We start from the raw sequence: 72,089 nt of genomic DNA, 5'->3' as shown, positions 1-72,089 counted from the left end.
CACCCCCATTAGATCGATGGTTTTCATGGCAACACGAAGTAGAAAAAATGAGCATTTTTGTAAAAATTTGATACTCGATACCATTAACCAAGAAAATCCCAAAAGCAACATCATCGTGGTGATAATAACCAGGATAATTCCGCATCACAAGAATGAGTGCAACTGCGACTTCGGCATGCTGAGGGACCTTGACTAGGCGACCATAGCTTCTACGCTTGCCGAAATCGGCTTTAGAATTTCTAAGCTCAAATTGAGTGTGTGCGGCGAGGGGGTTATTGTTCTCATCATCTGCAGTATGTGCGTCCACCTCTACGGCATTGGATTTCGACTCACGAAGTCATGTAAAATGGATTCCTCAGGATCGAATGTGAGCGGCGAAAGATTTTGTTGATTGTAAGGCTCGCGGAACCCGAGACGACGCATTTCTTCTTCTGTAACGTGGTCGTAATTAAGGACGACGTGCTCGACGTTGCTATTTGCAGCAGCGTGATCGTCCAAGCTTCTACTCAGCGACTGGTCATGGTGAGCATCAATGGGTGGCGTACTCTCTCTATCTCTCCTTTCTGGCAAATCAACGGGCGATGGTCTCCTCTCTCTCTCTAGAGTCCATTGGCGGCCGTCTCCAGCTCTCTCTATCTGTACTCCCACTCCTCTTCCTAAAATGAATTGGCGACTGTGTCCTCTCGCTAACTCTACCCCTTCTCTCTCTCTCTCTCAGAGGAGCCAGCGAGAAAAATATGGCGGCCACTCCTATAGTTGGCAGCCCAATTGCAAACAGCAGCAACATCGTGCACTTCAAACAAGCCGATCCAGTCGACTTCCCAGTGGATATCTTGACGCCACGCATGTCAAAGGTTATGCAGAGGAAACCTTTGTGGCACAGGCTGGTGGCGATGCCTTCTAAGGAGGGCTTGACAGCCACCCAGCACAGAGTATTGGTGCACCAAAACAACAAGCCAATCCTTGCCCTGCTGCTTCCCTGCTGTGGGGCAAGGCTTGAACAGCCGCAACGAAAGAGCGACGCCCTCATCGACCCTCACACACACACACATTAATCAACAAATAAAAACAAAAAATAAAACAAAAAAACACAGGCTTACCTCCTCCTCCTCCTCCTCGTATTCTCCACGCCAGCCAGAAAGAAAAAAACGTTTTCTCTCTCTCTTCTATTCTCTCAAGAGGGTGCCAACGGGTGCTAAAACTACCCACCTCTCCAATTTTTTTAATTTGGAAATTTTTTATTTCTACCCACATTAAGGTCTACAAATTTGTACCCACATAACCACACTAACTCTCGTCCTCTCCCCTCGATCTCTCTCTTCTCTCTACCCACTTACATACAACCTCTTCTGCCTACAAAATAATATTAATCGTCTCATCATTCCCATGCAATGTGCTTACACCAATGGACAACATCGACCATCATAATGCATACAAATACCATGACACTCCACACACATATGCTTCCAAATACCATGAAAATGCACCTAAAATAACCACAATTGACCCTATTTAAACCCTAAAAATTGCGAAAAATGACTTCAATCCAGGGGTCATCATTTGGTCACTATGAATTTCTAGTAATGCCCTTTGGCCTTACAAATGCATAGGCCACATTTGTTCACATGATGCATATAATCTTTTTGAATTATCAAGATTTTGTGATTATCTTTTTTTATGACATTCTTATTTTTAGTTGCTCCAAAAAAGAACATGAAAAACCATTTGAGAATTGTTTTTAAACTTTTTAAAGAGAACCATTTGTATGCAAATCTTGACAAAAGATATTTCTTTCAAAGTGAAATTGAATATCTTGGGCACATTGTTTCCGCTAATGGCATTCGTTGTTGACCCCAAAAAGATAGCAATCATTAGAGACTAGCCAACTCCCAAGACTATACATGATGTGAGATCTTTTCTAGGACTATCAGCCTTTCAGTCTTTCAGCCTTTCAGCCTGATGTGAGACTGGCCAAGTCCCAAGACTGTACATGATGTGAGATCTTTTCTAGGACTTTCAGCCTTTTATAGAAAATTTATGCAGAACTTTTCTTTCATTGCATTACCATTGACATTATCATTGAAAAAGAGAAATATTTTTTGTTCGCGTGATTGTCAACAAAAGTACTTTAACCGTCTCAAATATCTCTTAACTCATGCCCTAGTCCTACAATCACCTGACTTTCCTAGAGCATTTTTCCTAGTTGTCATTGATGCTAGTGGATCTAGTATAGGAGCAGTTTTGATGCAAGATGACCATCCCTTATCATTTAAAAGTCATAAACTAAAACCCTCTGAACTCAACTATATCACCTATGATAAGGAGTTTTTAGTCATAGTACATGATCTTCGCATGTGGATACACTACCTCATGGGTTCAGAATTCTTGATTAAGGCTGACCAACAAAGCATTAGACACCTACTTAGTTAGCCCCTTGATCTCTGACCGTCATATTAAATGGGCTTCCTTCATTCAAAGTTTTCACCCCATGATCCAATATCAATCAGGTCATGCTAATGTTATTGCAGATGCTTTGAGCCATACACCATCAATTAATAACATTTTTGTTACTCATATTGAATCTTTTGATACTTTGTGTGACAGCTATGCCCTTGTTGTTGAATTTTTATACACTTGTTCATAATAAATTATAACTATTTGCCTCTCAATATTTATTCACATGGTGACGACTTCCTATTCTTTGAGAAAAGAATATGCATTACTGCACCATTTAGGCATATTGTTTTGCAAGAAATGTATGAACCACCTTATGTTATGCATCGTGGTGTACTTTTTACTTTGACATCATGTGAAAAACTTTTTTATTGGCCTAACATGAAAAAGGACATTATAAAATATGTCTCATTGCATTGTTTGTTGTCAATGTGTCAAAAGTCATTTCATGGAAAATCATATGGACTACTTTGATGCCTTTGCCAATTCTGAATGGTCCATGGGAAGAAATTTCAATGGATTTCATTACGGGATTACCTACTACTTCCTCACATAATGACATGATTTAGACCATAATAGATAGTTTTAGCAAAAAGCATACTTTGTAGCATGCAAGAAGACATTGACTGCTCCACTTGCTGTGCAAAGATATTTATAAAAACTATTTTCACTCATCATGGTTTTCCAACTAGACTAATTTTTTATATAGAGACTCTTGCGCTTGTGCAATCATGGTTTTCCTACACTATTTGATAGAGACTCGCTTTTGAAATCATTTTTGATAGCTTTGTTTTTAAATTTAGGCTCTAAGATAAACTTTAGTTCCTCTTTCCACCTAGAAAGCAATGGCCAGACCTAAGCTACTAATAGCACTATCATGGACCTTGTGAGGGCCTATACCATTGATAAACCTTCTAATTGGGATGAGCATTTGCACATTTTGCAATTTTCTTATGAAACTACCACCCACTCTGCCACATAGGAAAGGCACCCTTTGAACTTGTCTATGTTAAAAAATTACCTACTTTGACTTCTAGAATTGGAACACAAGTTCCAGCCCTGCAGATCATTTTTCCTATGACTATACCTAGATTTTGGATGGAGTGACTCAATCTATTCAAAAAGCTTACAAAAGATATACAAAAAAAGTAAATAAGAAGTGCAGACCTATGTAATTTCAAGAGAATGACATCGTTTGGTTAAGATTCAAAAAACGTAGACTTAAGAGCATTGCAAAGCACCCTAAGCTTAAACTCACTCCATGTTTTTATGGGACTTTTGAGATTCTCAAGAAAATCAATGATAATGATTTTAGATTGGACATCCCACCTCATTGGCGTATACACAACTCCTTCCATGTCAGTTTGCTTTGCTCATTTAAGGGAACGCTTTCACTTTATCCTTTTTTGGATGACCCACCTCTTTTACAAGAAAACTTAGAAATTTTAGTCCCATAATATATCCCTGATCATGACCAGACCACCACTCGTACAGGTACTATTTATCATCGATACTTGATGAAATACAAGAATCACTCTGCCTATTGTGCCCTGATTACTTCCTACCATTCACAATTGCCTTGATTCCAACCATGTGCACAAACTCACCGATTGAGGCAGTGTACATATACCTATTTCTGTGTGAAGACTCATTGATTGAGGTAACACACTCTTTATATGCAGACTTGCCCATTGAGGTAACATGGTTTCATGTGGGATCTAGATCAAAACAACATGAGTAGAGAAAGAAGACTCACCAATTAAGGCATCTTTCTAGCTTCATGACCAACTAAGGTCAGTTGCTTTACAAATCTCCTAGGACATGTTATGGATTATGAAAATTATGAAAATATTTATATGGTATATTTTTGATGCATAAGGGTCAAAAATGAAAAAAAAAGGGCCATGTAAGGATTGGATTAACTTTCTGAATCAAAGTGATTTAACTAAAATAGTAGAGACAAATAGCTATATTAAATGTGTCTCTTTTATCTATATTTACACTACAACAGAATGAGGGTTTAGCAACAAAAATAGCAACGCTTTTATAACTATAAGGGTGTGGAGATATCGATCCTATATCACTGCTAAACATGCTGCTATTTTCATTACGCAGGTTCAGTGCTCTCAGCAGCCAGCGAAATAGCACTGCTAGTTTTGTTGCTCAGCAGAAAGCGAATGTACTGCATAATTAAAAAAAGTTGGGGCAGACTGGGAAGTCTGCACCCCAGCTCTTTTTTTTCTAATGTAGACATAGTAAAACTAACATAACTTCACATCATCATGGACAAGTGTAATGTAAAACTTACAAATACCAAAAAGAAAAGACATTTCCAAACCATGGTTTTAGGAATGTCAAAATTCAATTACAATACTTAGCGGAATTACATAAGTGTATGTTTCCAAAAAACTCATATACAAGATAAAGCGTAATAAAAACCTATGGAGGTAGGGGCTATCTAGATCTCATGTTCTGGGATTGGCATTGTTCCTTGCGGTTCCAACCCCTTCACTTCTCACATTTCCATTGCTATCGGCAAGGATATTTGCACCACTGCTTCTAGTTACATGATCCTAAAACACAATAAAACTAACACAAGTGAGAATCAGTTTTGTAAAAACAAAGAGGTTTAGGATTTAAGAATGTGGGTCAATGCATGCTTGGGTGTAGCCATTTTTGGTGAGGTCGAGGGCATTTTTTGTACATAGGTAACTTGCCCGACCCATAACTTATATGCATTGCTTAATGGAATTTGACAAACTTGGTATCCAATCAATAGTACACATTCCAATCTTCAATATGAGACCAAAAAAATACATAAACAAATTTTATAATTTGATCATTAAATTGTTACAAGTTTGATGTGGCATGTGAGGCATGTGTTCTAAATATAGCATATGTTATAACACTTTATGCAAAAACATCAAAAATTTGTTCTGCACATACATGCAACCAAGTAATCATTTTAAAGTACACTATGTGAGGATCTCCTCAACCATAGGACACATCCAATTGAGAACATCTAGTATGGTTTAAGGAACCTCCAATGTTGTGCTAAAATTTTGCATACCCATTCGAGGAAACGCTCCATAACTTTTTTTTGGTTTGTTGAAAACCTAAATGGATTGAAAAAATGGAATCCACAATAGTGGGACTACTGCATGGTGGTCTTAAAACACTGATATTTGATGATATCGGTATCTTGATTCACCCTAGAATGGAAGAAATTAAAAATGTTCAATTTTTGCATGTGCAAAGATCTTTTAATAAATCCAACACTATTAACAATTTTATATTGCTTCTTTTTCCCTCTAGTTCCTCGCTATATGACTCACAAGCGTGTCAAGGGTCATTGCATTTCACATTGCACACCATCAAATCTGATAGCGTGCCCTTTCACCTATTGGTGTTTTGAAGCATTTTAGGCCACATTCCACTTGCTTGGGGGGGGGTAAGATTTTGCTGACATGATCGTCGGAGGGGGGAAACCATGGCGGGTGAAATTTCAATACCCCGTGGACTTTTGAGTTTTTAGGTCTCCCGCTCTGGCGAATGTTTTGAATAAAGTATATAACCTGCCACACTGTGTTAGAACCTTCTGCCTCGTACATTGCAAGGTATTGTGTTCGTTTTCTTTGTCTTCTTTTCTTTGCTTTGTAAGACGTCTTCTTTCCTTTACTTGCCTCACCATAGTAGCTGGTCTTTGTCTGATTGTCTCCATGGAAATGGCAAGATGCAGCTCGTCCCCCGCCCTATAAGTTGAACGATTTGGTGTGGCATTGTCTTCTTTACCCTGGAAAGTTATCTTCTTTGCTTTGCTTACCTGATGAGCTCGGTGGTCTCTATCTGATCGCTTTGCTTTGCTGGCCTCACCAGCTCTCGGTGGTCTCTATCTTCTTTGCTTTGCTCACCTACTGATGAGTGCAGTGGTCTCTATTTGATCGCTTTACTTTGTTGGCCTCACCAGCTCGGTGGTCTCTATCTTTTTTGCTTTGCTCGCCTCTTAAGCTAGATGATCTCTATCTGATTGTCTCCATGGCAATGGCAATATGCAGCTCTTCATGGTTTGCAAGAGAACCAGACAAAAGCGGTGAGATAGAAACGCTGAAAAGCTTGGTCAAGGCACAAGGAGCAGATTATTACAGGACAAGAAAAGAAATGGCACGGACGAGGAAGCAAGATCAAAGCGGCAACGCAAAACACTTTTGCAACATATACGGAGGGAGAAACAATGAGAAGACATAAGACTCCTTATAGAGCAGCAATAGGAAGCGGTTGTAGATGGATGCATTCGAACATTGCCATCGGAGCTAAGAACACGAGCTGTGGCCAATCGATTGGTGGGAGAATTCATGGTAGCAACATCAGGCCATTCAGATGAGTACAAGTCTTGTGTCATTAGAAGCTTTACCTTGCACCCTAAAATTCATGGAGTGACAACCCTGCTACCACCTCAGGAGATGCACGCACAAGAGACACTGCTTTCTAACCTGAGAGATGGCCTATAGAAAGTGAAAGGGGTGCACAACTTAGATCAACTAGCTGCAAAGAGGGCGACATTAGCTATGCTGGTATCCCCTGAAACAAAGAAGAAATGGCTTGGACGCACAACGTCGAAGATGTTGTCAACTAGAAGGTCCAACGTTGCTCCAGCACGGCGGCGGTTGGACGCAGAGTAAAAGTAATGCAGGATGATCCAGAATCGAAAAGTCTATGGGCTTCAACAGAACTCAAGAAGAAAAGGAAAGACAGCCTCTGACTGCAGAACTCAATGTTACGGTGACATGGTTCTGGCACGAGAACACGAGAGTTTCTCCAAACAAGAAGGACATTTGCAACAAAAAGCGAACAGGATGCAAGCAATTTGAGGAGCACATCATACACTTGCTTGACACAACGCAAGTCAGTGGTTGTCCTAACCAAGTGGTTGTCTGTGATTCTCTAAAGCTTTAGTACAAATTGTTTGAATTCTAAAGTGATTATTCTAAACCAGCCCAACTAGCCTGGTGGTTGGAACTGGAACATCATCAGCAATATAGTTGATCGTGTTCTAGACCAGCCCGATGGTTAACATTGTTTAGTTTTCTTGTAGTGAATAATTGTTTTGTTTTCTAGTAGTTGTTTAGTTTAATTATTGAATTTCCAGCTGTAATAGCAATATATAGTTCACATGTACCTTTTTGTTCTTAGTATTGATGGGTGGTGAATTTGATTTGTTTTCTATAATGATTGAAGGCAGTTGAAATTTTGAGTGTCCTAAACCAACCTGGTGGTTGAAATTGTTTTGTTTTCTTGTAGTGAATAATCTAGTAGCTGTTTAGTTTAAGTACTGATTTCCAACGGGCTGGTTTCACGGGTTGGGTGAATAGACGGAGTTGTATCTCAAGTTTATGGCTAAGAGCCCTGATGTTTCGATTGGGCAAAGGAGCTTTGAGTGTTGTAAGCCATGGTATGTGAAGAAACTCAAAGACATGAATGTGTGTTATTGCAAAACACACATAGAGTTTGACCTAGCCTAGCAAGGTTTGAATGACTTGAGATCCGGTCATGTTGGAAAATTGTTACATGGACATAGATGCTCATGTCTCCCAGATGAATGCTTAGTTTGCAGGCCACTTGGATCCTTGTCATGTTGTGTAGCAAGTGAGAGCAAGTTTGGCAGCCTGAGGTCTATGTGGGAGCCAACGCTCTATCCAAAGGGTGCAAACTCTGAGTGGAAATCCATTGAATGCATTAGAGGTACATGCACATGCTGTGGTGTGAAGAAGCAGTATGGTGTCTGTCCAAATGAAACGAGGGTCCAAGAAAGCCTTGCTCTAAAATGGAGGAGATTTGAAATGGGCAATGTTGAAGGATCCGAGAGCACTTAACCAAGGGAGCTTATAGATCACGTGGTTGCATCCATCCCAAAATATATGCTTCACAATTTCATGGCCAGCTGGCAGGATAAGCAATTCAGGATGTGCCTTGCCAATTTTCTACATGACACTATTGTCTCTATCATAGATTTTGTAAAAAATTACTCATTTCAGGAACAAGATGAGATCCAAGTGCTCACTGGCACAACAAGCAAAAAACAATTCTAGTGCATATAACATACAGTCATGTGCTTAATTCTTCTATGACTGATTTCGATCTGCTTTTCGACTCACAAGAGTCCAGGTCAGTGCAACGCATGTACCATTTCTAAATTTGAGACAATAGGGAACATGACACCTTATTTGTGCAGCATGCATTTCTTTTACATTGGGAATGGCTAAAAAACGATGATCCCCATTTACAAGCAAATATAAAAGAACATTGGGTGTGGTCAGATAGGGCTTCCTCTCAAATCAAATCAGCCCATGCAATTTACCTTGTTTCAAGGTTTGAATCCTTCACCGGTGTAAACATGATGTGGAATTTCTTTGGGTCTAGCCACAGCAAGGGGGAACATGATGGATGTGGTGCTGTTATTAAGAGAGCTCTGTATAATCACCAATTAGCATGTCCCCAAGAAAAGCTAGAGAATCCCCATGATGCTGTAACATGACTTGAACTCAACCTCTCCACAGGGACGCAATCAACATATAACAAACAAATACAAAGAAGTAGTGCAGTGTGTGTAGAGTCTTCTATGAAGTGGAAGTGAATGAAGTGCAAAGGAAAAATAGACTACTGGATTGTGAGGCCATTAAAGGAACTGACAATTTGCACAGCGTATAGGGCCTCTCAAACAACCACTTGCTGCTCAAAACAAGAAAACTTTCTTGTTTTTGTAGTGCGTACATCACAGGGGATCATGAAAATTGTGAGGACATTGCAACTGTTGTGAAGACATGGGTGTGCGAGTTTAAGTTTCTCCTTTGCATGAAGATAGAGTCACAAACGATGATGCACCATTGATTAGAGAGGACTTTGATGACCTCACTGATGCTCTGGAAGAGGGGGATAACTTTGCAGTCATCATTGCCTTTGGGGATAACGACGAGGAAGATGACCCATACTTTGTGTTGCAGTGTACCAAACCCAAGCACAAGGTTGAGGAAGCATTTAAGAATGATTGGGGCCAAACATTTGGCAAGTGGGATGTAAGAGTTGGAGGTATTTGGTACCAAAAAACATTCAAGAGAGGCCACAATTACACTCTGTTACATAAGAGTAAACTGTTTGGGACATCATAGCATAGCGGAGGCTACACTCCAACCCACACAGATTGTCAATCCGTGAATGCAACCCGGTTAGCGCGCATAGAGGCTATCCCGAATGGGAGAAGATTAGTTAACCACACACTAATGACTTCTAATCCTACTCAATCCTTGTTCAACAATCAAGCAATCAATCGTTGATTCCTTCTCAATCTAACATAATCAACGCATCAAGATTAGGCTACACTTAAGCACAAAAATGTAACTTATGCAAAGAATCTAACATGCAAAGAGCTATCACACAAGAATCAACTACACATCATTTCATGCACAAAAATGCAAAAAAATACCTAATCCACCTAGATTAGCAAGTGTGTAGACCACAACCTCATATCATTGAATACGTAGAGAATAGAGAGTACAAGATTGAAGCAAGAATGGAGATGGAGAGCCTTGGGAGAGCACATGAGAAGGAGCTATGGAGCAAGCTCTCTCTATGAGTCTCTCAACCAAATGACCAAAAAGTCCCCAAGCTCTCAAATGAGCCACTTTTTATACAAAAACTCTAAAACTCCCAAAAGTTCCCATGTGGGATTATTGTCAAGCCCACTCCCACATTCATCTACAACTTGGAACTCTTTACAAGAGCCCTAAGTGTCTTTTTTGTTGCATCCTTGCATTGATCTTCACTCGTCATGCAACACTCCCCCCTTCCTATTTTGCGCACGTCCTCGAGCGCGGTAGAAGCAAGAGCTGCAAAAAACAATGGATACAAGTAAAGCCTTTTATTGAAAAAAAGAAAAGAAAAGGAAAGAAAAAAAATAGCAATGACAATTTCACACGTGAGCATATAAGTGAAAGGCTGATTAGAGTTTTAAAGAGTGCTAAAATAGGTGAATAAAGGCTAGTCAAAGTGAGACTAAGTGGTAGATAGTGCTATGCAAAGGCAAGTGTGCTTGTACACCGCCGGTTTGACCGCAGTCTCAATGTCCGACAATTATTTAAGTTATTCCTAAGTGGCAAACCTACTCCTAAATATGAGCAAAGGTGATTGGAACTCTTTTTTTTTTTTTGATGTGTGTGTAGAGGATGATAAAGATTAGGGTTCCATCCCAATGAGACCCAAGCAATGGCCAAGAGACCTCCGCCAAGAGAATCTAAAAGCCGCTAAGTATCTCAAGGGCGACAGACCCTTTTCTTTCTTTTATGACATAAGGAGTACCCCATGAAGATGAGGGCATCGGTCTCGAGGGCCCATAATGTACCCCAGAGTCCTACCAACATTTATCAAGGCGATAGATTCCTTGAAGGTCTTTTTCTGAAGTTTTTAGACGTCAGTGTCACCCCATGGAAACCAAGGCATCGGCCCCAAGGTGCTAAGACAACCCCAGGTCCTACCAAGCATTCCACATGGCTGTAGACACGTCATGTCTCGATTCACTTATATATATATATTTTTGGGGTATATTTTCGTAAATTTTTTTTAATTAATCCTAGCACCTAGCTCATACCTAAGAGGTAGCTACCACTAGTAGGGATAACTAATATACCTTGAAAGCATAAGAACTTGGCATACTCCATTGGTATATATCCTACACTGTCTTTAAATAGAAATATCTTCTACTAAGTTCTCTAAGAATCTAGAATTCACTCACCATATTTTAAGAACTAATCAAAAACTTAAACCAGCCAACATTGTGTGAACATGCAAACCATATATCCAAAAGATAAAAGCACATAAAGAACAAAAGATTATGATTTGAATACACCTGTTGTAGTGCCCGTTGATGTTGTTCGTTTGCATTGATGCATTGCTGATGTTGTGCAGATTGCTTCTCTTTGCTCTTTGTAGGCGTAGCATGTCTCCCCCCTTCCTAATTTGTGTGCACGGTAGGTGGACTGTTGGGGCGTGGTTGATGCTCTTGTTTAGCTGAGATCTCTGCAAAATGTTTATTAACAAACAAGAAAATAAAAGAAAGGAATAAAATTTTCTATTGGTGCCAATCACCGAATATAGCCGAGGGGAAAAACCCAGTGGGAGAAAAGTGCCCTGGCTTGTCGATCTTATTGTGGAGTCGCTGAGCTTACCCTTGCCCTGGTGGTGGAGATCATCTCAAAAAGAACACAATCCTCTAAAGGCATAAGGAACCACTCTATTCAAACATTGATCTACCAAAGAGCTTCAATTGTAGTGTTAATGCCTTATCTTTGGTTTTGGGTATGTTCTTCTTAAGATGTGGGAATTTTAGCAATTGTCGAGGAATTTGAGCAAGATAAGAGGATTTAGGCATTGAAGTGCTAGAATCTATGCTCAAAGGAGACTCATGTGAAGTTGGATGTATCTTAGGTACACCAGTTGTTTGAGGGTGGAATTGTATAACAAGGAGAATTTGGGACAACTGGTGATTCATTACATGTTTTGGGAAGATCAACACAAGTAGATTTGTAGGTGCTATCACAGCCACCTATCCTATCTTGAAGAGGTTGTGTTGATTTCTTCTGTACCCACCACTGATATGGAAAACCAAGGGTGCTTTTGGAATCTTATTGATACACTCTTTTACCCCTAGCAAACCATGGCATTTGGGAAGCCAAAGTGCTTTTGCACCCTCATAATAGCCTTGTGCTTTAAGAACATGTTTTGGGACCCAACGAGTAACAATCTGAGGTTTAGGCTTGGAAAAGATGTTCTTTTTAGGAGGCTTAGCAACTAGGCTAGATGGTACAAGTTTGTACGCATCTTTGGGTAGCCAAATACATAATCCCTTCTTGCCTGGCCTTCTTTGAGCAACGACTAGAGTAGTTGGAATATGCCAGCCATGGCCCTCACTTGAGTACTCATCAATTATCCACATCATTTGTGTTGGAGCTTCAAGAGCAGATTTGAGTGTTAAATCCTCCACTGAGACTTCCTCTACATGCAGTGCTGTTGTGGATGCATCCCCATAGTACAAATCATCTAGAAGGTCACGTGGTTGTACCATTCGTATAGGAATAATGTTATATCCATCTGAGTCACAAAATTGAATTGGCTTAGGTAAAGCACAGGTCGATAATTTTGCAAGGACATGACTCCATTCTAGTGGATCAATTAAATGCTCAGGGAAGGGTTGTGGAATGTATGCCTCATCTGATACACTTCGATTACCCTTAAGTCTCTCAGTGTTGAAATCCTTACATGAGGCTCCACACATCCATAGATCTTCTCGCCCATCTGACAATGTAACTCTTGAGCCCGCAGATGAAGCAGAATCAAACTCATCTATTGGAGACCTTGTTACATCACGATAAGAGTGATTCCTTAGGTTGACCCTTGTGATGATAGAATCATGTCGGAGGTACAAATAATTGTATCCCCAATCTTGAATCATTTGAAATTGTCGCATGAATGGTCTACCCAATATCACTTCATAGTTTGGATGTTTTCCAAAATCCACTACTGCAAAGGTGTGCTCATATTCAATCCCACATGTGGTGATCAATATGTTCTCAAGCAGCCCAAGGGGATGTTCTAAGCTGCTAGCTGCAAGCGCATCCTAGTACTCCTAATAGCTGGTTTGCCCCACTTTTCCCAAATGGACCTTGTCACAATGCCCACTCCTGCACCACGATCAAGTATCGCACTTGAAGCTACTTTTCGCACTTCTAATGGGAGGGTAGCATTTCCCTGATCGTCCTCACAAAATTTTCCTACTTTGTTGATAGGAACAGGCAAAACATGCTTTGTCTCAGGGTGTATAGTACAATGATGGTGACCCTTTTGTAGCAATACCTGCTTTGACAAATATGTGGCAATATCATTCCACAACTCAGGTCGAAGCTTTATCAAATCAAGCAAAGGTAAGGTACAAGCCACTGGTGCTGACAAAATAGCTTGCATGATACCCATATCCATCTCCTTTGTCAACCTTCTATGCATGGAGGGTATCCTCAACGTTTGAGAACAGTTCTCATATTCTCCCAGATATGATGGTAAGGTTTTCATTGTATGCTTACTTCTAGGAGAAACAATTGTTTGAACTTCCTCCTGGATGCTTGGGTGTCTAGAATTGTTTTCTGTGCCCCTGGTAAAATCCACCTCAGAGAATGGAGGTGAACTAATAGAGGACATGTTCTCATTAACTTTCTCGTGAACTGCTGCCCACATCTCATTTGCCATGTTCTCGTTAGCATCAATAACTTCATCATTGCATGGGAAGACAAGGCTAGGTGGTGGCAGAATACCTTCTTTCAATGGGGTGTCAATTGGTGCAGACCTCTCGCTATGAGCTTGTGAGATGAGCTCACTTCTCATTTCCCGACTTGATGTCACTTCTGGTATGGTTTCTAATGTTGGCTTAAGAGAGGTTGGGCCCCGAGGAATAGGTGGTGGTGGTCCCTCAAGTATTGACTGAGCTTCCCTAATGAGTTGCTGATGTACAGCTAGATTGATCTTCTCCTCACAAGGGTTTGGGTATTCTTGAAGCTTCTTGGGTAGCTCAGATAAAGCTGCAATGCGACTTCTATGAGCATCAATGATGGCATCTAAAGTCTCATTCACTTTATCCACAAAAGCAGAACCCCCAGAACTATCCTCAGTCGTACTAGCCTCATCTTGTTTAGCACTAGGCCTAGGTTGAGGTTGATGCCCCTCGTGCACTTCTTGGGATGTAAAAGTTTGATCCTTCATGTTTTGTTTAGAGGCTTCTTGAGAACTAGTGGATGCACTTTTAGTTCGCTTGTTGCGGTTCTTTTTCCTCCTAGTGGTCTTTTTTCTATTGGAATGTAGGGTCTTGTCCACTAGATTTGCCTTTGCATCCCTAGTTTGAGGTGTTAATCAGTCTGTATTTCGGCATTTCGTGTCTGTGATCTAGTCATGACTCTTAGTGGCATGACATCCTCATTCTCAGATGAAGGTTGCGATGGAACTGCCCCTACAAGGTTGAGTGAGACCTTTGGTTGAGAGGTGCCTTCCTCATGTGGTTTCAGCAAACAATCCTTTGGGAAGTGTTCTACACAACACCCTAGACAATATCTTTCAATTGGTGGAAACTGTGGTACTGTTGTATTGGATCGAGCTGTTTGCCTTGAGCGATGTGGACAATCACGAGCCCAATGGGGTTCTCCGCACTCATAACAGGGGCCCATTAGTTTGGCTTCTACTTTCCTTTGCTGCCATTGACCTGAGGGGCCTGGAGTCCTAGGTTGGTAGCCGCCTAGCAACATCAAAGAATTTTGTTCCCCTGGCCAGTGCTTGGCTTTGATATGCAGGACTTTCAAAGAGATTTTCCTTGTATGAATATGATGCATATTCCTCCTCCACATAGCCTGGGTTTACCAAGTCTCTACACATATTTGAATTGTCGTAGTCAACAACCCTCATAGGAGCAGTCCCAGGAGCAGGATGTTGAGCACCAAGAACAGGTCGGGCTTGCTCTTGTGCCATCGGTGGCTTACGTTCAAAATTAGTATACTTTTGATACATTTGTGGAGCCACTCCTCCCCTTGGCTGCTCACACTCCTGTCTCATTCTTGCAATGCGAGTACATTCCTATGTGGTGTGGGTAAAGTTCCAAGCACAGGCTTGGCACCACTTTTTTGTGGGTTGGTTTGTGACTAGAGGAGAAAAGGTATTACATTCTTCAGTTTTATGGTTACCGCCACATGCTCCACAAGGATGAGGACCTGTAGGTAGTACACTCCTCATTCGTTGCTGCTGTTGTTGTGGCTGCATGGGTGGGTGATAGGTTTGTCCCAATCTCCTTAGTACTAGGTTAGCTATCTGGTCTGGATTTACTATAGCGCTAGACCCTGAACTTTGGTCACCACCCCACTGATCTCTAGGTTTCACCTCAGGGCCAGTACCATCTTGGAATTTGAAGTTATCGGTGAAATCCATAGCATCATGGCAACACTCATTGAAATTTGTATGCTTCTTTGCATAGAGATGTTTATGCAGTGTTGAATTTTTTAGTCCTTTTAAGAAGAGAGAAATTAATCGACTTTGGGCGGGCTTCTCATCTTCTGGGCAACGATTAATGTACTGCTTCATTCTATTTACACAGTCTCTAACACTCTCAGTCTCGCCTTGCTTGAAAGAGTAGATGTTTGCTACCGTGTCATGCTGAATCCCCATCAAGGAAAAAGCAGCAATGAATCTCTCTTCTAAAACTCGTAAAGAAGATTTGTCTGAAGCCTCTAGTGCCTGAAACCAAGCAAGGGCCTTTCCCTCAAGAGTGAGCCCAAATCCTTCAATTTGAGTATGCTTGTCAGCTTGCTCAGCTCGAACTGCTTGCCTAAATGCTGCTACATGGTCGTATGGATCTCCCAACCCTTCATACTTCTTTACCAGTTTCTGAAGAGTTGATGGCCTTACTTGTCCTGAATATTCATCATAGGGCCTACGGTCTCTCACTCTCAGTGGGAATTGTTCCTCTCTTTGGTAAGATGGTCCACATGCATCCCAAATTGGTGTGGGTTCCCTATTACCAGCCTCACCAAACCCCTCAAAGATCTTGTCACCCGCATTTCAGGAGGTGCATTTATGGGAGGCCGAGTCGGTTCCCCTACCCTCCGATTGTTATAGTGAGAAAAATGTTGTTGTGGTGTGATCTGTGGTCGCACTTTTGGTGTAGGACTATATCTTGGTGCTAGAGTTGGGCTACTAGCAGTGGTCCACTTTGATGTTGAGGGTCCCTCTCTAGTGAACTCTCGTAGGGGAGGAGCAACAGTTTCTCCAAGAAAGGCTGTCTCTCCTGGTTTAGCTGTATTTGTTGAGAACACTTCCATGAATAATGGTTGTCCTTTCCACGTGAGTTCCCGAATCTCCTTCCAATCTAAGGTTCTGTATTCATTGGCCCATTTATCAATGATTCGGTTCATGTGTCCTGCAAGCTTCTCAACTACCACCACCAGTGCTAGATGAAGATCTAGCTCTGGCAATTTAGTTGTGGCATGATATCCCTCTAAAGAGTCCTTATAGACCTCTTGAAGTGGGTCATCCTGTAAGACCTTTGTCATTGGAATTTGTCGTACAAACTCCCATTGGTTCTCAGCCCCCTGATCCATTTTGCTCTTGCCTTTCCTATCCCTTTCCAAATTTAGATCTACAAGAAGTAAATCATCTATGGATGGCTTTGAGGACGGGGCATTGGAGGGTCCTGGCATGTCCGGCTCAATGAGCCAGTCATCTCTAGACTCCCTTGCTTTGGAAAGCTTTGATAAGTCTAAGAACTCGGTTTTAGAGAGCTCCCCTAATTTGTCTACATTTTCTGGATGGTAAGTGACTTCGTAGCGAACACCATCTCCACCCATGTACATGTTACCCTGGTCATTGACTAGAGGTGCTCTATCAAGTTCTGAGAAAATGTCTGCGATCTTAACAAGATACCATTGTTGTGGATCCCTAAAGATCTCAACTCCTTGAGCATTCGTATAGACATATTGAAGTCTCACATTGAGTGTTATCCCCATGGTGTCGGCTTCAAATGGATTAAAAGATCTTGTGGGTGTTCTATTTGGGGCTAAGGGATGACTATTTGACGGCCCTAGATTGTCCATGGACAATGAGCTAGTTGTTCTGGAGGAAAGGGTATCGGATTGGGATTCGGAAAGGGTTTCAGCAATATCTGCCAAATTTCCTACCGATTGGGTACCACTTTCCTGCGTAGGTACTCTAGAAGGAGCCCTAGGCCCTATGGCAGAATCTATAAGACGTCCTGACCGCAAGTGCATAAGGTCAAATTTTTTTGGCTTTTTATGTGTTTTTTTCTTTTTTGTTTTGTTTTTGTTTTTGTTTTGGTTTTTGTTTTTTTTTTGTTTTTTTATATAAATATAAATATATATATATATATATATTTTACCCTACCTAACCACTAAATGCAACTAAAATGAGTATGTGTGTAACTATCTATTTTTTTTAAATGATTTTATTTTTTTTACTTGTTTTTCTCTTTTCCTAATTACAAAAAATATGAATTACGTTAAAAAAAATACTAATTATGCACAAAATTACAAAAATTTAAAACAATGCAAATTACTCTAATTATGCAAAAAATTACAAAAATGAAAAAAATGAAACATTACAGAATATGCAAAGAATATGGACCCCTAAAAAACAAATAATTTACAGAATTCTCTTTTTTTTTAAAATTTCTTTTCTTTTCTTTTTCTTTTTTTAAAGAAAAAATTGTTTTTTTCTTTTTTTAAAAAATTTATTATTTTATGGTTCTTTTCTTTTTTTCTTTTTTCTTTCTTTCTTTTTTTTCTATCTCTTTTTGTTAAAAAAAAACTAATAAATTTTGTACTAATTACACAAAAATATGAATTACGCTAAAAATACTGATTATGCACAAAATTACAAAAAATCTAAAAAAATGCAAGTTACTTACAGAAATTTAAGAAATAAAAAGTTACAGAATATGCAAAAAATTTAGATTCCTCTCTCTCTTTTCTTTTCTTCTCTCTCTTTTTTTTTCCTTTTCTCTTCCTAATTTTTTTTATTTTTTATTTCTTCTTTCTTTTCTCTTCATTTTTTTTTGAAAATTTGTTCTTTTAAAAGTTATATTTTTTTTATTGTTTTGTTGTTTTTTTAATTATTACTATATTTTTTAAAAAAAAATACAAAAACATGAGAAATTAATTAAAAAAAATTTAAAAAAACAAAAAACAAAAAAAAAGGAACTAACCTTATGAGCTCCTTCCGGATTTCTCGCTGTCGCACCCACTCGCCTTCTGCAACGCTGGCCCCCTCGCAACTTCAATGCCTCCTCGCAGGTCGCCTGCAACGCCGGCCCGATTGCTTCGCCTTCTTGCCCGCCACAGCAGCCACCATTGGTTGGCTCTATTTTTATTATTTTCTTTTAATAAATTTGTACTTCTCGCTTCTCAGCTGAGGCTCACCTTCGCCGGCAGCCCCTCTACGTCCGTCGCTTCCTCTCGCCTCTGCTCTGCAGTCGCCGTCGTTTGCTTGCACTGCTTCGCCTTCGTCTCGGGGGGTCCACTATATGGAAGCCCCTCCTACGACGTGAGTTCAAGCGGTATTTAAAAATCCCCTTATCTGTGAATTTTGAGCTAATAAAACTACCCCTTTTTCTTTATAAACTTACGGTTTTTTTTCCAAAGTACAATTAAAATACCCCACTTGTAATTGTATTTCTGTAAATTTACCCAATATTTTGGATTAAAAAAACCCCACCTAATGATCGCACGTGGTAGACTTACATATTTTGAGGTGCACCCCCCGAGGCCTTCGTTTGCTACTTCTTGCTTACGCTCACTTCGTAGCTTTAGCCGCCTCCACACGCTTTGCTCCTTCTTCTCGTATGCTACTCCATGCTTGCGCCTACTTCGTAGCTTTAGCCGCCTCCACACGCTTTGCTCCTTCTTCTCGTATGCTACTCCACGCTTGCGCCTACTTCGTAGCTTTAGCCGCCTCCACACGCTTTGCTCCTTCTACTGGCACTCGCTTCACAGCTGCTAATCGCCTCACCAGCAGCTTACTCGCGGTCACCTCTTCGCCTTTAGCCTTCTTCTCGTCTGCTGCAGCCAACCCTACATAGCTGCAGCCAACCAGTCACCACCGCCTACTACAGCCAGCCGACCTCGCCGTACACCAATGCCTTCTATAGGCTGCAGCGTATATATATATATATATATATATATATATATATATATATATATATATATATATTTGTTCAGCCGCCTCCAACTTCTTCAGCTACCTCTCGCCAGCCACGTCAAAAAATACAAAAACAGAAAGCACTTAAACCTAATTAATGGCGGGATTACTCTATCGTAATGGGGTTTTAATTTTTTTTGCTTCTAATCAAAAAACAGAAAACACACAAGGCGCCCTTGAGATCACACACTCAATGCCCTTGCAAACTCTACTCTAATCTACCCTAATCCACGAATGGAGCACTTAGTAAGAAGTAATGGTTAACACCCTTCACTAACTTAGGTGTGCGTTCCCCGGCAGCAGCGGCGCCATTGTTTGGGACATCATAGCATAGCGGAGGCTACACTCCAACCCACACAGATTGTCAATCCGTGAATGCAACCCGGTTAGCGCATAGAGGCTATCCCGAATGGGAGAAGATTAGTTAACCACACACTAATGACTTCTAATCCTACTCAATCCTTCTTCAACAATCAAGTAATCAATCGTTGATTCCTTCTCAATCTAACATAATCAACGCATCAAGATTAGGCTACACTTAAGCACAAAAATGCAACTTATGCAAAGAATCTAACATGCAAAGAGCTATCACACAAGCCTAACTACATATCATTTCATGCACAAAAATGCAAAAAAATGCCTAATCCACCTAGATTAGCAAGTGTGTAGACCACAACCTCATATCATTGAATACGTAGAAGGAGATGGAGAGCCTTGGGAGAGCACATGAGAAGGAGCTATGGAGCAAGCTCTCTCTATGAGTCTCTCAACCAAATGACCAAAAAGCCCCCAAGCTCTCAAATGAGCCACTTTTTATACAAAAACTCTAAAACTCCCCAAAGTTCCCATGTGGGATTATTGTCAAGCCCACTCCCACATTCATCTACAACTTGGAACTCTTTACAAGAGCCCTAAGTGTCTTTTTTGTTGCATCCTTGCATTGATCTTCACTCGTCATGCAACATAAACCTACATTTGTGTACTCTCATCATGTAAGAGCTATTAAGTTGGATTTGCAGGCAGTGCCTGGATGAAAGAAGGGCAAGACTGTGTTCAAAATGGATTTGGAAAAGCATAAGCACATCATGGGTTGTATTGGAGACTAAGGAAAAATTATTCTACTTATCCTGAAAAACGAAAAATATTTTTATGGCATTCATCTCGTACAAATGAAACATTGTGTGATTAGTGCGATACCAACAACTGCGCTGGTGATTACTTATCCAATACTACCACCATGCTGGTTATCATGCACAACCAACCACGCTGGTACTATTATCATATCGTGTGATTTTTCTACCGATACCAACCACCGCACTGGTGATAACTTATCCAATACTACCACCGTGCTGGTGACCACTTATCCTGTACTACCACCGTGTTGGTTAAGATCCCTACTAAAAAGAGAGACCAACCACTTCCTAGTACTACCACCGTGCTGGTTACAGTCCTAAATTAGTTTAATTAAATTAAATATCACCACGCCAGTGACTACTACCGTCCTAAATTAAATATCGTGTGATTTGTCTGCTGATACCAACCACGGTGGTAGTGATAACTTATCCAATACTACCACTATGCTGGTTAAACCACCGCGCTGGTGACCACTTATCCTATACTACCATCATGCTGGTTAAGATCCCTAAAAAGAGAGACCAACCACTTCCTAGTACTACCACCGCGCTGGTTGCGGTCCTAAATTAGCTTAATTAAATTAAATATCACGCTGGTACCACCGTCCTAAATTAAATATCGTGTGATTTTTCTGCCGATACCAACCACCGCGCTGGTGATAACTTATCTAATACTACAACCATGCTGGTTAAACCATCGCGTTGGTGACCACTTAAGATCCCTAAAAGAAGAGACCAACCACTTCCTAGTACTAGCACCACACAGGTTGCGGTCCTAAATTAGCTTAATAAGGGAAAGTTGAAAGTTGTGATCTTGGGCCTTAATAAGGGAAAAGTTGAAACAAGTGGAAGAAATGGATAAATGTAGAACCACGCGGTGGTTGAAATAGTACTTGAAAATATCACCAGCGCGGTTGGAATAGCAGCATGGTTCATTCTTTAAAATAGACCCAGCCCGGTGGTATACCTGCAAACACCAGCATGATGGTCATTTTCATTAGATTGCATGCAAAAATAGCGCAGTGGTGGAGAGAGTTAACTAGTGCGCTGGTGGAGAGAGCCATGTAGTAGTGACACGTGTCCAGCTCTGTGCGATGGGAAAGACCACCATAGTGGAGAGAGTCGTTGGTGGAGAGAGCCATGTTGTGACACGTGTCCAGCTCTACGCGATAGGAAAGACCACTGCGGTGGTCTTTTCTAGTAAAGAGTGAGACTAGCGAGGCGCACGGGCTGCATAGTGACACGTGTCAAGCTCTGGTGTTGAGAACATGGAGTTTTGGCAGATTGCGTTTGCGTGACGACATCGATTGGTGACAAGGACCATAAAATGCGCACGGAGTAAATGCACATGGGACTCATGTCGAGGTCTGCAATGTTTAGAGCAGAGTCATTAATATGCTAGTATGCCAAAAAAAAATCAACGAGTGCGCCAGCCCGCTCTAAATCCAAAATCTCACCCCCTCGCGCATCGCGCTGCGGCCCCAAAAGTGCCCCAAAAATAGTTCCGTGAATGGCTACACCCGATCGTGCATTGACCCATGTACTTACTTGCCATGCTTGCCACTAGTAATAACAATATATCCTTCATCTTGCACCCTATCAAATAGAGCTTGTAAACCCCGTTGTGTAATGCAAAATCATATTCCTCTTGCGTAGGGGGCGGTCCATTGCTTCAAGCTATAGACATACAAACGAACATTTTAGAAAGTTGTTATTTAAGATAACCTTCTTTAATTAAAAGATAAGATACAATTTGAGGCTAATATATACTTACAAATATTGTTGGGATATCGACTCCTCCTTCATGTGTAACATCACGTCTCAAGTTATTTACCATCTATCCAAGAAAAAACATAAATACTTAAAACTCTTATGCATAGGAAGCCACCGGCATGCATAGGAAGCTACTGGCATGCGTTGGTTGCTACCGGCATCCATAGGAAGCTATCAGCATGTGTTGGAAACTACTAGCATGAGCTAGTTGCTACCCGCTTTGCTACCGGCTTACGTACAAAGCTATCGGCATGCATAGGAAGCTACCACCAGCATGCATAGGTTGCCTTCTACCGACATGCATTGGCTGCTACCGACATGTGTTGGACGCTACCAGCTACCAGCATGCGTTATAATTGGTTGCTATTGACATGCATTTGTTACTACTGGAAGCTACTGGCATATGTTGAAAGCTACCAGTATGCGTAGGTTGCTACCGACATGCATTGGATTCTACATCTTTCTTGAATTTATGATTTTCTCTCTGCATGAATCAATCAATGACTTGGTCGATTATTTTCATATGATATTATTTCAGCTTTGTAAGCAGTAATGTGAGAGGACTTGCCTTGAATATGACTTAGTTTTCTTTTTTGATAAAGGTTTTTAGTTTGTTTTGATTTAGGCCACCTTGTGATCGTCTACTAAGTTCTTTTTGCTGGCACTTTGGGAGAGCTATTACCATGAGTTGAAGATGTCTTGCATTGACTCGGAGATTGATGCCTAGGGACCTGCTAGGTTTTAGGCTTGGGTTGTAAGTAGCTTAGTTATCTGATGGTTGCTATTTTCTAGAGGAGTAAAGGCCATCTCTAAAAAAACTCAATCTCACCAGGACTCAAAGTTATAAAAGCACTCCTAGTAATGATGTTATACCCTCATTTTCTTATGGTAGAAAGTTATACTACAATATAAAACACTATTGATCAATAATTTTAGAAATCCTACAATTACAAAAAGTATAAGGTACAATAAACAATTTGTAATAACATAATGTGAAAATTTTAACACGTTAAAAAAACAAGCATACTTAATATAATTTACTAATTTTTATAGGCATTATTTTTGAGTTGGTTGGTGCATAGATATGTTTATTTTTCAAAGGCATTATTTTTTACTTGGTTGATGCACAAATGTCTTGCCTAGGGTTCATAATCACTAAGCCAGTTGGGTGGCTACATTATTGTGAGATAAGCTAGACAAGGCCTAAGGTAGCCCACTAGGTGTTGTGTCAACATGTTTCTCTCTCTTCTAAGTATCACAAATAGAAGAGAGAGTGTTGTATTATTGGGGGCACACCTCTATTCTATTTTTCACTCTCATTAGTCCTACCTATAGTGTCTGATGGGGCTAATTTATTAACTTGAAGTATTTGAGTTTAAGTTCTAAGGTGAATCAAAGATTTGAGCTCCATAGGCCTTATTTGACTCTACTTGTAAATTTTGGTGAGCAAGTGTGAGTAATTACAAGTACAAGTGCAAGGTTGGTGAAGGCATGAGGGTAAGATGGTCCCTTGTTGCAAGAAGAAGAGTGAGGTGGTTCTTTTGCCAACATAAGTGGGAGTGAGAGTGTGAGGGTGAGGAGAGAATAAATGGTAGTGCGAGGGAAATTTGGTTGTAGGGTGGAAGCATGTACTTTTTTGGGTTTCGAGACAGGTGCTAGCTAGCATGACTTTTTATAATAATTTATGGATCCAAATATGACCCATAATGCAAATTTCCTATCATGCTATACATCATTAGAAAGATCTTGAAGAAGAGAATCTTTATGTATAATCTCTAAAGAATTCTAGTTTTATAACATTACCACATGCCCATTTTTTATGTTAACACTACTAAAAAGCACTGCTAAAAATCTAAAAAGCATAACATGTTAACATGGTTCCACCCTCCATGTGCAAGAGTGAGTGCAAGTGCAAGTGCAAGTGCAAGAGTTGGTTTAAGAATAAGTGTGGGTGTGAGTCCATCGGTTTTAAGAACAAGTGTGAGTGCAAGTGAGCATGTAAAGGGTGAGTGGAATTGTCTAATAAAATGTAGAGTGTAGTGAAATGAAGTGGTTGTTCATCCAATCTTAAGAAGGGACTACTCTTGTCCACTCTCCTTATCCCTTTTCCAGCAAGGGCTATGCCTCCTTTTCATACCATCCTTGTGCTAATACTTCTTCAAGAAATGCACAAAAATGTAATGGTAGATTTCTCTACCATTGGACTCACAAACATTTTCATAACCCCTCTATCATTAGGGCCAAAAACGGCTAGAAAAGGGTTGTTTGTTAATCTAAGGATTAAGAAATTGTCCAATTGTGAATTGACACGTATACAAAAGTATGGCATTCTTGTCTCCTCTAAATGTTTTCTTAACGGTTCTATTTTAGTGGCGAACGGCTAAAACGGCTTAATTTAGACGTTTACGATGGCTGACATTAAAGTTTGGGTCCAAAATAGTGACATCTTGTTCCATTTTATATTTCAAAAAATGAAGCAGGAAGATACGAAATCCTCTTTTCAGGCCTTGAAAACAACGCTATTAATGACAAATCACCAAATTTTTTCAAACGTCTACTTTCCACCTTCCCTTCATTTTGGCATATGGTTTATTCTCCTTTCTTTGCACTTTCAAAAGATTCACTATTTTTCTCTCATCTGTGAGCTTTTATGGCGTCTTCATGTCGTCCTTCTCATAATATAACTTCTTGTGATTTTCATAACACGAGAGAAGATGGTGTTTGGAAACCCATGTCTTTTCGTGTGAATGATTGGATAACAATGCTTCCCTCTTGCAAAGGTGCCCACAGGGTGAAAAGAACCAAGCAAAATGAAGTGAGATCCCATTGGAAAGGTCGTGTTCTTGCCTTCAAAGTGACCGACAATGGCTGGCTTGCAAAAGTTCAACATGTCTACATGGCCAAAGACATGGTGTTGAACTTGAATGAACATCCAATTCTCCATTCTTACTGTAATTCAACAAAACTTTATCTATTTGATACAACACAATATTTCTCCTTCTGATATATTTGTTGTTTGTTTAATTTCAGTTATCTTTCCGTCAACAGCTGTGGAGTGGCAGCTTGGTGAGAGCTTAAGTGGCACATTCAAAGCAATTTACAAGGGGATTGCAGATGTCATGTATGCAGACAAACCACCTTCATTTTACAAATCAATGGATTTATTTGTGTATTTTGCAGAATACAGGGTTCCATCAAGAGAAGGTGTTCATGGAGAATTATATGACATACCTATCCCCACATTAATGTCACTGGAATGGGAAGTTCCTGATCCAAATACCATAACAAGCTTCAAATCCAAAATCAAAGATGATATTCTTAAAGCTATGTCTCCTGGAAGGATTTCAAGAAGGATAAAAATTCAATGGTTCTTGCCTATACATGTCTTTGTGGCATGTTTCAAAACAATGGAATTGGAGAGGACAAGAACGATGTGGCTTAATAGAAGACTATCTCTGACTGATCTGGACACTGTACTTGGAGAAGGATGGAGTACCAAGGAAACTTTTCATATGGGGGACAATATCAGTTGTAGAGTAAGCCCAAATTCTTTGTCTATTTCATACCAACTGTGTCGCCAATCCCTAGTTTTGGGCTATGACTATACGAGATGGAAAAGCAAGCTTGGTAGTTGGGTCCCTTTGGATTCTGAAGAGAATTGTCTAGAGTTTGAATTTAACATCATAGTCCATCCATTCATAGATCCCAGGAAACTCATAGTAACATCAAACTGGCGACTACAACATGTAAGAGAGTCGCTTGAGTTTCTGGATGAAATATCACCTGAATATAGATTCAAAGTAGATGATATTGTTGTCAGTACAAGGATGGAGAGTGTAACCTCATGCATCACATGTCTCCCCCCAAAAAAAGTTGTATTTGAGCCACTTGTAAGGGCAAGTTTGTATAGTTGAAAAGGATTTCTCCAATAATGTAATCAATATATTTTGCTAAATTTCGTCTTGACTTCTTCACAAAAATGGTTAACATATTGTTCGCAACACAGAACAAGGTTTAACAGTTGAATATCAAATTATTGATACTGAATTTAAGTACAGAATATTGTCCCAAAAAGGGTGTGTTCATATGGACAAAATGAACAAAACAAAAGCCAATTTGTGGAATCACTCAACAAAATCAACTTTCCTTTTGGCATGAGATGACCCTGCATCTTTAGAGAATCTTTCTCTCTTCTATTTGCTTCGATCAAATTTTGCTGATTGAGGTTCAAGTTCTGGAGTTTTCAGCTCTTGAGGTGTTGGAGAGGGAGACTTTAGAGTGAATTCCTCAAATGGTGGTAAGTTGGGCTCTCTCTCTGAGACCTTCAGGTGTTGGCGAGGGAGATTTGGCAGTGGGGTCTGGTTTTGGAGAAGGTTCTTTGGAGGTTGGCCTTAGAGACTTGGCAGTCTTCTTGGGGAACATGAAAAAGAAATTTAATGGAGAGCCAACATTTGCCCTCTTACTATCTTTGTTGGATAAACGACGCTTCTGAATTTTAAAATTCACTGGTGAGTGAAACGGAAGACCTTTAGTAGCACTCCTCTCTTTGACAGGGATCTTCTCTTTGATAGGTGTCTTCTCTTGAGCTGGAGAAGAGCTCTTCTCTTTGGCAGGAGGACTAGGGATCTTCTCTTTGATAGGAGTCTTCCCTTGAGCTGGTGAAGAGCTCATCTCTTTGGCAGGAGGGCTAGGGGTCTTATCTTTAGCAAGAGGGCTAGGGCTCTTCTCTTTAGCAGGAGGGGTAGGGCTCTTCTCTGTAGCCTGAGGGATCTTTCCTTTAGAATGGGTCTTCTCTTTAGAATGGCTCTTTTTCCCCTTGGAAGATCTGCTCTTAGTAGGGCTCTTCTTTCTTTTCTTCTTCTCTTTGGCAGAGGTCTTTTCCTTTTTGGATGAGTAATCCTTGACATTTCTTTCCTTCTCCTCCCTTTTCCTTTTCTTTGAAGTTGTATCCTTGGCTCCTTTATTAGGTGGAAAGGGGAAATCAGGATCATATGGATTGATGGATCTGTTCAAAACCATAGACACTGCCTTCTCCCTTACCCAACTTACCCAAGAATCTGGATACTCATGCAACTTAGACAAAAGAAAATAAGAAAATAAGAAAATAGGTCACTAAATGTATTCACTAAATCAATCAATGGTTTTCATTCATGAACTTACAGCAAGTGTTGTCATTCTAAATCTTGACTCAAGATATCTCCAAGCATTAGCAAGCACCATCCATCCACAAGATGTTGAGTCTTTCTGCAAAGGAACTTCCTGATTGTAGTACTTAAAATCTTCAAGTTTGTAGTCTACATAGGTAGAACCTAGAAAACTCAAGATAAGTTTGGCAGCACTGTAAGCATAAAATATTGAGGGTCAACCAAATAATTGAAAACATACAAAAAATTGTTCTGGAACATAAACCATGGAAAAGTTGATTCTTACATTTTACTTCTCCCATGAATGGATGCTAAAGAATTCATAAAGATCACATCTCTATCCAATAGATTGAAGATAATAAGACTCCAATGGCCTCTGTGATAAGATGAATACTGCAATTAGTTATGAATATTGTAATGTCTATTATAGGCAAAAGATAATTGAGTATGAGTCTTACACTTCAACATAAGGGTATACAATGTAATTGCAGGTAAGCATATCAAAGTTTTTGAGAAAACTTGCAAGATCCCCTTGCCTATTGAAAAGGCACTGTGTAACAAGGGGATCAAGAATGGTCACTTGCACAGCAATTGATTCATGAAGATCCCTCATAAGACATCTGGAGACATAAACAAAACATGTCAACAAAATATGGAGTCTGAGAAATTCATCAAGAAAGCAAAAGCAAATCCACACAAACCTCAGACAGATGAAGAGGACTGTGTCAGATATCTCAATATTGTGATTCACAAGCATACTTGTGTATTCAGGGGCAATGTCACAATAAACCTCATCCTCTCCATGCATGGACACATCTACTATCATTTGATCTGTCACATTCTGATAAAGCTCTGAATTGGATGCATGGAGAATTTCAGCTTGCTGAGAAAGAATGGCATCCTCTGTAATCTTCTCCTGCTCTCTCTCTGTCTCAACTTCTTCTTTGATATCCTGAGCTTTTCTTGTACCATAAGTATGAGAAATATCTTCAATAACAACTGATTGTTTGGGTTGCCTTGCTTGAGGGATATTAAGAATTTCAAAAGCTCTCATATCTTGACTTGGAATAGGCTCCAAAGCTTTGTCAAACTTATATCTAAGTCTGGATACAAGCACTTAATCTTTGCTCATAAGAGTGATCCTATGAGCAAATGCAGCAGCAATGTATCCATCATTCATAAAGTCGATTAAAAAATCTTCAGCAGCCTCTTGAAGACACATAAGGGCCTGGGTCTCCCATCGGACTTTCTCAAGATTTGTGTTTCTCATTTTGCCAACTAACCTTTCTGATATGTCCCTGACAACCCGAGTAAATGGCAGTCGAGGGATGAGAAGACTAGTAGATTTTTGTGCTGCTCTTATCTCTCTTAAGGACTTCACCTGATAATTTAATCTCTTTCTTGCTGTCGCCCTCGCACGAGGCTTTGGAAGAGGCTTTTCTTGTTTGGAAGGTCCTGGTTTGTCCTCAGCTTTTTCAGTCTCCAAAGGTGGGTAGACTTTCCTTGCAGTCTGTTTTGTCCTTGCCATTGAAGTTTAAAAAAAGAGACCCGATGGAAGTGATTTGTATAATAAGATAAAAAAATAAAGTGGCCCGAACGAAGCGATAGAGCGAATCCAAAGGTGTTGGAAAGGGATAATCGCGTGATTCAGGAAATTACAAATGAAGGAGTCCCGAACGAAGCGATGAGGCAAATCTAAAAATATCGGAAAAGCTTAATGCTTGATTCGGGCAATCAAGAAAAAGACGGAACGAAGCGATTGAAGGAATGCAAATGTCGTGGAAAGGTGCAATCGCTTGATATGGGTAAGAAATGTAAAAGTAGGTTTCGAGAAATAAGGTGGACTGATCTCGCTTGATATAGTGTCGGTGAAAAATAGAAATATTTTCAACAAAATTAACTTTTTATACCTCGAATCTGTCGTACAAAGGACCGTTGGATACATGTGTCATGTAATCATTTTTACCACGTGGCATAAACGGTCACTATTTAAGGTGTTTTTATCACGCTACAAATATTCTTAAAAACTCTCTTTCAATTTTTTTCCCCGCTTTTGGACCACTTATTTTCGTCAAATCAAGCTGTGCACTATAGTGTCTTCCTAGCCCTATTTTGCAAAACTCTATATTTTTTTTGGGACCTTGGAATTGCCAAAGCCCGCACCAAGCGATAGAGGAATTCCAAAACTTTTGGACCTTTCATTTTCGCTTCGTTCGGGCTCATCAGAATTATTCCAGCATTTTTTTCAAATATCTCAATGAGTAAAAGTGTTGCGGGTCGACATGAACTTGTTGAAGAAAGCCCAAGTGAAAAACTCTTGAATGCTATTTTGCAAGATGGTCATGATATGAAGATATACGTAGATGCAGTGGAGATATTCAATCCAAGGTTTTCTCTTTCAGCAGATGTTTTGTTGAAGCTTAAGAACATTCTTGAAGATGAGTACAAACAATTTGAAATGTCAATTGAAGCTCATTGTTTTCGTATCGGAGACCATGATTTTTGTTACCTTACCGATTTTACATAGCTGTCAGTGGAGAAAGCCAAAGTTACAAAGAGGTTCAGTAGATTTTCAAATAGAACCTCTTTTACATGCCCTTCATCCATTTCTTGTCCAATCCATAAAAAGCATTGCAACCTTGTCCCCAAGGATGTCTCCTTTCTTTTCTTCCTATTTTTGAAAGCAGAAATACAGGATAAAGAGCAACAACCAGAAATTGATGCAGAGAATGAGGAAGAAAACTTAAATGTCACCACAGTCTCAAAGTTAGAGAAAAGTGAGATTTTAGAAGAGGAAGAAATTGATGTTCAAGCTGAGGAGAGAGAAAGTGCCAATCTTGATGTTGCAGAATTTAGGGCTTTCACTATTACTGAAGAGCCCTCAGAGGAAGCAAGCATATCTGAATCCTCTGTTACTCTTCCAAACCTTCCTTTCTTCTATATCAATGAGAAAGATTTTATTCCTCTGTCCTATCTTCAATGTCTCTTCAATATCAGAGAAGACTACTGTATTGCAGCAATTTCAGAAGCTTGTGAAGTGACCAAAGACTTTATTGATACAGAAGTAGAGTTAAAGGAAGAGTTTTTGGCACTTGATTTGCAAACATCTGACCACTCATTTATCCCTGCTACTACTGATGCACTTGCCTTATGCCTTAAAAAAGTGGATGAGGGGAAACCTTCCCTTAGAGGTGAGGATTTTGAGAACAGGCTTATTGAGTTAGGTATTGAGTCTTTTGGCAGAGATTTCAAGCTTCAGGCAGATTCTGATAAAGTGGAAAGGGTTGGCTCATGCAACTTGATGAAAGACAAAGTAGTAATTGAGGATGAGTTGCAGAAGGTAGCTTCCATTTAATCTTTTGTAAAATGTTATTGTGATTGTAATTTTTTTAAATTGAGGTTTTTGTCTTGCAGATTGAATTGCTTGATAAGGATGATTTTCTAGGAAGAGCTAGAGGCAGCAGAGTGAAATCTACAGACACAAGAAGGCCTTCATCTGCTCTCATGCACTACTTACCTACATTGGATAAGGCTGTGTTCTGTGCATTCCACATGAACTTTTCTGAAGATGTTGAGTTGCCAATATTTGCCTTGAAGGTGTTGTCAAGGTTCATAGGATACACTCCCCTTCAAATAAATGCTAACAAGGTTTTGCTTCTAGAGAGAGCTGCTGCTCTTAGAATCTTTGGATATACTGCAGGTTTCAATGCCTCAAGAGCAGGATACTTTCTTTGCTACTCTAGCTATGCAGCTGCAGCACCTGAGGTGTCAGATATCAATCTTCTTGGAGGTTATAGAAGGAGAAAATTTTTGAGATACAGAGGTGACATTAGTCCCAAGAGAATCAAAAACTAATGTACACAATATTTTGCAAGGACTGATTATATTTCAGCAAATATTTTGTAAGAGGTACAAATGTGTTAGTAATCATTAGTCTCTGTCTTGAGGTGTTTGTGTAGTTTCAGATTGCTGGGTCTTTGATCTCATCCTTTGTAATTGCCTCCTGTAGAACCAATTGAATAATTCTTTAAGTTCATTGCTTCTTCTTTGACCACCTCCTCTTCTGGTACATCTAAAAAAGGAAGTTCTCGCTTGATAATGAGACTTTTCCATTCCTTGTGTATTCCATGTTGCAAGGGGTCCTTCTGTAGCAAAATATGGTCCATGCAAGTAAAGAATATGCTACAAAGACAATTTTTTGTTAGTAAATTTAAGAAATTACACTTATATTTTAACTGTTTTGATAAGTCTGAACACTCACCAAGTAATAAGTTATGTCTTTTTCTCCCCAGGCATAGCTTTGATCAAAAGCTTTATTGCTTTTTTGAAATCATTTGCATAAGTATTTGAACCAACTTGTTGTCTAAGGACTTTGAAAAAATTATCGAGTTTTTTCCAAACTTCCATAGGTTTGTTGGCTACATCTGGTCTACTTTTGACATTTGTGGTGATGACACATAGCTGTTTCCAGCAGTTCCACATTGCATTGACTTGTTTGGTGTCATGGTTGCTCAAAAATCTTCTCGCTTTTGCTCCTCCCATTGAAACATCTTGCAGAACATCACCTATACCTCCAGAAAGAACAGGATCTTTTTTAAGATGCACTTCCCCACCATGGAAACCCATTTGAGAGAGCAAGGCTTCGCATTTTTCTATGCACTCATCTGCAAGTTTAGTCGGCTTAATAGAATATGCATAGTCCAGATGAAGTCTGACCAATTTGTCCAAGATTCTTATCTCTGCATGCAATGTACATATATGCACATTTTTTAAATGTATTGGTAGAATTGGATCCCATATTTTAATAGAAGTTGGATAATCGAAAACATTCACATTATTTCTGGATGGTGGTTTTCCAATCTCATTTTCTGCAAGCCATTCTCTTGTCCCTGTGCTTGCCATGCAATAAAGACATGGATATTTGGTATTTGCTCCTCCACATACACCAAACATACACTTCAACGCCTTGAGGTCGGCACTCAAATGCCATTCCACAATGAAATCACCTATGTCGTCTACATGAAGGTGTTCACCTGTATTTTGGCTCTGAATAACTGAAGGAATGTCTGTTTGTGAGAAGAGCCACTTTAATGTTTCATGACTCTCTACTGGTACATGAGCTGATCCAATCCACCATAGCTCCATTTCTGATTGAGTTTTGTGGTATGGAGAATCAAGCTTACCTTGACTATAGTCCAATGCTTTATTCATTAGGGATATAGATATTCTTTCCATTTTTTAACATTTTTGGATTTGAGCTTCATCTAATTTTAAAACAAATACAAGTTTTCCTTCACAATCTATTTCTCTTTTGTTGTAATATCTCACCATAAAAGATTGGACTTTTCTAATGTTCATCCAAATATTATTATAAATGTTGTATTCAAAAGATGATTTTTTTTTGTCTCTCATATGGCATTGTTCCCTCAATATGGAAATACTCTTCGAAATGTTTAGAAATTTCCTCATTTAACAGAGTTCTATATTTTCCAACATTGTGAGGTCTAGGCAACCCAAAAGCTTTGATTTTGTAATACTTAAGGACCCTGAACCAGGTTTTAGAGATGGCTCTGTATCCCTTTCTACTCACTCCCACTATGTCACAAACTTCTTGCATTTGGAAAGGCTAGACTAATAAGTCCATATCTTTTAATACATGTTGAAAGACTAGTTTTTTTTTAGTTTGATTTTCAGGAAGTTCCAAAAGTTTCAAGATATCCGACCTACTCATAAGCTCATTCAAAAATCTTACCCTTTCCTGAGCATTAGACATGTCAAATCCTAAAAGGTTAGTAACATGATCTCTTACAAGTTTTAACCTTTTTTTTCTTTGTCCAGATCTCTCTGTTAAGTTAACTACATCCCGCATTCGTTTTACTCGTGCTCTTAACCCTATTGGAGTTTCTTTTAAGGTTTTCAATTGATCATTTTCTTGTTTCAAAGACACTATTTTGTTTTCAAGTTCTATAATTTTTGTTGCATTCAAAGATGTAGTATATTCTGCATAATTAATATGTGATTGAGATAGTCTTGAACTATAACCAAGTAAGCCATCCACCCCATCACCAACAAATCTAATCAAATCATGTGGTGTGTGAAAAGAAGGATACCTTCCTGTTTTGGGATCCGGTGGATATAGACTTCCATCTGTCCATAGGTCAATATGCTTCTTTCCTTCGTTGCGAAGATGTTGAGCTTCATTTGCACATGAAAGGGATCTTTGGTAGACACTCCGTGTAGTTGCATACTCTTGGTTGAGCTTGATATTCAAATGAAACTTACGATTAGATGTATCACTCATTACTAACAGAGCTAAAAATATAAGCAGAGCTATTAGACACAGAAGAATGAGAATGAGATGTAGCTTGTGAAATTCTTAGAGAAGTAGAGGAGTGAAATTTTTTTGGAGAATGGATGAGAGCGCGTTTGGAGGGAATGGTCATTTTGCCGCGAAGTCACTAAAAGAGGACAAATTTCGAGACGAGCCATTAAAGAGTAGCATGAAAACGATATATTTTTTTAGATTTTAAAATATGTACTTAGATACGTGTTCAATCAGATAGATACGCTTTAAATATCCAAAACGGCCAAATTTGGAGCCGTTTTGACCGTCAACATTCTACTAATTAGCAAGTTAGCGAAATTCCTTACACAGCCCATTTTGAGACGTTTTTGGCCCTAATGAGCCCTACAATTCCTCTTGCTACACCACACACTTGAGGGGGGATAATGACATAGAATTAGCGATATAAGTTATAAAAAATTTAAACTTGAACTTTTGACAAATGTTAAAAATAATAGTATGGGTGTCACTAAGCAACACAATTAGTGAAGCTAGGAGTATTTCTACATAGGTTCGACTTATTCATGCAAGCATTTCTTCTCCCTTGTAAGCTAGCCAAAATCATCTTCCGAAACATACATTGATTCTTGATAATGGCTTTAAAATAAGTGGATGGTGATATGAGATGGTGATGATGAGATCAACATTGGGCACTTGGTAAACAGAATCCACTTATTCATGCAAGCATTGCATCTCCACTGTAAACTAGTCAAACTCATCTTCCTAAACATACATTGCTACTTGATATAATGGCTTTAATAAGTGGATGGTGATGATTACACCAATATTGGGCCCTTCATTGTACTGTTGGTGGATAAATTTGTGCATGGTGTGTAATATCCAAGCTTTATCTAGGAGCTTTGGTGGCTTCTTCGAGAGGGGGAGGGGGGGGAATGGAAAGTTAAACTTTAACATAGGGTTTTTCTCATACTTCTTTTCCAAGTTGGTGGCTTCGGAGGGGGGACACTTGAACTACAACTTAGGGTTTCTCAGCTTCTTTTCAAAGAGATTTCATGGCTACCTAGCTTGATGGGGAAGTAAGTGGCGATAATCCATAGGTATTTATAATATTTATTCCAATGGTTGGGCTTCGGCAAGTTTGTATTCATCTATGTCATGGTGATGGGTTGGTGGGCATTGGTAGTTGGCCTTCTATATCATCTATGCTCTTTGGTGCAGAGTGGGAATTTCTATTAGGCCTTTCATATCATTTGCGCTCTTTGGTGAGGTGGGATTTCTCCCAAGGCTGTAGCTTTTATTTGAGATAGAACTTAATGAGGGAAATGGAATTTCTATCAGTGATGAGGTTAAGGTGTTCGAAAGTGTGGAAGCGATCGTCCATCGAGATGGCTATCTCAAATTTTAGTAGACGAAGAGGATGCCAAATGGGGGAGTAAGTCGTGCTAGACTCAGTCATGAGAGGTGGGAATATGTGTCATCAATGGAATGCTAGGTCATCTTAGAATGTTGAGGGCAGTATTATAGGTAATGAGGGAGGTTCCTAGATCTCCTTGAATATAGTCATCTCATTGGGCTCTCCCTCATCTATCTTGTCAAAGAAGTAGGTTAGCACACCCACCTGACATTCGTTGCTCCTCTACCTTGAAAATGTCTAGATTTCAACATTAAGACACAATAGTCTATTACGTACATACATTACTTTGAATTCTGCATATAGGTACCATGGAGAATGAAAGGAACATTTCATGTAAAGACATTACCACAAAGAAAGTTTTCTTGGTGCTACCAACTATATCGTAGAGATCATCATTACAGCATGCAGGAGATACAAAAAGGCCTTGTTAACATCTAGTATACAATAATTTTTACATGTCGAGAGCAATTAATACAAATATCAATGCCTTCTTACATTTATAATTGTATTGAATTTACACATTGCATCAGAGAGGTTTTCTTAATATGTGAATTTTAGTTAGCTGATGTAGGATATTATTGTTGGGTAGGGGAAGCTTGGTCTTGTTATTGGGGAGAGTCACTGGCATGGTCTTACTATTGGGAAAGGTCACTAGCATGCTCTTGCTATGCTTACTCTCACCAAGGGGATGGCGAATCTCCAAGGTGGATCCACTCCCTTCCGGTTGGCGTTTGTGGATATCCACATCCATGCCATTGGTCTTGTCCCTAGTGGAGAATGGCAGGTATGGTAAATGTTACATTTTTTTGGAGCCTCAAGAGCATGTTATTATGTGAGAATTGCATGCATGTATGTGTTTTGTGTCTGCACATGTTCATTTACTACAGTTATGTGCATCTCGCATAATATTTATCTCACTAATGATGCTCACACTTGATCTTGAATAAAGGAAAAATATTGTGCATACTCCAAAGAAATAAGACAAGGATGATATTGAAGAAAAGCGATAACAAGTTTGAGTGTGAAATTACCAACAATACGTTCTTAAGAGGGAAGGAAAATAATGCTGGATGTGTGACCAAAGTGAAGGACTGCTCATTGATATCAGGTTTCTTGGCAACCAAGATGGGAAATAGTGAGCCATCACTACCAAGAAATAAAGGCTTAAGGGAGTACTAAAAAGATCTCTATGTGGGCTAGCACAGAAAGCCTCTCATGGTTGTTCCATAGGAGATAGCATGCATGGAGGGGGCTCAGTTTTGATGAGATCAAGGGTGCACACAACAACTATAAAAGAAGGGGATACTTTGGAGAACACAAAGGATAAGGGTAGGGAAAACCTTAGATGGAAACAATAGAAATTAATTTGTTAGGGAATTTTTGAAATGGTAGGAAGGGGAAGACACCTTTTAGACAGGCCATAGTGTGGAAACTATCAAGACAGTGTGAGGCTAGGAAAATGAGCCAGAAAAACAAGCACTCTATATGGGATTATGTTGACCCCATGTGGCAGTTTGTGAGAAGCCCTCCCTCCCTTAAAAAAATAAGACACACGCACATATATACTTGTGATTTAATACATAGAAAAATAATTGTGATATCAATGATTTTGTGCCTTGATCATGGAGAGGATTCACACATACTCAAGAATGGCAACAACCTTGACAATAACATAGATGAATTGAACAATGTTACTCAATGAAAGGAGATGGCTATCGTTAGGGAACAAACAACAAGATAAGATATTTTATTTATATTTCTTGTGATATCAAATTCATTCTCTTCTGATATATAACAACACTCTAGTTTTGTTATGGAAACACTCTCAATCGATTGGCGATGTGCGAAATAATATAATTAGAATATTCTTTAGTTATTTCTTGCAATATTGACATAATATTCTTTATTTCTATTCATTTTATATATTAAATAAACATGTAGTCTATGGTTTTGATGAGCATTAAGATTGCATTGCATACTCCTAGCCGACAATAACATAGATGCACACTCCAACCATAGGTCCTTTCATTGTTGGGCTTGGTTTTTGCAATAGTCAGTTTTGAGAAGCTTTTTTTGCTAGGTGTTCTTGGACTTGGGTTTAGCTCTAGAGATTAGGGTTCATAATATTTTTTGATAGTGGCACACCCGGTGGGACCCAAGCTTTTGTTTTATGGTCTAGCGATACGAATCTACAATCTTTAACATGGAGCTCATAGTACATTCCAAATTTTCGTTTTAGGTTGCTAGCTATTCTTCTAGTATAGGTGGAATGCTAGCACCCTAAACCATGAGAGGTTCAGAGAGTTTGTAACCCAAACTGTTGAAAAACTTGACAAAGAACACAAATTTCTAGAGGACGATGAGGCTAGTTTCCTAAGAATTTGGGATGAGTTTCTTGATAACCTTGTTGATGACCAAGCTTTATAGGCCAAAGAGATTCTTGTGAGTAAATGAAAAAAAGAGTGTAAGGGAGACAATGATGTAGCCAAGACTGCTATTAAGCCTAGAAGGGTTTATACAAAGCCTTATGATGGGGTTGGGAGTGAGGAAGTTGGCACTCATATTAGAGATTTCATTCTTTAATGTATGGTAGCTGGATATATGCACCCCAATGAATGGAAAGCATGGTTTCCATTAATTTTGAGTGAAAAAGCTAAGAATTTGTTATATGACATGGAGAAGCATCAAGCACATCCGATCACTACCTGGGAGGGGTTAATAACAGCCTTTCTTGAAAAATTTTCACCTACGTTGAGTCCATTAAACGCCCATCCGATCACTACCTGGGAGGGGTTGTTTCTTTTAAGGAGTAAATGAGACAGTGAGAAGCTATGTGGGTAGATTGCCAAGCTTAAAAGAAAGCATTGTGATCATTGTTATGATGAAAGATTATTGATGGAGAGCTTTACAAGGGGTTTTTCATGCTCATCAAGTCCATGTGAGATTAGGAAGGCCACTATCACACTTGAAGATGCATTCACCAAAAAATATGAGGTAGAAAAGCCATTTTGGATAAAATTTAGCACTATGATTTACAGCTATGCAAGATCCAAAGAGAAATGAAATTGAATATAATCTTAGAATTCCTAATGATGTAACAAATTGTAGCCTCGGTGAGAGAAACCAAAATGAACAAGAAAACACAAAAAATGTACCATTTCAAGGTGATGCTTTGGCAAATTACAAGAGGACAATAGGATATCGCAATAGGCTAGGGGACAAATGAAGAAGATGATTTATGTTTAGAGAAGAAGGCTAGAGGACCAAAGAATAAGATGACTTATGTTTGGAGAAGAAAACAAAATGGGATAGCCAAAACACTTGATAGAATCCCAATGAATAAACATCAGTCTAACTGAAAATCTAGGTTCACAGTAGCACTCTTATTTCTCCATAGGATGCCACTATTGCATTATTTGGAGCCTCAAGAGCATGCTATTACGTGACCATTGCATGCATGCATGTGTTTTGTTCTTGTGCACGTGTCTATTGACTACCGTTATGTGCATCTTGCATAAAATTTATCTCACAACAATGCTCACACTTGATCTTAGCCAAAGGAAAAATGTTGTGCAGCATCCAAAGAAAGAAGACAAGGATGCTAATGAGGAAAAGAGATAACAGGTTCGAGTGTGAAAGTGCCAACAATATGTTCTTAAGGGGGTAGTAAAATAATGTTGGATGTGTGGCCCAAAGTGAAGGAATACCCATTGATATCAGGGTTCTTAACAACCAAGATGGGAAATAGTGAGCCGTCACTACTAAGAAATAAAGGCTTAAGGGAGTTCTCAAAAGATTCCTATGTCGGCTAGCACATAAAGCTTGTCACAGTTGCTCCATAGGAGATAACATGCACCTTTTTTTGGAGCCTCGGGAGCATGTTATTGTGTGAGCATTGCATGCATGTATGTGTTTTGTGTCCGCACGTGTCCATTTTTTATTTTGTTATTTGTATCTCGCATAATATTTATCTCACAAAACCATGCTTACAATTGATCTTGGCCAAAGAAAAAATGTTGTGCACCATCTAAAGAAAGAAGGCAACGATGCTAATGAAGAAAAGAGATAAGAGGTTTGAGTGTGAAAGTACCAACAATATGTTCTTAAGGGGGCAGGAAAATGATGTTGGATGTGTGACCCAAAGTGAAGGACTACTCGTTGATCTCAAGGTTCTCGGCAACCAAGATGGAAAATAGTGAGCCATAACTACTAAGAAATAAAGACTTAAGGGAGTACATTTTTTTTTCATATTGGCTAGCATAGAAAGCCTCTCATAGCTATTCCATGGGAGATAGCATGCATGGAGGGGTCATAGTTTTGATGAGATCACGAGTGCACACACCAATCCTAAAAGAAGAGGATACTTTGGAGGCCACAAAGGATAAGGGTGGGAGAAACATTAGATGCACTATAACAAAATAAGGGTTTAGCAGCGAAAATAGCAGCACTTTTATAACTAGAAGGGTACGGAGCTATCGGGCCCATTTTGCTGCTAAAAACTGCTATTTTTGTTACAATGGGTTCATTGCTTAGCAGCAAAAATAGTAACAAAATATTAGTGCTATTTGTGCTGCTGAGTAGTGAATTTACTACATAGCTAAAAAAAGCTAGGGTAGACTGGGGAGTCTGCACAAGACTCTCCAGTCTGCCTCAACTCTTTTTTTTTCTAATGTAGACACAATAAAACTAACACAACTTCATGTCCTACTCATCGTCATGGACAAGTGTAATGTAAAACTTGACAAATGCAAAAAAGAGGACAATTACAATTCATGTTTTTAGGAATGTCAAAATTCAATTACAAAACTTGGAATAATTACATAAGTGTATGATTCCAGAAAGCTCATATACAAGATAAAGTGTAATGAAAATCTACGGAGCTAGGGGCTACATTGAGGGGGTCTACATCTCATGCATTGCGATTATTATTGTTCCTTGGCAGCTCCACCCCCTTCACCTCTCACATTTCTATTGCTTCTTGCTTAGACATTTGCACCACCATTTCTAGTAACATGATCCTAAAACACAATAAAACTAACATAAGTGAAAATCAGTTTTGCAAAAATAAAGAGGTTTAGGGTTTGGAATGTACTTACTTGCCATGCTTGCCAAGAATGTCCTCTAGTAATAACAATATATATCCTTCGTCTTGCACACTTTTAAATAGAGCTTCGTCTTGCACACTTTTAAATAGAGCTTCCAAACCTTGTTGTAATGCAAAATCATATTCTTCTTGTGTGGCGGGTAGTCCACTGCTTCAAGCCATAGACATATAAATAAATGAAAATTATAATTACGTTGTAATTTAAGATAACCTTCTTTAATTAAAAGATAAGATACAGTTTGAGGCTAATATATACTTACAAATATTGTTGAGATATCTACTCCTCCATCACGTGTAACATCACAACGTAGGTTATTTGCCATCTATCCAAGCAAATACTTAAAACTCTTATCCATACTCCAATGCCTAAGGCTTATGCATATCGGTAATGCAAGAATCTGGCTATAGCTACCGGCATGCCTAGGTAGCTATCGATAGGCATTGGAAGCTACCATCATGCCTAGGTAGCTATCGACATACATTGGTGGAGGCTACCGGCATGCATTCGAAGCTACGAGCCAGCATGCATTCGAGGCTACAAGCCGGCATGCATTGGAAGCGACACGCATGCCTAGGTAGCTACCACATGCATTAGAAGCTACATGCATGCATTAGAAGCTACATGCATGCATTGGAAGATACTGGCATGAACTAGAAGCTATCGGCATGCATGAGGCTTATGCATATCCAGCTAATGCATAGGTCTCATGCATGAGGCTAAGGCATATGGCCATCTCTTGAGAGAAGCATAGCTCTCTAAAGGCTATCCATAGAGCATGGAAAAAATAACATTAAATCCTAATCTTAAAACCCTAAACTTACAAACCCTATAACATGTAAAAGCATAAGATAAGAAACATACAAGAAAGAGATCTCTTACCTTGTCAAGCTTGTATGTGTTGAAAACCTAAAAAATCAAACCAAATTTTTAAAAAAAGTATTACTAACAAACCTAATCTTAAAAGTCCTAAAACTTACAAACCCTATAAACATATAAAAGCATGAAAGAAGAAACATACAAGAAAGAGATCTCTTGTGAGGCTTGTATGTGTTGAAAACCTACAAAATTAAACCAAGTTAGGAAAAAATGTATTAAGAAAAAACAAGATCTCTTACCATATGAAGCTTTAATATGGAGAGCTCTTAATTAGGGAAAAAGAGGAAGGGAAAATACTCGTTATGGTAAAGCTTCAATAAGAAGGGAAAAAGAAGAAGAAAAAACTTAAAAGAGAAGAAAGAGAAAGAAAATACTCACAAGAAAGCTTTCATGGAAAACTTGTTTGCCTAGGATATAAAGGAAAAGCGTAGACATAGCTTGCACTACAAGAGAATGAGAACATAGCCGCGCAAACTAGAGAGAGATGGAAGTGAGAGAGGGGCCATGGGTGAATTTGTGATCTAGCATAGTTTACGCGGCTATTTACGTAGCTATATGCGCAACTATATGCATGGATATATGTGCATCTATACTCATGTCTTTATGCACGTATATAAGAACGTATATAAGCGCGTCTATATCAGACGCGCTTATAGACACGCATATAGATGCCAGTATAGATGCGCTCTATTGAAGAAAACTTTGAATAATCCTGCGTCGACGCCACAACTATTTTCGCTTCCCCTCTGCTCGCTCTGCTGTACCTCTTCCTCTCATAATGGCTGCACCCCTCACCCTTTGTCCTCTCCTCACAAAGTCTCCTCTCAAGTCTCCTCCCAAGGACGATTCTTGACAAGGTAATCTCTATCCCACTTGTCTCTCCCACCTCTTTATATATTCATGGTTTTTGAATGGTATGTTTAGAATTAGGGTTTTTGATTGGTATTCTCTTCACTCTCTCTTTCTCTCTCTCTCTCTCATGCATAAGCTTCTTATGTTTAAAATTTTTGAATGGTATTCTCTTCTCTCTCTCTCTCTCTCTCTCTCTCTCTCTCTCTCTCTCTTGCTCTTTGTTTTTTATGCATAAGCCTAAGAGGCTTATGCATAAGAGGCTTATACGTAAACCTCCTTATGCATAAGGCTTAAACCTCCTTGTATATCCATGCTATTCACACTTTTAGGATTTTGTATTACTAATTATTTTCTCAAATTTTTGTTTTGTTTTGTAGGTCTTATAATCCTCTCTTTCAACTTCACCAAAAAGAGGTAAATACTTTTCTCTCTTTCCTCTCTTTTCGATTTTGTATGTATACATTAGGTTATTAGGACTTTTGTATGTATGCATTACTAATCCTTTCCTCACCCTTTTGTTGAGTTTGTAGGTCTCCTAATTTTCTCTTTCAACATCACCAAAAAGAGGTAAGTGCTTTCTTATCTTTCCTATCTTTTTATTCTCTCTTTCCTCTATTTTTATCTACCACCACAAAGAGGAGTTTTATTTTGTAGGTCCTCTATTCATAGAGCTTAATCTATGCATTAAGCTCTATTCATAGAGCTTAATGCATAGATTAAGCTCTATGCATGTATTAAGCTTAATGCATGCATAGAGCTTAATCTTTTTGATTTTGTATGTATGCATTAGGTTCTTAGGGGTTTTTTATGTATGCATTACTAATCCTTTCCTCACCCTTTTGTTGGTTTTGTAGGTCTTCTAATCTTCTCTTTCAACATCACCAAAAAGAGGTAAGTGCTTTCCTATCTTTCCTATCTTTTTATCTTCTCTTTCCTCTATTTTTATCTACCAAAAAGAGGGGTTTTGTTTTGTAGGTCCTTTATGCATAGAGCTTAATCTATGAATAAAGCTCTAATCATAGAGCTTAATCTATGCATTAAGCTCTATTTGTAGAGCTTAATGCATAGATTAAGATCTATGCATGCATTCATAATGCATAGAGATCTATGCATAGATTAAGCTCTATGCATAGACCTCTATGCATGCATTAAGCTCTATGCATAGAGCTTTATGCATGCATGGAGCTTAATCTATGTATGCATTAAGCTCTATGCATGTATGCTTAATGCATAGTGCTGGGGTACAGTTTAGTTTTAGGCTAGCGTGGCTTGCATAGTGCTTTATGCATAAGTTTTATGCATAGATTTATGCATAAGGCCTCATGCATAGCTTTATGCATAGGCTTTATGCATAGGCTTTATGTATAAGGCCTCATGCATGCTTTATACATAAGCTTTAGCATAGAGGCATAGTTTGCATAAGGCTTGCATAAGCTTTTGTATGTATGCATTACTAATCCTTTCCTCACCCTTTTTTTGGTTTTGTAGGTCCTCTAATCCTCTCTTTCAACATCACGAAAAAGAGGTAAGTGCTTTTCTATCTTTCCTCTCTTTCCTCTATTATTATTGCACCCTTGGGTGCTGGGGATTCATTTTGTAGGCTTGTGCATAAGCTTTATGCATGCTTTATTCATAATGCTCATGCATTAGCCTCATGCATAGCTTTATGCATAAGGCCTCATGCATGCTTTATGCTTAAGGCCTTATGCATAGTGTTTTATGCATAAACCTTATGCATAATGTTTTATGCATAAGGCCTCATGCATAATGCTTTATGCATAAGGCCTCATGCATAAAGCATTATGCTTAAATCTTTATTATGCATAAGGCCTCATGCATAAAGCATTATGCTTAAATCTTTATGCATAAGGCCTCATGCATGCTTTATGCATAAGCTTTAGCATAGCTTGCATAGTGGCGTAGTTTGCATAAGGCTTACATAGTAGTATAGCTTGCATAAGCTTTTGTATGTATGCATTACTTATCCTTTCCTCACCCTTTTGTTGGTTTTGTAGGTCCTCTAATACTCTCTTTCAACATCATGAAGAAGAGGTAAGTGCTTTTTTGTCTTTCCTCTCTTTCCTCTATTATTATTGCACCCTTGGGTGCTGGGGATTTGTTTTGTAGGTTTGCGCATAAGCTTTATGCATAATGCTCATGCATGCTTTATGCATAATGCTTTATTCATAAGTCTCATGCATAGGCTTCATATATAAGGCCTCATACATAGCTTTATGCATAGGCTTTATGCATAAGGTCTCATGCATGCTTTATGGATAAGGCCTCATGCATAGTTTTATGCTTAAGGCCTCATGCCTAGTGCTTTATGCATGAGCCTTATGCATAATGCTTTATGCATAAGGCCTCATGCATAAAGCATTATGCTTAAAGCTTTATTATGCATAAGGCCTCATGCATAAAGCATATGCTTAAAGCTTTATGTATAAGGCCTCATGCATGCTTTATGCATAAGCTTTAGCATAGCTTGCATAAGGATTAAGGCTTGCATATAGCAGCATAGCTTTCATAAGCTTTTGTATGTATGCAGTACTAATCTTTTCCTCAACCTTTTGTTGGTTTTGTAGGTCCTTTAATCCTCTCTTTCAACATCACAAAAAAGAGGTAAGTGTTTTCATATCTTTCTTCTCTTTCCTCTATTATTATTGCAGCCTTGGGTGCTAGGGATTTGTTTTTTAGATTTATGCATAAGCTTTATGCATAATGCTTTATGAATAATGCTCATGCATACTTTATGCATAAGGCCTCATGCATAAGCTTTATGCTTAAGGCCTCATGCATAGCTTTATGCATAAGCCTTATGCATAAGCTTTATGCATTAAGTTGTGTATTGTCTTTTGATAGTGCCTGATTTCCCGCAAGGCCATAGTACTTGGCCTCTATCTCCGTTTGCGGTGTCTTAGCTGCCGGTCGGGGATGGGGCTGAGGTTGAAGTTGAGGCTGGGGCTGAGATTGAGGCTGGGGTTGTAGGTGGGGCTGAGGTTGACGTTGAGGCTGGGGCTGGGGCTAGGGCTAGGGATGGGGATAGGGGCTGAGGGTGGAGGCTGAGGCTATGGGTGGGGCTGAGGTTGAGGTGGGGACTGGGGTGGTCGGGGCTCATCCTTGGGCTCGTGTGGGACTTGGGTGAGATTTAAAGGATTTGTCTAGGCCTCATGAGAGGAGGTTCTGACTTCTGTGTCGGAGTCTTGTGGTGATGGCATAGGCCTTCTCTCTTTGGCGAGCCACACCCTACGTAGGGTTTTCTTTGTGGGAGCCATGAATAAAAAAGAAGATAAACAAGAAATGAACAAAATGAGGGAAACTTTTGTTAATATAGTAATTTTTAGAAAATCAAAAGTGATTTTATTAAATTTTTGAATTTACCCCAAAAATTTTAAAGTTTTTTGAATTGAATGAAACTGTATGTGTGCATAGATCTGGGCCTGAGGGACATCCAAAAAACTTTTGGGGCTGATTTGAGGTATGCAAGGCCTCTAGTGGAAGGCTGGCATTTGGAGGCATGGATTTGCAAATCCAGGCCTTCAGGCTGGGGGCCTAGCAGGCCTCAGATCAGCAGACCCAATTTGTTTGGGTGTCTCTCAAGCCCAGATCTATGCACACATCAAATTTCGTAGCATTCTGACAAAGTTGGCCTATCGGCATATTTTGATGCCTGTTCCGAGGGCTAGATAAACTTTTGGCTATAGAAGTGTGAGTTTTGCATAAATATATTACACTAGTCATGTGTGTCATGTTTTAATAGCTATAAAAAAAAAATCGTGTGTTAAATTTTCAAAAAAAAAACCAATACCATGATGAAATGTTGACAATAATATCGATATTTGCATTGAAATGTTATCTGTACTATACATAACTTAATTGCACTTAAGTGTTATCCAAATTGCTTCATAGGCTCAATACAAAAATAAATTACTATCACACAAAAATCATGTCCTTTAGAAAAGTTAAAATTGCCATAATTAAAGTACAAGGTACAAATTTCATAGAGCAAAGTACTTAGTTGAAATCTAGATACAAGGTTTGAGGGACAAACTAGTGCCACAACTAGGAAAGTAGTACGAAGCTGGATTTAGTGTGCATAATGTTCCTCACACTAAAATATCTCCTAGCACCTAAAGGTCTTCAAATCATGTCAGGGTTAAGATTGAAGGCATCACTATTGTTGCGGATCCTATGAACCAACTATAAATCCTTATCTTTGACGGTGATACACTTGGAATGGATAGCTGTAAACTGTCCATCATGCAATAAATCAACCAGATAATGTTCAGCTGATATTTGAATTGCCCTCAATGCTTGTGCTGACTAGCAATCAACGGAGCTATTGTAATATTGTGCATAGCACCTCCTTGTAGATGTCTTTTGAAGATCTTGCATCACTTTCCTAACCATACTTGCGAAAGGGGCCTTTGGTATAAGCAAGTCTGCTGCCTTTTGATACTTCCTTATCTCTCGGAGGGCAACATTGCCTGGTCTCCATCTTTGCTTTCTATGAGGTGGCCATAGAGGACCCATTAGATCTGAAGCTGGAGCTGGAGTTGGACGAGCTCTTGCATTTGTAGAACCTGATGGTGGTGGAGTAGCAAAACCATTGTCAAATAGTGTACGTTCACTATCAGTTTCATCGTTTAGGATTAGGAGGCAGGTGTGTTCATACTTTAACTCGGGTTTTATGAGAAGACTTCTTTGTGCGTGCCATACTACTTGAGAGTGAAGTGGAGTGAAGTGAAGTGAAGTGAGATGACTTTATCTTTCACAGTTTATATTCACAACTTTGATATGAGATACTAAGGACAATATATGTGTGTGTGTGTGTGTGAATATATATATATACACACATATATGTATGTGTACACACACACAAATAAAAATATGTATGTGTACACACACACACATAATAATATTTAAAAAATAAAGGATTACTCTCACAATTTAATAGGACTACTAACATTAGCATTATTCAATCGTCATTGCACCAACAAAATTATGCATTTACTAAAGACTACCATCATTAGATTGTTCTATACATTTCCATTGACTACCAATCCTTTCCTAAGACCTCAATCAGTTTGCATGGTGTTCTCTCACTGCTAAGTTCTCATAGCATGCTTTTTTTATTAGATGTCTCTCTCTATAGGCTGCTTCTGAATCATTAGGTATGGAGTTTAACATCTTCTCCTCATACCTTATCTTTACCCTCCTATACCATCATTCAAGTAACTGTCTCATGGGATAAGCATCATGTATTCCACCTCCATGAGCCATCACCTTTTGAAATCCACATCGGGCTTGCCAATGTGATCTCTCCATGCCTTGTGTCGACCATATTGCTAAACTTCCCTCATTAGCAAAGTATGGACCATGCACCTTCAAGATATGTTGCATTTCTAATCATCATATGCATACTCAAAAAAACTGAAAAAAATGTATACATTTAAAATACTAGATTTAGAATGACTCTTATCATGTAACGTGTGATGCTACTTGAAGTCCAAGCTTCTACCACCACTGAATCATAAAATGTAATAACAACTGATATAATTTCTTCTACATCATCCGATGTGAAGGTCATCTTTTGTATCAAAGGTTCCAATTTGTTGAATGCAATTACACACTTTATCCTTTGCTAACTACATCACTCCTTCATCACTCTGATTAGGAATAGCCATATGTAACTTCTTCTATACATCATACTTCTCTAGTTGTCTCACTAACACTTTGTCGCTTTCATTCTTTGGTGCAGAAAGAAATTTTCTTTCCTTTGCTCCACCAAAACATGGGTTACATTTTCTCCAGATTTTTTCTCATCCTTCTTGATTTTTACTTAGCCTCGATGTAATCCAATCTTTGATAAAACTTCTTCTACTTTACTACATGCGGCTTGAGCAGGTGAAGCAGGTTATATCTTGTAAGCAAAAGACACATATTGAAACACCAATTTCTAAATAATTCTCACCATGGCATGCAAATTACAAAAATGGACTCTGGTCAAGGGAATGTTAAGAATAAGACCCGACTTTGGATCTATTGTACCATTATTCTGTCAATGAGACAAACAAGATGGTCATGGCTTGGGACACCATCTATGGATGTCTCTTCACTCCAATGTTGATTTCTATTATTGTATTTTTTGCTTGATGGCATACAATACAAACAAGGTAATTTTGTATTGGAACCATCTGACACACCAAACATGAACTTCAAAGTTTTTAGACCTCTTACAAGATGCCATTCTACTAAGTACTCACCAAAATCATCTTTCAAGATGCCATATCAACTTCATCATCTGGATTGGTAAACATTTGTCCAATGTTCTTGCATGCTCTGATTCGATGCCTCCATTGACCACCTCTAATGACCAATTTATCCATTCATTTTAGTTGTTTCGCATGCTCACCTAGCCCTAATGGAGTCAACTTCTCTAGCATAGTTTGTATCTTCCCATTCCTTTATTCTAAACTTTGCACATCAATAGACAACTAAGCATTTTCTATTTGAACAACATGCACTTCATCCTGCAAATTATTACACACATTTTCCTTATCAATCAACGCATTTGAGAGCTGCACAATCCTTGCTTCCTTGTTCTTTAATAGGTGTTGAGTAGATGTATAAATACTATATACTTGGTTGACAAGTCTTTTTATGTATCGTAGCAAACCAATATGACACTCACATACATACTTAATGAAAGATGTTAATCTTGAAAATTGAGGAGGCTGAGTAAGAGGATCAAGTGGATATATTGATCCCTCTACCCAAAGATCAACATGTTTTTTACCTAAATCTCTTTGCATCACTGTTTGGTGCACTATATTTGCTTTTGTCCTCTTATGTAAAGGTGCATACTCAAGATTTAATTGAAAGTGTATATCTCTTTTCTTTTTCCTTCCTACATCCTATATTGAAAATATACAGAAAATCAACCAAAAAACTTATAATACAAAAATTTAACCATTGAATCTTAATAAAAAAATATGATTAATTCTTAAATAGCAAACCAGATAAATATAACATATTAAAAGTTAACTTAACATAGGAAACCATAACAGTAGCAAATATTAAATCATAATATCAAGCACAGCAATTAAAGCATAACATCAAGCTTAACTATAAAACATTTTAAGAAACTTAATATAACAATTTACATAACATTGAATCATGTTAGTAAAGTATAATATTAAACTTAAATATTGTACCTTTACATTAAACATTAATTGAACAGAAAACTATATTACAAAACCATAAGAAGATATCAAAACATAAAAAAGACCAAACCTCCATAGCTTTCCTTTGAAGTCGTAGCACAATGGATATCTCTGAACAGAAAGCTCAATGAAGGGAAAGCTGAGTTTTTGGTTCCAACCAAATGGAACCAAAAAATCAACACACCCTTCATCATCAATCTTGATCTCTACATCATGTTTTCTAATGGTCTCATGTGCTTGAGAAGATCAGTGCCATAAATGTGGGAATGGAGGGAAAGGAAGAGATGTTCTAAAAAATAGAGGCAAGCTACACAATTTGAAGGCCTTACACAGAGATTCAAATTTCTCCTCTACAAAGGAGGGAAACTCGAAACAATACCCTAATCCCTCATAGCCCTACAAAAAAGAACCTAAAAAACATAATGGTTAACTCAAAACATATAAACTAAGTCTCAAAGTAAAAAAAGACTTGTAAACTAAATAGAAATTGGGGAAAATGTACAGACATGCTCTTTAAGCCCTAATCTAGGTGTGGGTAAAAAAAATTTCAAAAATATGAAGTCTACATGTAGATAAAGGAAATTTCGTAATTGAAATGTAAAAAGAGCTTAAATTCGTCAAATTTGATGAAATTTTAAAGGAAAAAGCTAGGAGGTTATTCAAGAGAGTCACATCAACAAACTGCACATTTTAAGTTCAAATTAAAAAACATTTTTTGTTATCTTCAAAATCTGGTCCCAATATTAGACAAAGATATTATCAGAATAAGAAAATAGGTGAATCTATTATAATATAGCCAGAACGTGATCTTTTAGATCCTAAAAGAAGAGAGAGAGAGAGAGCTAATACTTTAAAGTTCTTTTTGCACTTTTTCTTGATTCGTGGAAGATAGAGAATGCCCTTACAGGGCCCCTTTTTGAGTCTGTATTTTTTCCTAATGATGGTGTTGATAGAAAAGATGAAAGGAATGAAGATAGATAGAGGTCCCTCTTTGAGTCCGTGTTTTTTTCGACTGATGGTGTTCATAGAGAAGATGAAAGGAATCAAGATAGATAGATAGATAGATAGATAGATAGATAGATAGAGAGAGAGAGAGAGAGAGAGAGAGAGAGAGAGAGAGAGAGAGAGCCATAGGGGAGGGGCAATTCATGATGGAGATCTTCACATATGGTTAGGTAGTAGTAGAATAAGGCTAGATAAGATGGGGTAGTAAGAGCCAACATTTCAAATACAAATGAGATGTTACATGGTACTCAATGGAATTAAGGGATGCAATAAGGCTTCTTTTTATATATTCTATACTTGTATCCATCAGTATGTGATAAGATATTGAGAACTGCCTTACCTGTTTAAGATAGATCTAATGAAATATATTATCAAACTAGATTTTATTGAATGCATGAATCATTTTAATATAGAACCAAGTTCACCATATAGCACCATCCATGGCTCCACAACTCTTTTAGAACTATAATATTACTCAATAATAGCATATTTGTTCATATTGATCTCACTTGAAATTTTGATGCCTTACAATTAGGTGTTTACAAGAGTTATTTGGTTGTAATACTATAAAACTAATCCAAGAATTATGGATAATTGAAAATCGCATTTATATAGAAATATAAAAGAAGACTATATGCATCCAAGAAGGTAAACATTGACAATAAAAAAGAGCTACATTTAGAGTTATGCAAATTGATATGCCACAATAAATGTTCATGTAAATTTTAGAATCTAAGAGGTCCTCATTTCCTCCACATAATATTTCAAGATGTGAGACACCCAAAGGTAAGAAGTTCTAAGATGATAAACCACCAACTAATATTTATATGAAATATCTATGTCATAGTTAAACATTCACAACCTCCCCTTTCGAACACATCATATTTCACCTATGTTTGTCCACCTTTCTAGTACCCTATGCACATAACACATAAAGAAGGGGGTGTTTATAGGAGAGGTCCTTTAACTATTATATGTGGGTGTTACAAGAGATCATATGTGGTTGACATTTATAAAAGTAGTACAATAATTATTTTTCTCCCTATAAGAAAAAAGGCATTGACAGCAGCGAAATATCCAAAAAGCATACACACATAGAAGAAAATAAACATTTTCAATCAATGAAAAGGAAATACCCATGGTTATTCAAACTGAATCACCACATGATTCATACGAATTTAAAGTGTAAGAAGTATGCTTCAGAAAACAACCATTTGAATATAGGTATAATGTTATGAAACCACTAGTGGCATGCCCTCATACCTCATAAAATGCATGAAACTCAAGTCTTGGAATATGTATATAGTATGAAATTTATCTCATTATTATTTAGAGAATCTTTATAACTATTTTATTGAGACCATTTGTATTTGACATAGTTTACCATTGAACATGATATAATGTAATAATTAATAGTTTTTAAAAGTATTTATACTGTCATATCCATGACATATGAAAAAACAACAATAGAAAGTTATTGTTGTGTACTTGTATTATGAAATAAAAAGATTTAAGGAACTTAGATGGTGGTATATATCATCAATTATTTATATACATGACAAAGCTATATTATGAAATGTTGGTTTAATAATGTGTATCCCATTGATTTGAAAGAGCACAGAGCATTGTAATGCTACTTCTACATAACATCATATATGCTTAATTATAATGATAGAGTTGTAATGGTTTAATAATGTGTATCCCATTGATTTGAAAGAGGGCAGAGAGCATTATAATGATACTTCTACATAACATCATATAGGCTTGATTGTAATGATAGAGTTGTAATAAAAACTATTATAAAATGTAAGATGAGAAATGTCGGTCTCATTTATTTGAATGATTGAAAAATGTTATATTTCTACTTCTATAGATAGAATATACTATATTGTTGACTATTTTGAAAAATCGAGGAATTGTGATAAAAACTCATTCTTGATAAGAAAAATGAGAAAGCTTGGATTCTTAAAGGACTTGAATAGTGACATACTTGAAAATCTCCCTCAAATGGTTGACATAAAAGGAGTATAGAGCTTAGCAAAAAAGAAAGAGCTAGAAAATCACTTTTTTCTTGCCTTGTGCACTTGTCTGTTTGCATCTTGAATGTGATGTTTAATTGCAACCATGAGGCTAATTCATGCCTGAATTTACCTTGAGATTGGGACTTTATGAGCTATGACTAGCTATAAAATGTAGGACACAAGGAGACGCGATGAATATGATGCATATCTACTCACATTTCTAACCAAGATCTAAACCTCAATAATAAGAACACTAGCAAATGCTTAAGATGACTTGAGATATGATCACTAAAGAAGATGTGACAAATTTGAAGATAAAAGGATGGATATGCATAAGATAGGCATCTCCTACAAAGTAACTATAATAAAAAGAGCTAGTGACATTACAAGCATGGTTCAATTAAGACTTTGAAACTTGCTAAGATAAGAGTTCACCATATGATATTAGGTGTACATAATTTAATACATAAGATGCCCTTAAATAATATATGGGTTCATTCAAACAATTTTGAAGAGGTTACATTATTGGGAAGAGTCAACTCTAGCAAACACTTCATTTTTGTGAAAATCAATCAAAAATTTGAGTTTCATTTTATCTTAGTCAAAGGATTGAGTTTGATTTTGGAATATGTCAAAAAGTATTGGCTCCATATTGAGCACACGGCTTAGGGGGTGCACTACTAAGAAACCCTATGTATTACGTGCGTTCAAAGGGTATTTAAAAAACCCCTTACCCCATTGATTTTTTTATGAATAAAATGACTCCTTTTTTCTTTACGGACTTATGGGTTTTTTTTTCAAAATTGATTTTTAAAACCCTTTCTGTAAATGTATTTATGTAAGTTTACCTTAAAATTTTGAATTAAGAAACCCCTTCATTTGAACTCACATGATATAGTTATATATTTTTAATCTACGCAAGAGACACCTAGTTTCAAAGGTTCAAAAAGAGTAAGGTAACCTTAGTAAGCATAAATACAAATACTTGTGCAAAACGTTCCATATTGAAAAGGCCATGTGCATCTCCGCTTTCTTTTCAACCCTAGCATTTTTGTGAAGAGGTTACATTATTGGGAAGAGTCAACTCTAGCAAACACTTCATTTTTGTGAAAATCAATCAAAAAATTGAGCTTGATTTTATCTCAATCAAAGGGTTGAGTTTGATTTTGGAATATGTCGAAAAGTATTGGCTCAATATTGAGAGCACACAGCTTAGGGGGTGCACTACTAAGAAACCCTCTGTATCATCACGTGCGTTCAAAGGGTATTTAAAAAATCCCTTACCATTGAATAAAATGACCCTTTTTTTTTAATGGACTTATGAGTTTTTTTCAAAATTAATTTTTAAAACCCTTTCTGTAAATGTATTTATGTAAATTTACCTTAAAATTTTTAATTAAGAAACCCCTTCATTTCAACTCACGTGGTAAAGTTATATATTTTTAATCTACGCAAGAGACACCTGGTTTCAAAGGTTTAAAAACACTAAGGAAACCTTAGTAATCATAAATACAAATACTTGTGCAAGACCTTCCATACTAAAAAGGCCATGTGCAGATATCTCCCCTTTCTTTTCAACCATAAGGCAAAAAAAAGTCAATAAAGCAGGGATGACTTCGTCTTTTGCTCCATCATCCGAGTTGATCTTTCATAACATAAGAAGCGTGAATTTTTAGAAAAAAATTAGCCATAAGTCATCACTCATAGGGCCAAATCCACGTCGGTTAGTTCATACCCAATAAGAAAAAAAGAGGGAGAATTTAAGCTTTTCAACGACAAGAAGATGATGCGAAAATAGTTTATACGGCACCGTGATCAAGACCAACGTTGAAAGTTTTGCATGTGGACTTTAATATTAAATCCTTTGAAATCTACTGCCGAATCTACCTTCTACGCTCTATTTAAATGCGTGCCCATTGTCTTTCTTGCCTATAGACGCACGCATTCATTTCGACAATATGGCTTCCAAGTTTTACAATCTAACGTCCATCATTTGTTATATTATTGCTCTGGTTACAAGCATCGCCTTTGCATCTGCTAACGATCAGCAATTGAGCAGAGCAGACTTTCCCGAAGGCTTTGTTTTTGGCACTGGATCTTCTGCATATCAGGTTCGATTCTCATTTATATCATTGTTTTCAATTTCTAATTTGTATTTAAAGTAACAAATGCACTAGCGGGTTGGGATCATTAAAAAGCATTATGAAATCCAGCTTAATGAGGTTAGTTGCGAGTTAATTCCCGTGAGATTGGCGATGGTTGCGTAGAAATAGCAACAAACAATGAATTGCCGAGATTACAAAGATCTCTTATTAATTAGCATTGAGAAGCGTCTCCCTTTTTATTCCGCTGCAGTATGAAGGCGCAGCAAACGAAGGTGGACGAGGGCCTAGCATATGGGACACATTTTCACGGGTGGAAGGTTGGTCTGTGACGATTAAAGCCCTGTAAATGCTTTGTCAGAGTATGATTTAGAAACCTAATCGGCATGTGTATGATGAGCCTGAGCAGGAAACGTACTCGGCAACGCCAACGGGAATGTCGCCGACGATGAATATCACCGCTACAAGGTGTCCCATTTTCTAAACTGACGAGAGCTTAATTCTACTATTACACGTTTTTTAAAAAATTTCTTTAATTTACTTCTCAAAAAATAATGGAGATCCTCCCTTTACCTCATCCCCCTACTTCTACTTCCATTGAAGGACAACTTTATGTACACATACACTATTATTGTTTGTCGTGTGTGCATTGAAGGACAACTTTATGTACACATACACTATTATTGTTTGTCTATGTGTGCATGTATAGTTATTTGTCTATGTGTGCATTTATACACTATTATTGATTCTCTATGTGTGCATGTATGCACATGCACACATACACAAGCAACAATGTATTTATTCATAAAGTTATCCTCAAACAATTGTGTATTTATTAAATAAAGTTATCCTCGGATGCATGCGTGTGCACGTGTATGCTTTAATGCAAATGGATGCATTCTTCTTGCTAGATAAGGTGGAGCTTGCTCGTCCATGGCCCATGCCACATGAAAGCTAGAGAGACATGGGTTCAAGACATGATTCATTTCCCTAACTTTTATACCCCCTTATCACCTTAAATCTTGACTAACTTTTGTACCCTCTTTCCCTAACTTTTATACCCTCTTTCCCTAACTTTTGTACCCACTTTCCCTACTTTTGTACCCTCTTTCCCTTACTTTTATACCCTCTTTCTCTAACTTTTATACCCTCTTATCACCTCGAGCCTTGATTAGCTTTAAGCTAAAATCTCACTTTTGCATTGTTAACAAAACATTGTTTTATAAAAACTTACCTTTGTAGGACTAATTACTTCTTCTACAAGGATCTAAAGTGTTCATATTAGCATTTTGCACTTACAAGCAACACTCTTAACTTAAACAAACATCTTTTGGCTTTTATACTCTAATATTAATGAGATTAAAGCACTCTAAAGTACAATATGCTTTAGTTAAGCATGTTAATTAATCTCTTTTATTTTAATGTGTGGTCATGCCATGCCATGTTCATAGGAGGATATATTACTCATGTCTGCAATGGGAATGGATGCTTATCGCTTCTCTATATCATGGCCACGCTTATATCCAGGTATTCACAATGATTTATGTTAGAATTAATGTAATTGTTATACATTTGTTCGTATACATTTTTTCTTTCGAATTTCTTTAGCTTAAACAAGAACTTTTGTCCCATTAAAACTTCCTCTTGAATTCATTACCTTTCCTTAAGGACCTCTTAATGTATACATTTTGTCTACTCCTTAGGAGGCTTCTTTGTTTAACGCCCTACATCTGAATCAAGTCCAAAAATAAATGGAATTGAAATCTTATTAAATGTAAGTTTTCATGTGTGCCTACAGAGGGAAATGGTCAAGTCAATGAGGTTGGAATAGCATACTATAACAATCTTATCAATGGTCTTCTTGCGAAAGGTAGTGTATGCATCCCAAGGTTTTCTAAAAACTAACAAGGTTATCAACTAGGTAATAGGATTTGATTGATTTTGCATTAATAAAAAAATACAAACCAACCTTCTAAAATTGATTAGGTATTCTAAAAACTAACAAACATTTTTAAGGTTATTACAATTAGGTAATATGATTTGATTGATTTTGTGTTGAAAAAAAATTATCAACCAACCTTTTAACCTTGATTAGGTATTCAACCTTATGTGACTTTATACCATTGGGATTTGCCACAAAAACTTCAGGATGCTTATGGGGGGTGGCTTAGACCAAAGATTGTGTAAGATATCTCTCATTCTAGTATATGCTAGAACTTTTTCTCCTTTCACATAAATTTTCATTTTTAAAAATTTAAGGAGACTAAGTTTCATATTGCTAAATGAGATGATTCATCGTATAAAACTTTTAGGGAGGATTTTGCAAACTATGCGGAGACATGCTTTCAAAACTTTGGGGATCGTGTCAAGCACTGGATAACCTTCAATGAGCCCACTACCTTTATTTTGAATGGCTATAATAGTGGAATTTTTCCTCCACAAAGGTGCTCAACTTGGGTTGGAAATTGTACACAAGGGAATTCAGCGACTGAACCATATATTGTGGCTCATAATGTATTGTTAGCCCATTCAACCGTAGTTGATATATATCGAAAAAAGTTTCAAGTTAGTATCCTCTAACCTTGCATAGTTTCTCTTTGATTTCTTGAAGTTAGACTTTCAAATCTGTGAATAAAGATAGTCCTTATATCTATTCTTATATAACAAGCATCCATGTACATGCACATAAAAACACACACATGCATGCGCACACAACCCCACACACACACACACACACACACACACAAACACACACACACATGTGTGTGTGTGCATGCAAATAGATAGTTTGTTTGAACAAGAGTGAGAAATAGTTTTTGCATAACAATTATATGTGGTCCTCATGTTTTATAAATATAAAATAACTCTTTTTGTCAAAATCATTGTAATAGATACAACAAAATGGAAAAATTGGCATCACACTAGCTGCCAGTTGGTACATCCCCTATAGCAACAGTGAAGATGTGAAAGCTGTCAGTAGATTACTCGATTTTACATTCGGATGGTATGTGTTACTTTTTATCTTGTTTTTTTTATATAACTAAGTTACCTTTAATGGATGGTATGTGTTACTCTTGTTCTTAGAAATAATTTCAAGGTATCATTTACAATTTGATGGTACATGATATTCTCGATTTATTTTAATTTTAGGAATTTGCAATTGTGAGTGTAATTTATTATGTTTTCATTTCAAGGTATATAAGTCCATTATTATATGGATATTATCCCACTGTTATGCGTGAACTTGTGGGTGATCGCCTACCAACTTTCACAACACAACAAAAGCAAAAGCTTCATAACTCATTGGATTTTGTTGGTCTTAACTATTACACCTCATACTATATCAGTAGTGTTAATTCTTACCCCAATGCCAATGAGACTAGTTTTTATCAAGACAGTATGACAAACACAACAGGTGAGCACTTCAAGACTTTTTCTTCAAATACTCATCAAAGCTATTTGAATTCCTTTAGATCTTAAAGTTGTTTTGTATTAAGTAAGTTAAGTGGTCTCCAAAGTGGTTGTGTGTTTTTAATGTCCTCCATTTATACATATATAACTTCTAAATTTATAACTTTAATCTTTAAAGTTTTTTTGTAGTTAATTGGTTTCCAAAGTGGCTGTGTGTTTTTAATTTCATCCATTTATACATATATAAATGGATGAAATTTATAGCTTAACTTATAACCTCATACATATATATAACTTCTAAATTTATAGCTTAACTTATAACCTCATACTACAATTCCAGCAATATCATCCAATAGGGACAATATTAGACTTTAACAAGGTCTCATAAGGGACTTAGCACTAGGCCCTACAACTCGAGAATAGTGTGTCCTTTTTTTTTTTATGTCCTGCACTCATAAATGCAGTCACATAGCCCACACAAATCATGCATTCTACTTGGCAAAGTGCAATAACATAAGCCATTTCCTTACTAGTTGGCCACATTTAGCCACCAACGAGTGTCCAAACTGGGAGTTACTATGTGGTTCTTGGGTTTTGTACTACAATAGCTACTCCTCATATAGGGGGCCTTTTAAATTAGAGCACATCCATCTCCCATAGTGACAATATGAGGGTGGACATTTGAGAAAATGTTTTTTCAACATTTTCCAATCAGACCTTACCTTTTTATTTTTGGTTTTACTGAAACCTTACAAAGTTTCACGTTTTATTGGGGACATAGACAAAAATATGTTTATTCTTTTCTACAAGGGTTTTTATTGTGGAATATAGTTTATTATTCCAAATACATGAGATAACTTTATCTTGGAGTTGAAAAGTTGAGATCATCATACAGTACGGGGGCTCAGGTTGCAGAATAGATACTTCAATATTAACATAAGGCACATGGATTTGGTTTTAGTGCACATGGAACCTATTAATCAATAAACCACACTATGAGGTTGAATAATAATAAATTTATGGGTGAATTTCAACCTCAATTTTTTAAGATGTCTTAGGTTAAGAAAATATTTTCAAAATAATTTATGATCAAGGTTAATATCTTTATGATGATTTTATTAAAAGGTTTCTTAGGTTGAGAGAATATCTTTAAAATAACTTTATGTATGAAGGTTAATATCTTTATCATACGACTTCGGATTGTCTTTATGCTAAATATCTTAAACACTACAATGGAATTTATTAACCTTTAGTCTAAATTAAAAAATTAATGTGTTCTTCCAAGGTTATAATTTACAAAAAATTATGCTTGCTTTGCTATTTCTTCTCCATGTCATAAGCAATTAGTAATTTCTCATGTACTCCTAAAATAATAGAGTAACGAGCATAAGAAAAGGAGAAAGATCCAATTGATACCACTTGATTTCTTGCTCATATTGGGTTTTCTTAGTTTCTCCTAAAATTGTTGAGTAAAAACATTATAAATTTTCATGTTTGAGTTGGCATTCTCTTCTGTGATTATATTAAGGGGTTTCTTAGGTACTAAAATTGTAGAGTCAAGAAACTATAAAAGATTCATGTTTGATTTGGCATTGTCTTCTTCCTCTTAAGTGGTTTCTTAGAGTGACTCTTAAAATTTTAGAGTATAGAGACTATCAAAGTTTCATGTTTGAGTTGGCATTCTCATTTTTTCTTATAATTGTCTTTTAAACATTGAATAGGTGAACGCAATGGAGTTTTGATTGGGCAACAGGTATTTATTTATTAGAAATAGTTTTTAAAATAAAATTTATCCATGAATTAAAAATTGTTAGCTTGTAAGAATTTAGAAATGCCAAGCTTTTGAAACTCAACAATTCTTGTAAGAACTATTTGAAAATGTTAGCTTGTAATAAGAACTGCTTAAAAATGTTAACTTGTAAGAACTATTTAAAAAGTTAGCTTGTGAGTCAATAATGCTTTGTAAAGTGATAAGACTTTCACTTATTGTTGCAGGCTGCATCAGACTGGTTGTATATTTATCCAAAAGGGATTCATGATCTTTTGAAGTACATTAAGAGAACCTACAACATGATACCTCCAATATTTATAACAGAAAATGGTATGCTGGTAATTTGTTCTTGGTCTATTTGAGATATTTAATTCTTCTTATATTTTATAATATTTTCTTTCTATGTTTGTGTGTTCGTGTGTGTGTGTGTGGTGGGGTCATAGGTGTGGATGAAAAGAATAATGCATCTTTACCTCTAAATGAAGCATTAAAAGACCCTACAAGAATAAACTTCTACAATGATCATCTCTCATACCTTGAATTGGCTATAAAGTAAGTTATACATAATTTTAAAAAGTTATCTTTAAAATAAATTATCAAGGTTTATTCTTATAGTTTTAAAAAAAAAACAAAGTTTATCAAGATTTTCTATTTATTGCCTTAGGGAAGGAGTTGATGTGAGAGGCTTCTTTGCATGGTCTCTTCTCGATGATTTTGAATGGACATTTGGGTATTCTATTCGATTTGGTCTACATTTTGTAGATTACACCACCCTTCAAAGGTATCCAAAAGAATCAGCTGGGTGGTTTAAAAAGCTATTAAATAACAAAGATGTATGACGGTGATGTATCTTATTAAGTACTTGAGATTCTAAAGGGTATTTAAAGTTGGACTTAGCTTTAAGATGAGGGAATGATCTCTCATCTCTCTCTCATGGTGATTGTATAGGTCATATATTAGTCATGTGTGTAAATATAATAGAAAATTCTTGGTGATTGTTGAAGTCATATAACAGTATAAAAATTTATTTTTGCTGCTCTATTACACCTCTCCACACATGGTTTCATAGATAAAAATGTGTACACATACAATAGATATGTTTCATAGACATAATGTGCACACTTACAACAAATAGGTTTCATGAAAACACACCAATAGATAAAAGCACTAGCACATTAGAAATATAGCATGCATCACCAAAATCAAAGCAAATCATTAGAATAAAGAATGACTCAATATACCTTTAGATAACTCAAAAAAATATGCACATATGTAAATGAAAACAATACTGAAAAATAATATGTAGAAAGTAGATGCATCAACAATAAGATTTTTCAAGAAGAGATTAACCATTAGTCTAACAAAAACAACATAAAAAAACAATAGTACATCATCTAGGCAATGAACTATACATACATCAATACATATATGAAGAAAATATCAACCAATTGTCTGGTCAAGCAATAACATAAAAATAGCATATCAAGGCAAGGAATTATCCCTCAATTTCCATACATCAATATAAACACAATTTGCTACATCTAGACAAAGCAACCATACAACTACTTCTATATTGTGCCCCAGAGCACAACCTATTAGTTTCTATGCCCATCTTGTTTGACGACCACTTTATTTTATCTCATGAAGATGTTGTCATTTCTCCAATAACCTACTATAAGAGCTATTTGTATGTGTTGAGTCTCAAATTCTAAATGCCATCTTAGAGACAAAGATCCCCTCCTCAAATTCTAAATGCCATCTTAGAGACAAAGATCCCCTCCTCAAAAAAATTTACATCCCGTCCTCTTAAAATTTAGATTCCCTCCTCTTAAAAGTTAGATACCCTCCTCAAATTTTAGGTGCTCTTAGGGAGATAGATCCCCTCCTATTAAAAACTAGGCACTCCTTATACCTTATTAAGGCCCCTACTATAATAGCTATTTGTATGTGTTCAGTCTCAAATTCTAAATGCCATCTTAGAGACAAAGATCCCCTGCTCTTAAAATTTAGATCCCGTCCTCTTAAAATTTAGATTCCCTTCTCTTAAAAGCTAGATACCCTCCTCAAATTTTAGGTGCTCTCTTAGGGAGATAGATCCCCTCCTGTTAAAAACTAGGCACTCCTTATACCTTATTAAGGCCCAACTTTGCTCTTGATTTTATTATTTTAACTTTGATGGATCAATCACATCCAAAATTATTTTGTACACTATCGAATGTTGACAAAAAATGTTTGTCGTTCCTAAACAGTAAATGTCCATTTTCCACATTCTGACCAAAAGTTGCAACCACCATATTACACAAGAATACACCTTGAACATAAATCTTGTTAAGAGTTGCATTTTGTGTAGCGATATGGAACTTCTATACCTGACTTAGCAAGTTTATAAAGTTTGGTATTCCAAAATAGTGACTTGTAATGCATTAAACTACATAGGGCCCTCTTGTACAAGAAAAATTATACAACGGTGATGATCAACAAGAGCTACCTAAGTTCTATAAATCTAAGGAAGTATCTCCATGTTTTCAATTTGACTAGCATAGTATTCCAACTAATAATAAATGATTGTATTTCTTCCTTAATCAAATTTCACTAATAAAGTCTTAGCATGCAATGACATAGGCCTATTTGTTTTCCTACAGTAATTCCATACATGGAGATTATTCCTTTTAGAAACCCCCCCTCCTCTATGAAACTCGTTCTATGATTTGTCAGAAGATATGACATTCCATGAAGGCACGCCCTCAAGATCATAATCAATACACTGAAGTGCTTCCTAAGGAAATATGAATGGAATATTATCTAGTCAATTACATTTCTTGAGAGAAGATTTAAAAAATACTTCATGTGATTTAATATTTAAGATAATCTTGATTCTATTGATTTTTGGATCAACATTTCTATCTATTTTTAGAGTAATTTACTTGGAATTTTCTTGTTAAATCCTCTTGAACTATGTACATTTCAATGCAGATACAGTTCTCTTACAAATTTGAGCAGTTTATTGTGTAGTTTGAATTTCTGTTGTAATTCTATACAAAGCTTATACTACAGAAGTAAATTTCAAGAATATTGGTGCATAATTTTAAATTTTACAAATATTATTGTGCAAAATAAAAAACCTTGGTGCAAACTTGAGTAGTGAGTGGTTCTTTATTGAAAAAATTCCTAATCTTGATCATTTCTTTGTAAGAGTTAGAAAATCATGTAATGTTACAAAGTTTAATGCGAGTAATGTGTTCTTGCCTAATTCAATGCAACTAAGGAAGATTATTGAATCTTATTGGAGGTAATGCAAGATTATTGCATCACTTGGTGGTTTGAAGAGATCATGATAATATCTTGACCAAGAAAGAGTTTACAGCAATGATCTATACTAATCACAATGTGATTAGTGATCGATTTGGGTGAAGTTTGATCTCTTGTGCATCATTTTCAAAGAGAAAGCTCCAATTGCATAATCGTGCGATTGTTAAGTGTATCTATCTTTATAGCAATGATCTATGCTAATAAATGAGTGCATCCATCTTTGCAGACATCATTTTAGTATAAGAAACCTGTCAAGAAATACCAACCAAAGGAAAACACTTAAAGAAAGCTAAACCCTAACATTTGTAGCTGCTAAATTACAACCCTGTTGAGATTTAAACCCAAGTCTCTTGTGCAACTAGTGCTCAGAGTTCCTGCCTGCATATAACAATTGATAACAGCTTTGGAAAAGATAGCAAATTAGAGGCAAGGCCATCAAAGTTGGGAAGCAGTAGCCACTTAAGGTCTAATCTTGTAGCTGGAGATTTTTCTTGAAAAAGGCACAAATTTCCTTGAGCTCTATAGGAGAAGTAAATGACGTAGCTCCTTGTAGGTCTGGAAGGTGAGATTGTTGAATCCTAGAGACTGCAATGCAGCAACAGACTTCTCTCTCCATACTTGAACAAGACAATATCTGTCCCATATTGACCAAAAAAAAAAGGGAAAATTCTCTAGCTTGTTCCAAGGTAAACTTGAGCACCATAGCCATTTTTCCGAAGGGACCCTTGGCTTTTGGATTGCAACAAGCAGGGAATGCTCGCCTTCGCTAGTTTCTTGCAGTAGCTCTTTTTTGACCAGTTTTGATGATGATCCTATCTTTCCTTTTCAAGCTCTTTGTAGGAGTTGGGATCTTGACCTATTGATCAGAAAGAAGAGTAAAAGCTTGGCATTGGCATTTCCATAGCCAATGATACACATGATGGCATACAAAAGGCTTCCTTTTGCAGAAGGAGCTTGAGTATTTGGTTGGTGCCATCTCCAACCCCACTCGTCCTCTCGTAGCCAATTATTGGAGGATCTAAAGTGTCTTCTAAGATTGGGGCCAGTCAGACATGGCTTCAGCAGATCATCATAAGCTCATCGCCTTCCTTCGGAGGTTCACCCCAATGCAATAAAGAAGGCTCAGCTTTACAATTTCAACAAAAAAAACAGACAGCTTCATCGCCTTCTTTTTCTAAGGCTTAGCGCACAGTCCAGAAGGTTTTTTTTTTAAAGAAAGATGAAGCCAGCATCATTGAGTGTGCAGCTTTCAGCAGCTGAAGAATGCAAGTCAAGCAGCAAGTGATCGTTAGTTAGGAGAAAGAAGAAAAAAAGACATTTAGCTGAGACAAGGATGCCACCAGCCTGAAGAGAGAAGAAGGTGGTAATGTTGTGCTTGAAGTTTGGGTATGTAAAATATTACTTTTGTTAGGCATGTCATTTGTGTTGATGAGACACTCAAAACAAAGAGAGCTCAATAAAAATCAAAACCATTAAAGTATAAAAATAAAACATCAACACCAAAAAACGTGATACATAGAGGGAATGCTACACCATGTTTCCAACTTTAGAGTCTCATGATATGACTTGTTTGTTCCAAAATATCCAAAGATACAAATATCCAATGATGATAAAAAGGGTGCTGTCCTATCTTAAAGTATAAATTATTGCTTTTTGAAATCGAGGATTCTTGAGGCTATGCATGTTCTACATCTTCTTGACCTTGAACTTGAGTAGAAGTAAATTATTGGTAGTGGGCAAGAGGTCTCTTATGATGATAAGAGAGAGATGGTCCTTTATAAAGCCTGTGTGAGAGGAGTAACACTCATGATTATTGGATTTATATGCATCAAACCCCACTAGTGTGTCATCCTTTGTTGGGCTCCACCTACAACCAAAAAACAAAATGTATGAGATCAAGGAGATGATTATAAGTTATTTTCCAATTTGAAATAACAAAATACTTTTCATTGCATTAAGTTTATTGTGGTTACCTTGTTTACTTTTTTATGGCAGTCTCATCTTCCACCAAGATGAAGGGAATCTTTGACATGATCCCATGATTTTTTGCCTCCTTCTAATAAATTTCTGCAAGTGCATCAAAAACATAGCCATGTATGCTTTTTTGCCTCCTTCTATTAATAAATTTCTGCAAGTGCATCAAAAACATAGCCATGTATGCTTTTTCCAGTACAAATTGTGTGGCAAGTCTCTGTTACCCTTGCTTTGTTGTGGATAGTCAAGGACTATTAAGATTGGAAGTTAAGAAATCTTGTAGCCTTGCTCCTCCCCACATCCTTGCAACCTTAAATAGTGCCCCAGTCAAGCTTGGTATTTTGATTATATCTCCGTCTTCCATTTGACCTTAGCATGTTTATAGCAACATCTTTGCAAGAAGTCCCATAGGGCAAGTTTACACACCAAACTTTCCTAATCTATTGGCTTGAACTATACATCCTTTTGATTAAGAGACTCCATGATTGCATCTCTTAAAGTTCATATTCTTACTGAAAGAACTACAACATGAGACTTTACCCACCATCGTTTGAGAGAAAGGTCTCTTGCTTGTTTTCTAGTAGTAATAGCGATTTTTTAAAGCTTATTTCTAGTAACATAGTTTATTAATCTTCCACAACCTTTCCCCTAATTTCCCCTCTTCTTCTTATCAATCTTCTCTCTATATAATCTCATTATCAAATATTTAAGTTTAGGTATCTCTTTGTAATGGTGTCATGAAAAGGCTTTAAATGGCTTCCCACATTGTAAGAAATACATAGGCAAACAATATCTTGAAAGCAAATCCATGTATATGAATGGTAGCGCCTCCATCATGTAATGTTGCTGTGGTGTATGAGGCTCTTTAGACCAATACTTTCCACCACATTGATCATCTAATACATGCTTTATGTTAACATACTTGTTGCTCACTTTGATCTCATGACTCATAAACCCCAACATAACAAATTCAAACTTTTCAAAGAAGTTCCATTTTCTTCACAATTATTAAGAAGAGAGGAAGCATTCATACTTGAACTTCTAATTTTTGTTGACACCACAAAATTTCTAAGAGGCTTTTGCTTTACCTCATGCTCCTTGTCCTTTTAAGGACACCCTCACAAGCCACTCAATAATGGCTTTGAACTTTCCTCCTTCTTAAGTGACTTGATATGAGAGGCACACTTTGAGTGCTCATTGAGACTTTTATACAAATTTGATGTTGGAGGACACAAACGTAGCCATGCATCTCCCTCAAACAAAGAATTTGTCTTTGAATCATGTAATGTACCTTAAGTCACCTCAAAATCCCCACCGATGTAGATATTTGTGGGAAAACCAAATATAAATCCCATTTGCTTTAGTGCCATCAAAGTCATTAAAGAAAACATAATCATTAAAGCAAATGTGTGAATCTTAGCTATTATGTTGTAAATAAAAGGTCATATCAAAATTTTTAAAAAAAGTTCCTATCGTGTTTAAAATTTAGACCTAGGAGAATTGAACCCACACCATTAGATACAAAATTTTATATCAATTGGCTTAAGCCACAATGCCCTCTTCCTTTTGTGACTAAAAATGTTTGTCTAGAAAAATATATAAACTAAAAAGATCCTTCTATAAATAGGCAATCAAGCTTTAAGTTAATTCCACTACAAGAGGCAGGGCCATTATCCATACTTTTTTCAATGGTTTAGAACTAAGCTTAAAATCCCCTAAATGTCGAAATTCTCGTCAAAAAAAGCATCGAAATAGTAGTCAAAATAAGCATCAAAACAAGAGTCAAAAAAAGTAAATTTACCACGCATTTTTTGACGATTATTTTGACTAACATTTTGAGTACTATTTCGACAGTACTTTCGATGCTTATTGCAACGCGTGTAGGTATGAAATTGTTTTTGGCATAATGGTGCATCTAGCTGCAGTCTTGTAGCTGGATGCACCATTATGCCAAATTTATAGAGTACCAAAGGCAAATGTACTCTGATGTGAAGAACGAAGCAAATTTGTTGAAAAAGTTAGAGAGAGTGCCATAACGTTTTCGACATTACAAAGTAGGTACACAATTCACACAAGTGCAAACAATGGCCAAATTATATTGCAAGATGTGAAATTTTTATATCAAGCTCTAACGAGATAAGCCAAAATTGAAATTTACATATCAAGCTCTGACGAGATAAGCCAAAATTTGAATACAATCTATACAAGCTCAAACAAAGATGTGAGCTAACCAAAATGTGTATGTACAAGGGGAAAGACATGGGCAAGGCCACTCTATGCAGAGCCCTCACTCAGGATCAGGCATTGGTCCCTGCAAAACCCATACATGATGCTTTTTTTGGTATACCAAAACAACAATCTAACATGACAAGGCAAAGCAAGTATACAAATCATAAGGTAAAGCTTGTCGCACTTACCATATCTATAATGCGCCCCCAATTGAGGTTGGTGCCTTCTCACTCAAGCTTCTCCAAAAGAAAGTATGTGTTATGGTGGCAAGCAACACTTGGCTCTTATCTAGCTTTGTGAGTTGGTGGAGTCAAATCAAAGGTCTCTAATTCCTCTTAGCCCAAGGTGTTTTCAAGCATGCTCTACAAGCTGGTGAAGACAATATTCAATTTCATCAAGTCTACAGTGAGATCCAAGCTCTTCATCAAATCTGAAAGTGACTTTGGTAAAACAGAGATTAAGCTTTCAATATGTGGTCAAATCTTGTGTTTCTTGGATTAATCCTCTACTAGACTCATGCTATTGATGCCTTTGAAAGCATTTGAGCTCATTTGAAGTCTAAGGCACCAGATCTGGACTCCCCGCATACTCTGTTTTTTGCACACAAAACAGAGCATTAATTTGCTAATCAGTGATTAATCAGTGCTAATCATTGTATTTTGGTGCAATTGAGGGTTCAAATTAACCATTAGGTATCTGATACAGATCCCTATAGCTTCAGATTGCAATTCGGAGTTGGTTTGATACTCCAACCATCCCGTACAAATTGGTTACCCTTGATTTAATGGTAAAATTGTGCTGATAAATTTGTGAAAATCATCATTTTGCATTTAACCCTTGGTTAATGCCTATAAATTACACTCAAATTCAAGATTATTCACAGCCAGAGTTGCATTTGGGAATGTGCATAAGAATGGATACTATACGCATTATGTATTGGGCACATTACATTAGTGTAAATATGGGAACAGACACTGCCCTTGTCCAGAATAAGGCAAGAGGTAAGACCTCCCACATAAATTTGGGTTTGCATTGCATAATGATACAAGATAAACATCAAAAACCCAAAGGAACTATCAGCAAATCATTTGAATATGTTGCTCACATGGAGCAAAAAGACCTGACGGACAAGCTCATGGCCCCAGCCATGAAAGAAGAAGAATATCCCTTTCCAAGAGGAAGATCCACACCAAGAAGATCTAAAGGAAGACATGGACACAAGAAGAGAAGCTGCCCCAAGAAGATTGAAAGAAGAGACGAATGCGTGGAGAGAAGCTGCCACAACAAGAAGACTGAAGACAAGAGAAGATGTGAGGCTCCAAAAGAGTGAGAAGCCATGTGAAAATCTCTGAGAGAGAGAGAGAGAGAGACCCCACAACCCAATGTAACCTGCCCCAACAAAAAACCACCTCTGAGCCACCGATGATGTAGGCCACATGGTAGATGTATGTGTGAGCACTTTAGTCAAGGTCGCGGGCACTTATAGTAGCCTTGGACACATAGAGAGAGAGAGTGTCAAGGACTATGGATTTTAGGGACTTGAGGCATTGGTCGCGGAGGACTGTCAAGTAAGAAAGAAACTTGATACAGCCAGGTGTGCTAAGATAACTTGAGGGGAGGTGTAGACACTAGTCACGGACTATCAAGTAAGGGGAGGCAAACTTGGTATAGGGTCTAGGTGTACTAGGAGTATTCACTTGAGGGGAGGTGTTGAAAATACAAGTGAATAGGGTGTGTGCGGGAACAAGCCCTTGGTTAGAGGCTGTAAAAGAGGATGAGTAAATGTGAAAGAACCTATGAAAATATGAGAAGAATCTACTGGGAGAGAATAAAGGTAGCATGAGAAGATTTAGGAAGTGTGGAGATATTCTGGGAAAAGTGAAGAGGTGGAGAGAATCAGGGAAAAGAGGTGGAGTGAATCATGGAGAAATCAGTGGGATTAGATGCTTGATGTAAACTCTATAAATTGAGGCATAGCCCTAATGAGAATTTGTTGGTTTTTGAGTATCCATGCCTACATTAATCTATTTGTTAATTACCCATCACTAATTATGTCTTAATTATTTACTAATAATTTTGTTAATGATGTTGATTCTAGTGTCTGATCCACCATAGCTCATCACAATGCTCAAATTTCAACAAACATGTCCAATACATACTATCTCTATGATAGTCAAATACCATCGCATGTGCGAAAGACCTAAATTCCCAAAAAGTAGCGCGGATCTACCAAATCCTTCATCTGAAACTTCCTTTAACACTTTCGCATGCTTAATCTCATCCAAGTTGTCACCCCCAACAATAAGATCATCTACATATATGGGAATGATCACAATACCCTTATCACTCTTGTGCACCTATTACAAAGAGTGATCTACATCTACCATATGAAAACCAAGAGTGACAAGATACTCAACAATCTTGTCATGCCATGCTCGTAGAGCTTGATCCAGCCCATACAAAGCCTTACGAAGCTTACATACGAACTATGGGTGACTTGTATTCTCAAAACCTGGTGGCTGATCCATATACACTTCTTCTTGCAAGTCACCATGCAAGAACACATTTTTTACATCCATCTGAGATGTAAAAACTAGCCTTTAGCCTACAACCACTATAATCGCAAATTTGATGTAAAAACTAGCCTTTAGCCTACAGCCATATACACTTCTTCTTGTAAGTCACCATGCAAGAACACATTTTTTACATCCATGTGATGTAAAAACCAACCTTTAGCCTACAGCCAGCACTGTAATCGCAAATCTCACTGTTGCAATCTTTGCAACCGGGGGAAATGTCTCCTCATAATCAATCCCATGTGTCTATGCATATCCTTTGGCTACCAATCTAGCCTTGTACCTACTTATGCTACCATCACTGTTATGTTTCACCTTATACACCCACTTACAACCAATAGATTTCTTGCCTTCAGATAATGGCACCAAATCCTAAGTCTCATTTCCATACAATGCATCCATCTCCTCATCCATAGCTTTCTCCCAATACACATTTCCAATAGCCTCATCAAAACATGTGGGTTCTACAACAACCTACACAACTTTTTCCATATAAGCATAGTGATGTGCCAAATGACCATCATAACTCAATCTCTAAACATGGTTTTTGACTCTTCCAAATCTTTGTAACTTTGCATTCATGGCTTCCATAGCCTTCTTTACACTAGGTGTCCTCATTGTTTGCTGGAGTCCCAAGATCCTCATCAGGGCTTATCTCTTAGCACTAGACTCTCCATCAACAAGAGAATGCCCTACCGAAATATCATGCATAACAAGAGGCTCAAGCACTTTCTCTTTGCCTTTATGTGATGTACCAACTACACTTCTAGGACTAGTATTATGACGTAGCTTGCCACTCCATGGTCTATCAACAAAACCACTGGATGAGGACTCTTCAGCTCCACTCAATGATTATGATTGATGACTTGCATTCTATGCAACCACATTTCCTCTTACATAAGCTCCAATAACATCTTTTTCAGCAGCATACCAGCTACTCATGTCATTAAATACAAAATCCATGCCTAACTTCAATTCACGTGTAGCAGGATTATAGCATTTGTATCCCTTTTGCTCAAGGGAATACCCAATAAACACATATTTTTTTGCCTTTCGATCTAGCGTGGTACGTAACTCATCTGGCACATGCACATATGCATACATCCAAAAACTTTCAAGTGAGACAGATCAAGTTTCTTGCCAGTAAACTTCTCCTATGGCATTGCATCATGTATGGCTACAGTAGGAGTCATGTTCATGATATAAACTTTTATAGACACAACCTCAGCCCAATAGCTATATGGCATATTCTTCTTTGCCATCAATGCTCTACTATCTCTACAATGTGCTTATTTTTTTGCTTAGTAACTCCATTTTGTTGCGGAGTGTATCTACATATAAATTGTCTCTCAATGCCATTCTTTCACAAGAATTCAGAGAACTCATTGGAGAAGTATTACCCCCCTCCATCTGACCTTAGACACTTCACATACTTTCCTGTCTGTTTTCAACCATCACTCTGAAATTTTGAAAATGAGTGAACACTTCACTCCTCGCCTTCATATGAAATACACCCACACTTTTCTCGTGTGGTCAACGTACTACTTGTAGCCTTCCATAGACATAGTCTTCGCATGACCCCAAACATCTGAATGCACAACATCTAGTACATTCCTGCTCACATTTGTGTCATGTGGAAATACATGCTTTGTTTTCTTTCCAAATTGACATGCTTCACATACTTTCTGCATACCTTCAACTTTAAACTTAGGCAATCCCATCACAAGTTCTTTAGTCTGCATAGACTTTATTCTTTGCACATTTACATGCCCAATTCTCTTATGCCAAATGTATGTATCTGTAACAACTCCTGATGTGAACCATTTGCAAACATTGCAACACTCACTTTAGGCATATTTACATTCAATGTAAACATTCTTCCCACTATGTTACCTTTTACAACCAACCTGCACTTATCCTTAAAGTCTTCTATATAACAACAATGAGGGTTAAACTGGACCTGCAAATTCTTCTCAATCATCTAGCAAAGAGAAACCAGATTCTTTGTAATGTTCAAAACATGAAGTACATGTGGAAGGTACTTCACCTTACCATTCTGCATAGACAATGGCACATCTCCAACATGGGGAATCGGATGAGCAGTGTCATCCCCTGTTTCAACAAAACCTGGTCTTTCAAGACTCTTCATTTCCTTGAACCATTCACCATGACTTGTCATGTGGTTTGAAGCACCTGAATCAACATACCATACATCATCCTTACATGCTGATACATCATTTCTAGACAGAGCACTAACCACATGTTGCATAACAAACAACCTCTCATTATCCTCTCTATTTCTACTAGAGGATACATAGTTGTTTTGCTGCACTCTTCCATTTCACATGGTAATCTATTTCTTATAGTAATCTTCATGCACATGTCTAGGCTTACCACAATAAAAACAGCCTTGTGTATCATTATGTTGTCTTTGCCAATTACCACGACCTCTTTGACTCCCCCTACCTCTAAACTGGCCTCTTCCACCTATGTGTTGTTGTGAATCTGGGACCGTTGCTGATGCTGACCATAATTCTGATTACTTGTTGCTGTACTGCAAATGACCATAATTCTAATTACTTGTTCGTCGGCTACCACCATGGCCACATCCACGACCTCATCTAC

General features: G+C 37.5%; 1 protein-coding gene across 2 annotated transcripts; it reads left to right on the top strand.

Moving 5' to 3' along the window:
• The first annotated feature begins 54,042 nt into the window (after positions 1–54,042).
• LOC147633262 (beta-glucosidase 12-like) lies at positions 54,043–60,378 on the top strand. 2 transcript variants are annotated; one of them, XM_086806291.1, is made up of 13 exons: positions 54,043–54,203; positions 54,448–54,514; positions 54,604–54,662; positions 55,646–55,721; positions 55,993–56,064; positions 56,290–56,377; positions 56,507–56,759; positions 57,086–57,198; positions 57,389–57,609; positions 59,327–59,358; positions 59,601–59,706; positions 59,820–59,928; positions 60,041–60,378. In XM_086806291.1, exons 1-13 carry the CDS (start codon positions 54,051–54,053, stop codon positions 60,213–60,215), a joined length of 1,524 nt encoding a protein of 507 aa, XP_086662417.1. In that variant the 5' UTR covers positions 54,043–54,050; the 3' UTR covers positions 60,216–60,378. The 2 variants fall into 2 exon arrangements, with proteins under 2 accessions (XP_086662417.1, XP_086662418.1); XM_086806292.1 differs by having other exon boundaries at positions 60,046–60,187.
• The last annotated feature ends 11,711 nt before the right edge of the window (positions 60,379–72,089 follow it).

This window comes from Cibotium barometz, chromosome 12 (genome assembly GCF_041138505.1).
Source record: "Cibotium barometz isolate CiBa-2024 chromosome 12, ASM4113850v1, whole genome shotgun sequence".
Taxonomy (NCBI): domain Eukaryota; kingdom Viridiplantae; phylum Streptophyta; class Polypodiopsida; order Cyatheales; family Cibotiaceae; genus Cibotium; species Cibotium barometz.
This window is presented reverse-complemented; position numbering and strand designations above follow the sequence as displayed.

Bases quoted from the DNA above. Each gene is read 5' to 3' on its own strand.
- LOC147633262 (XM_086806291.1), top strand. From the start codon at position 54,051: ATGGCTTCCAAGTTTTACAATCTAACGTCCATCATTTGTTATATTATT. The intron at 56,378-56,506 runs GTAAGATATCTC...TAAAACTTTTAG, and splicing joins TGGCTTAGACCAAAGATTGT to GGAGGATTTTGCAAACTATG. The intron at 56,760-57,085 runs GTTAGTATCCTC...TCATTGTAATAG, and splicing joins TATATCGAAAAAAGTTTCAA to ATACAACAAAATGGAAAAAT.